This window comes from Canis lupus, chromosome 31 (genome assembly GCF_048164855.1).
Source record: "Canis lupus baileyi chromosome 31, mCanLup2.hap1, whole genome shotgun sequence".
In the NCBI taxonomy this organism is placed as follows: domain Eukaryota; kingdom Metazoa; phylum Chordata; class Mammalia; order Carnivora; family Canidae; genus Canis; species Canis lupus.
Genome location: NC_132868.1, coordinates 41,871,687 through 41,943,775, shown reverse-complemented (window position 1 = coordinate 41,943,775; position 72,089 = coordinate 41,871,687). Strand labels below are relative to the sequence as shown.

The window sequence follows — 72,089 nt, the reverse complement described above, 5'->3', positions numbered from 1 at the left end:
TCGCTAGACTTTAACTCCCAGGTCGTGACTCAGCTCTGACATCAGACATAATTTCAAATAAACTACTTTTTCTTGCATTGGTGTCTGAGTTTCGTGGAACTTTCCTCCTCCATCCATGCCGCGATCAAAAGCACAAACTATAAAGTCGCATGTCCAAGTTTCAAATTGCCGATTTCCATTACCGATGAGTGTTGAGAACCAGGTAAGTTACTTAAACCCTCTGTGCCTCAGTTTCCATTATATTGAAAGTGAGAGCAATACTATTACCATCCGAGGCCGTTACAGAAACAATATCACCATATACAGTTGTTATGAGAATAAATTGTCCGAATGTCTTAGAACAAACCCCGCACTAAGTCAACTGTATTTCTGCATATTTAAGGAAGCAAAAGCATTTCTCAAATTTTAAAGGTTGTGGACATCCTCACATTCACCAGTTAAAGGCTAGGATAAGTATTCCTTGTCCATGTAATATTTACATGAGTTTCAGAGTAGGTGGATTTTCAGAAGTTATCGACAAAGCTCGTAAGATTGAGTCTAAGCGTCTCAAAGTTAGGAGCGGCAGCCCTGGGGGTGGGGGTGAAGTAGGAGCCAAGTGAATAGTGACCCTTCTTGAAAAAGGCAAAAGAGGCTTGGAGAGTCTCGAGGTCTCATGTATGGATCGGTCAAAATCGCAGGACCCCGAGGTGTGCGCTGCCCTCATCCCACCACCACGCACAAGGACTGTGTACCAAGAGCGTGCCAACCGCTGGACACGCTGGATGGTGAAGCCTTGGTGCCCCCCAAGAGCGTGTCATTTGGGGGGCAGCCCCTTGGCATTTCTACAACACCGATTCTAAACTATATCCTTGGATTTTTGAGGGTGTGACCTCAGCCGCTTATGACCTTATCAGTCCCCAAGGCATGGGCCAAGCCACAGGGTGATGGGACAGGACAGTCGGCAGCATGGCAGGGCGACTCCAGCCGGGGGGACACACGGTGCGCACCCACCCACGTGTGTCCCGGAGCCCCGGGCTGCAGCCTCGTCGCCCCCTGGATTCACTCACTGTGCTGGGACTCCACGCTCATTCCTGCACCTGTTCTCCCGTGGCTCCCCTGGGTCTTCCTCTGTAACCAGCTCCAGTAAGTACCAAGCTGCTGCGCGTGGTCCGACAGTGACTTTCATTCCCTCACCACTCAGCTGCCTTAGGATTTGGGGGATGCAAGCTACAGCTGTGCCTCATCTGCACCCCCTCTGCTTTGAGGGCATGGGATTATCCAGTCGATTTGCAGGGGGGACTGCATAAAAAATGTCCTGTGGAAGTCGAATCTCTCAGTCCTGTGGACCTTGTCCCTACACCAGATGATTCTAGGGTTAGTAGAGCCATTTTGGGTGAGGGAGATGTTGAGATGAGGTGAATGGCCTGGCTTCCTTGGGAAAGTTTGGAGTGAATCTCTTACATACGCTCTGCCTAAAAGCCCCACCTGTTCGGTAGGTCCCAAACTAAGGGGTCATGGTAAAGAGGCTGCTTTACATGATGTTTTGGGTGAGTCTACGAAGCCAAGTTATTGTAAATGGCAGAGTAAGTAGTAGCCATAATCTGGGCAAAATGCTCCTGTGATGCCGTATGATTTACCCCTAGGGTCAGGCTATGGGTTTCAGGGCATGGTGCAGCTCTGCGGGTGCAGTCCTGGGAGGCGTTTTGTCCGGGTGCCCATTCTCGATTTGTTTGTCAAACCTCATCCTTATCATGAGACTTGGAGAAACCTCAAAAATATTCTCTCTTCCATTTGTCCCTCGATATTCCTCTTTTTGACCATATTTAAGAAACCACATTAAATAAATGGAATGCAATTCTCTTCTGCAACTCAACAGGAAAGGGACCACCTTGGTAACATACTCCAATATCTCCCCAGTCCATGAAATACATATGTTTGCTTAGATAGTTTGTGAAATCCCCACTTGAAGTCTACCCCACCCCCGCAATATCTTATTGAAATTGGCCAAAGTCAAATTCTTTTAATGTCCCTCTCAAGTCTTGTTTTTATTTCTTTGGATAGATTTTTAGAATTTAACATTTGCTAAATACTCATTATCTGCTTTGCAATATAGTAAATGATTTAATATGCATCATCTCTTCTCTCTCAATAGGGAGGTACTATTATTTTCACCATTTTCAATATGAAGACACTGAGGGCTTAAAAATGTTGAGTAACTTGCTCAGGGTTATACAGCCAGTGATTGGTGGGGCCTGGATTTAAATTTAAATCTGTGTCATTGCAGGTCCTGGACTGTCATCCTTATGCCATGTGACTATTCACCACATATCATCACATGTTCTTCTAACACTTTGCAGGTCTTTCCTTAGCCAGTTCTATTGAGAAAAAATTGACCTGTATCACTACGTACATCATAGCATCATAGCATGATGGTGGAATGATTACCCCTATAGGTTCAGCTAAGATCCATCTTCTCATACAGATACAGTAAAAAGAGAAAGAAGAAGAAAAGAAAAACCGAAGGAAAAAAATCTCCTTGTGATGAGAACTCCTAGGATCTACTCTCTCAACAACTCTCCTATATATCCCATAGCACTGTTAGCCACGGTCATCATGGTGGACCTAACGTCCCCAGTAACTGTTTATCTTATAACTGTAAGTTTGTACTTTTTGACCATCTTCTTCCAATTCCTCCTCCCCCTACCCTCTATGTTTGGTGACCACAAGTCTGATCTCTTTTTCTTTGAATTTGTCTGTTTTTAGATTTCACATCCAAGTGAAATCTTATGGTATTTGCCTTTCTCTTTTTTCACTGATAGGATTTTTTCCTGTTTTTATGACTGAGTCATATTCTGTTGCATATATATGCCACAACCTCTTAGTCCATTCATCCATTGATGGACGTTTAGGATGTCTTCACTTTGTTGATGGTTTCTGTTGCTGTGCAGAAACTTTTTTAGTGTGATATAGTCCTACTTGGTTTTTTCTTTTCTTTTGTTGCTTGTGTTCTAGATGTCATATTAAAAAAAGTCCTTACTGAGACCCATGTCAAGGAGTTTTATTTCTATGTTCTCTTTTAGGAGTTTAATGATTTCAGGTCTCATGTTTAAGCTTTTAATCAGTTTAAAGTTAATTTTTGTGAATGGTATAAGATATAGATCTAGTTTTATTCTCTAATAATTCACTCATTTACAGTCTTTTACTTGTTTCTTATCCTTATTATGTTCCTTTTCATGGTTACTACAATATTTTCCCTTGGGGTTACCATGAGGCTTACATGACATATTTTAAACTTATAACATCTTATTTTAAACTTATAACTACGTAGCTTCAATAAAATTCATAAACTTTACATTTTTATTTCTCCTCCACTATACATTTTAGGTTATTGTTATTACAATTTACATGTTTTCTATATTGTGTAACTGATAACAGATTTTTATAGTCATGGTTACTTTTTGCTGCACTCATTTTTTTTTTTTTTTTACCTTTTAAACTAGAGTTACAAGTAAACTATGCAATACTATTACCATATTGCAGAATCTGTGACTATATATTTACTATTCCAAGTGAGATTTATGCTACTTTATAACATTTACCATGCTAATTAGCATTTTTTTTACTTACACTTAAAGAACCACCTGTAGCATTTCTTGTAAGGCAAGTATGGTGTTAATGAACTGTCTTAGCCTTTGTTTAAGTATCACACATTTGTTTCTGAAGGACTGATTTGCTGGGTGTAGAAATCTTAGTTAACAGTTATTTTCTTTCAATATTTTAAGTATGTCATCTTATTTTCTCCTGGCCTGAAGTTTTTGTTGAGAAATCTACCAGAAGTATTATGGGTGTTACCTTGTCTGTAACTTCTTTCCTTTCTGTTGCTAGTCTTAAAAATTCTTTGTCTTAAATTTTTGACAATTTAATTATAATATCTCTCAGTGTAGCCCTATTTAGGTTCAACATCTTTGAGATCCTTTGGGATTCACAGATCTATATCCCCATTTTTTCCCCCCAGGTTTGAGAAGTTTTCAGCCATCATTACTTTAAATATATCTGTCCCCTTCTATTTCTTTTCTGGAATTCCCATGCAAATATCACTTCTTTTTCATTGTGACCTCTAATTCCCATAGGCTTTCTTTACTTGTTTTCCTCCTTTTTTTTCTTCCCTCCTCTGACTGAGTATTATCCTCTAGGTCAATGATTCTTTCTTCTGCATGGTTGTATCTCCTTTGAAACTGTCTATTAGGTGCTTCAGTTCGGTTGATTGTGTTTTTCAACTGTAGGTTTTCTGTTGTTTTTGATGTTTGCCATTTCTTTGTCTAACATCTCATTCTGTTAATGCATTGTTTTCATGATTCTGCTTAGTTGTCTATTTTTTTTTTTTTTTTAGTTGTCACTAAACTTTCTTAAGAGGATTCTTCTGAATTCTTTGTCTGACAGCTTATAGATCTCCATTTCTTTGGGTCAGATATTGGACTTGTATTAGTTTCCTTTGGCCGTGTCATATTTACCTGATTGTTTTTGTGATCTTTGATTCTTTATGTTGGTAACTGTGCATTTGAGTAATCAGGCTTCTTTTTCTAGACTTTACAGGTTTGCTTTTGCAGAGACCATTCTTCGTTAGCCAGCTCAGTTTGGGTTTCTGGTTGTGTCTGCTGGTAATGTCCTTGGGCAGGTGGGACCTGCTATTACAGTCTATTTTGGGGCAAGGAACTGTGTGAACTCTGACATTGGGAGGGAGAAGGTGTGTCACTGGCTGATAACAATTGGATAGGGGTGCTGGTTTGGCTTTCTATCCAAGTGGTACTGTAAGATGGGCTCACGGTTGCCTGGATTCTCTGATTGGACTTACTAGAGGTCATGAATGGACACTATATTCGGTAGGATATGGCGCTATGAATTAACTTGCCTGCCCTGGAAGGGCAGTGTGACAGGACCCAGGGTCTGTACAACTTATTTGAGAATTTATCAGGCCAGAGCATGCACTGAATTCTCTGGTCAGATGAAATCATTGGTTTTGCTCTGCAGATGGGAGAAGCCATTTGCTGTGCTATTTTTGTAAACAGGCTTGTCAGATGGGCTGTGGAGTGTCCTGTGTGCTCTGGTTAGGTTCCCTACTCAGACGGGTTGAGGGTTGTACTCAGCAATCAATGGGGATATAAGTTCCTCGCCTGGGCGCAGTGGGGGAAGCATCTCTAAAACTGGTAAAAATGTTTATTGTCTTAACTCAAGCTGCCCTGTACCTCCAAGTTCTCTGGCTCAACAGGGCCACCAGCTTTGCTTTACGAACTATTGACTTGGCCTGCCTTTCTCCAGAGTCAAGCGCTGCTGGGCTACACAGCTTCTAGTTGTTGCCAGGTCTCCTAGTCAGAGGGAGCTGGAAGGCATCTCCATGGTGGGTGGGGCTGTGACATTATTCCTTGCCTGGCAAACAGGGCTCTAAAGCAAGACTCCTTGTTTGGGGATCCAGATCAGGCACTTCTGCACCCCTGGGAGTTCCCAGGTTAGAATGTACCCCTGATCTGGTTCTGTCAGTGAGCAAAACTGCTGCTTGGGATTACTACCTGGGTACTGCAGGTATGAATTTGGTCTGCCAAGATCCAAATGCTGGTTGTTGCAAGCCCCTCCCCACTTTCCTGTCACAGTCCAATTCCTAGTAGTCAAGTCCTGAGGATTCCCCAGGGTGTGAGATAAGAGGTTCCCACAAAGCAACACACAATGCTGGGTGAGGCAGAGCTGCTTGTCCTCCCTGGGTTCTTTTTTTCTGATAGAGGAACGGGAGGTTCAAGAGAGTTGTCTCTGCATGGTGCTGTGCTGGACTGGGGAGGGGCAATGTGGCCAACAGGTAGCTGCTTCTGTTACCCTTCTAGTGCAGTCTGTCTTGGTCTCCATAGTGCGGGGTGCAGGCTGGGGATGGTGTTCTTCAGCTGTTTCCCATGTTCCAGGATTCTCTCCATGATGTCTTTTTCTTGACTATTGTTGTTCTTGTGAGGGGGAATGAAGTCAGGAATGACCTATTTTGCCATCTTGGTGATGTCTCACTCCCACAGGTTTGTTTGTTTGTTTGTTTTCCAAATCATGGTTATTGCTTATTAGTGAATTATGACTAGTATGTATTTTTGTTATTATTTATTTTTTTAAAGTTAGTATTTATTTATTTTAGAGAGAGAGAGAGAGAGAGAGAGAGAGAGCATGGGGTGGGGGGTCAGAGGGTGAGAGAGAGAGAATCCCAAGCAGAGTCTGCACTGAGCATGGAGCTGGATGTGAGGCTTGATCTCATGACTTGACCCAAAACCAAGACACTTCACTGACTGTGACACCCAGGTGCCCCAGTTTATTTTTAAATTCAAGGGACTATATACAATATTATAAGATATAAAACACCAAAATAAATTGATGTAGTAATGGTAGGTATATTTTTGTGAAACCTTGTTATAGGTATATATTTAGGTGTGTAGGTGTATATGTATCACTGAAACACGATACAAAATGTATTTATCACTCTAGGTCATAGAAAATTTAGAGAAACAATGCAACACGTGATAAAAAAGCAGTATAAGTTCTTTGCCAATAAGATATGTCGACCTTGGTACAAAGGGAAAGTATGTATATTAATGAATATCAGCAAAATACACATCAGTAGGTTAGTCAAAGCCAAAATATATGTATGTAGGTGATTTTAAAGTCATAATCCTCTTTCAGTACCTGCCGTCCTACTGTGATTATTATTTTTCAGAATAAATGTGACACTCTTTGAACGTTTTTAGGATAAGGACATGCCTTGTTATTTGGAGTCTTCAGTGCCCGGAGCACAGGAAGTGCTGCATCAGTGCCTACTGAATGGATGAAGGGAGGAATGAGGACCACGGCCTCCTATGTAAAGAGCAGTATTTTAGAGTAGCACATCTTGAATTTGGTGAAACTTATAACCAGCTCTTTTATTTTACGGCTGTTTATTCCTTTTAAAAAATGAATCACTTTCTGCTATATGTGAAAGAACTTGAATAAGCCACAGAAATTTTCTGAGGAAGCGTGTAAGATAAGAATTGTCATGGTGGCTCCTTGTCTGTCTTGCCTCAGTTGGAGTTCTCTTCTGTCAGCTTCTCCAAGGACGCGATAGAAAATGTACTTATAAATGAGTTGGGCCAAGTTTACCTCAGAGAAAATATGTCGAATACATGTTCTTTGGTATCTTAGTTATTTAACCTTAAAGCTTTGTGTCAAACACTGGTATTAAATGAAAAGCAGAACTAACACTTTGTGAGTCAAAAATAGATATATATTTTTTAAATTCCATTTCTTTCCTCTTTAACAGAGTTATATAAAGGTGTTTTGTAAAGTTTCCATGATCTTCCCAGAAAGTATCTTATGCAGTTATTGCCTTAATATTTGCTGTTTAAATTTGTGTCAAGTGATGGATTTAACCAAAGTTGCATATATACATAATTCAAATTTTTATTTTTTTAGGGGCCACAGCGTTGCCTTTTTAAAACTGGTGCAAAAATATGTGAGGTGGAGAAGTGAGGCAGGACTCAGAGGCCATGATATCTGGACATACTGAGAAATAGCACCCAGAAATTTCATTTGAGATTCTTTAGTTTATTCCTTGCTACCTAAAAATTGTCTTATTGACTTAATTTCTTTAATGAAACATATTCTCTGAACAATTTCTTTCTGATTGCCTAACATATACCAAACACCGAGCTCAATGTTGATGGGTCAGTGGTAAACAAGATGTAAAACCACCTCATGATAATGGAGAGGACACAGACAAGTAAGGCAGTAGGGCTGGAACGGACGTGCACACGTCAGGGCAGGAGCGACACAGAGCATCATGAGTGCTCATGGGGCATCGCCTCGGGTTGGCAGCACGGGAGGCTGCTTCTCAGAAAAAGTGGGAATTAGCTTGAGGACTGAAGAATGAGTAGGAAGCTCCTTGGGCAAGAAGAGGGCAACCCGAGGTCTGAAGATGAGAAGGGGGGCAGGGGGTGATTGTATTTGTGTTTTCTGAGAATTTCTCAGTAGTTCCACATGATCAGAGCTCAAGAATGCGAGGTGAGGATATGGAAAGACTGGGAGAGAAGGGTAGGGAAAAAGGATTTTCTAAACCATGTTCCAGAATTTTTCCTAAATCCTGAGGGGAACAGGGAAGCTTTGAAGGTTTTTCATTAGAGGAGTGAGATGACAGTTAACTTGTCACAACTAATGGTGCTTTGCAGCAGCACCAGGGCCCCCTTCCCCCTTTTACTCTGCAGGGGAGCACAGAGCAATAGGGTGCTTCCCTCCACCTCCTTTAGCTGCTGAAGGGGAGACTCAGACATCACGTCCGCTGGAGCTGCAGACTCCCTTGCTATCGGCAGAACAGCAATCACGACACTTGAAATTAGATCTCTTAGCATTTTATCTTTCTGACTACCTAGCGAAAACTGTTTTTCTTTTTCCTTCATTCTGATAGAAGATGAAAAATGGTAACTGAGCAAGAATATGTATAGTCCTGCATGACAGATGGGGAGCATTAAGCCCATTGACATTTACTTAAAAAATGGTACTGTGATTAACAAATATTTTCTCCACTTTCATCGAAGGTGGAATAAAAAGAAATTAGCTCCTATGGCAAGCGCTTTCTTTGTTACACATGCCTGCCTAGTGTTTCTACTTATTTCTGCCTGTGGGTTCTGTATTAGTCATCCTAGACTTATGCCCTAAAGAGAAACATATAAAATTAGGCTTATACCAACGTTTTCAGCTTCTGGCATCCCTGGTGGGGCCTCCTGTTTGCTTTATTCTGTTTTGTCTGCTCTTCTGGATCACTTGGTTTTTAATTATTCTCCTAGGTCTTTGCATTTTGTCCTTCATCCATCATTTTTTTAAGGGTCCCTGAACCTTTCAGAAAACGATTTTTACATGTATCTTATGGGTGCTTGAAAATCATTAGAAGCCAACATTCTCTTTTCATAGTAAAACGTTCTTTCCCTTCTCCTTTTTTCTGTACGTGGTTTTGTGAATCTGCTTGAAATCTCAGGCACATACAGACCACGATGTGTAGGTCAATAAGTTACTTGAACGACAAAACAGAGAAACAGTTCTTCACGCTTGTTAAGGCAAAAATACAGCGATATATTATCACCCTGGGGAACAAGAAAAGGTCTGGGTACATCATTCTGGCAGAAACCATCACATACGCACAGATATAGTATCTTAATTAAGAAAAAAACCCCTATGTTGAATGACTAAATAACTAAAATTGTCTGGTTTGTCTTGACACTCACTATCTGACCAGCTGCTTGCCGTGTCTCCTGCTACTTTTATTTTCCTACCATCAGCGGTCCACTTGCTTTTACCTTGACTAATGGAAGCTATATACTTGTCGTAGGGGAGCCTGAGATCATCCAATCTGGTTCTTGCCTCAGGCCTGGGCTGTGCTTTGGCTTATTTTATGTTCTTCACCCTCAGCCTTTCATACTCTTCATGATCTAGCTCCCAGCCCGCTGCCAAAGGTCTACCAGTATCTAGGGCTCTGGTGTTAAGGTAGTAGTAGAGTTTTACTAAGGTCCTAAATAAAAATTTTCCAGAAAGGGTGTGTGTTTCTGGCAGGCTATTAATGCTCTTTCTTCTTCAATCCCACGTATTACATGGCTAATTACTTCCCATCATTCAGGCCTTGTCTCTGAAATGCCATTTCCTGTGATCATCCTAGCTAATACTTGTGTCCCAAATCACTACTTTGAGGAAGCCTAGCTGCTACTTAAAAAAGGACCCATGATGCTGTTTATCTATATTTCTAATAATAGTATTAATGTGATTGGTCCAGATTATGAGAAAACTCTACTGCATGAGGTCATTTATGTATACACAGGATCCTTCCATCTTGTTCGGTCATGAGCCCAACATATTTCTACTATCTGAGTAACTAAAGCTGTGTTATTGCTGCATTCAGTTTTTAGCAAATGGGAAGAGAAAAGAGTGCACAGAGTAGGCATGCTCAGTATGCTAAGGCCCAGATCTAAAAGTGGTGCACATTATTTCCTTCCCTATTTCATTGGTGAGGACGTGACCACATGAGCACACTTGCTGCAAGGGAGTCTGGGAAATGTAGTTGGCTGGGTAGCCGTGTGCTCTATTCGACCCTACTTTATATGAGGATGGAGCTAACAGGCCTCACAACACTAAGTCACTCTGTTATTTCATGATCTTGTTTCATTTTTTTTCATAGTGGTACAATTATCAGGAATAATTTTTAATTAATGAGTTAATTCATTTTTCTCATTCACTAAATCTCTCAGGATCTCTCATTACCGAATGTATGATCTATAACCACAGAACCATGTTCCTTTTGCTTATTCTGCATCTTTAGAGCATAGACTAGTGCTTGGCATATAGAAGGTATTCATAAGGGTTTGAGACCCCTGAGACTGGGTAAACCATTTGCTCAAGCTGAAGGCTAGATTTTCATAAGTGGTGCCTCCTTTTTTTACATCTGCTGAAAGGCCCCCACATGAGGGCAGTCAGGGATCTAAATTTGAGATTCTATGCTGGAACTGCACTTACTGGAGTTCTCGCATTCTTAGAAATGACAGACTTCCATCTTGGACTGGGCATGTTTAACAGTTCACCGACTTTCATGAAAAACATCTACACTGTTGGACAAATTCCATTTGCCTGGTATACCTAAATTAGGGGGTAATTAGTGGCCCACTGTATTGCAGAATACTTTTATTGTGTCTTTGAAACATGAAGGCAAGCTTTGCGCAGTGGCAGCATCATAGCCAATGAGGTTTATCCGAGGCACGATTATTGCTAATTAAAAGATGGAGGCAACATCTCAAATTCCACCCTGGTTCGTTCAACTTTCTGGAGACATCTAGCTTTTTAGCAATCAGATCATGCTATTCTGGCTTGAGGTCTATTGTAGGGCTTGCCTCAAATGTATAGATCCCAAAGGAATGAAAACCTTTTCTAAAGGAAGCTGGAAAGTTCTTATTGGATACTCTCTATTAGAAGCTCCCTTGTGTTCCCTACTTTTGTCTCTTCAGATTTGCCATGACCCAGCCTAGGTCAGCAATTCTCATTCCTTGACTCATATTCATCTATATGCTTGTCTCCTGGTTTATTCCAATTTTATATGGTCTTAACTCTTCTTCTTGAATTTATTCTCCACTGGTGCCTATGATCCTGGTGTTGAAATTGCAAAAAGGCAATTCATCTAGACTCCAAACTTTATGTGAGTAGGGACAAGGTCTGTCTTATGAATTATTGTATATTCATTGCCTAGTAACACCTATCACATAGCAGATAAGCACGAAGGTAGACACATAACAGTGAAAAGATAGGCACTAAACTTTGGGAGAGGTGCAATGAAGGGAACACTAAAGTGTTATGATGAAGTAGAAAGGGACTCAGAGAAGACATTGCCTAAAGAATTAATGTTTAAGTAAAGATACCAAAGGCCCAAAGAAGAACAGAATCTATGGTGTTATAGAACAGTCGCTGAAAGTTCAGTTTGGGTTTATAACCTCGTTCTATCACTTATGATATGTATTAGTCTGCTCAGGCTGCTCTAAGAAAATACCGTAGACCGGGTGGCTGAACGACAGACATATGTATCATAGTTCTGGAGGCCGGAGAGTCCAAGAGCAAGGTGCCAGCTGATTCGGCTCCTGGAGAGGGCCCTTTTCCTGGCATGCAGATGGCCTCCTTCTGGCCGTATCCTCAAATGGCAAAAAGAGAATAATCACTCACTCTCTGTCTCTCTCCCATCCTCCCTCTTTTTATAAAGCCATTGGGACCATCATAAGGACCTCCCCTTATGACTACATTTTAACCTCTCAAGGGCCTGTTTCCAAATGCCATCACGTGGGGGGCTAGCATGATCTATATAAAATTGTTCAAATCATTCCACTTTCTTACACTTTTTCTTCATCTATTAAAGAAGAATCGTAACGGAACTTACTTCATGGGATTGACATATTAAATGAATCAATATTCTTAAAACTCTTTTAAAAAGAGCCCAGACACACTAAGTGCTATTTGAGAATTTATTAAATAAATAAAAATGAAGTGCATGACAAACAGATAAAAGAGGATGGACACAACTTTGTAGGAGAAAATGGCTTGGCAGTTTATGTGCACAGAAAGGAAGCTAGTATGAGGAGAACAGTGAATAAGGGTGGAGAGAAGCTTGAGATGAGGTGGAAGAGGTGACCAGGGGCTAGATATACTTGGACCTTGAGATCCTGGTTAAGGAACATGGGTTTTAGTCTAAATGCACTGAGAAGCCATCTTATTTTAATCAGAGGATTTAAAGATTAGATTTATATTTTAAAAAATTAGTTCAGGTTATCTATAGAGAATAGATTATAAAGGGTAAAGAAAGGAAGTACAGAAACTGATTAAAGGCTATTGTTTTAGCCCAGGCAAGGATAATTATGTAGGCTGGAACAGAGTGGTGGTGACAATCTGGGGGAAAATTCAATTCTGAGTTTTGGAGTTGAAATGGATAGAATTTATTAACTGATTGGGTGGAAGAAGAGGGAGATGTGAGAATCAAGGATAGTACCCAGGATTCTGATTTAGGGTCTTGGCTGTAAAAAGGTATTAAATGCTTAGTTGAAGAACACTGTAGATGAATCAATTTATTGAAGAGTGGGTATGGAGATGTCAGTTGTGGATCTGTCAACTTGAGAAGCATCTGTGATATCTAGGTGGGATATTTAATTAGCTTTATTATCTATATAGAAGTTTGAGGTGATATCTGAGTCAGAGATGACTTGGGGGAATGAACTATATTTGAATGATATTTAAGGTGAAAGAGTAAATGAGGTTACCTAGAAAGAGGATGAGAAAAAAAAGTATTGATATGGTTTAAAGGGCTTGGGTGGGGGGTGGGTGGGATATGCAGTAGGAGTTAGGACTGCAAAAGATAGGCGACCTAATGTTCTCTTTTTACTTTTTTCTATTTATTATTAAAAAATTCAAATATACAGAAGTTTGAGCAAGGCGAAATGGTACAATGAACAGCCATACACTAAGTAGTACAGGGGGGATTCAACAGTTGTTAACATTTTGCTTTATTTTGTTCATCTACCTATCTGTGTATCTACATCTATATCTGCATTTATTTCTATGTCTGTCTACACATCTCTCCAAACTATTTAATTAGCGATAATTGCGCCTCAGATAAACCTCATTGGCTATGATACTGCCACTGTGCAAAGCTTCTCCAAACTATTTCAAAACAGGCTGTAGGTATTATGACCCTTTACCCCTAAATATTTCAGCAACCATCTTCTAAAACTAAAGACACTATTCTGTATAACAACAATATCATGAACACATACAGTCATACCTTGGAGATACTGTTCATTTGGTTCCAGACCACCACAGTAAAGCAAATATTGCAAAAAAGCAAGTCAAATAATTTTTTTTATTTTCCACTGCAGATAAAAATGTGCCTATACTATACTGTAGTCTGCTAAGTGTTCAGTGGCTTTGTGTCAAAAAAAAATAACAATGCACATACCTTAATTTAAAAATACTTCGTTGCCAAAAATATTCTAACCATCATTTGAGCTTTTAGTGAGTTGCAATCACTGATTACAGATAACTGTAACAAATATAAAAATAATAATAAAGTTTGAAATATTATGAGAATTACCAAAGTGTGATACAGACACACGCTAAATCTGTAAATACTAATGGCCTTCTGCTGTTAGCACTTTGTCTCGGCAAAGTTGGGCCTAGGGCTATTTGTAGAGGTTGAACAGCATGACTTACTGATATCCCTTCAGATTAATGATTTATGATCAACTATTAGTAGTCATATCTCAATTGATTTGGTAAAGAGTTAAAGATGAAAGGAGATAAAATCCAACATCATTTAGTGAAGGACTGTAAGTTGACCGTGGACTATTGACTTGCACTTTATCATTCCATTTGGTAGTTTGATAATGCTTTCTCTACTGGCAACTGACCCAATTTCAGTGATTCCTCTCTTTAAAAATTTTCACTCCCTGCATGTACCATTAAATATGCCATTAATTTAATGTTATTTATAATCCCAGTTCTTCACTCCTCTCACCAATTAGAATGACCATATAATTTATCTCTCAAATTGGAACACTCTGTAAAATAAAAGGAGCATCATTAATAGTTACACAGAACTAGAGGTATAAAGTGGGCCATTCCAGGGAAGCTAGATATGGGTGGTCACCCCAGCTATGGGTAAATCCCCCTCTCCCTTTCGTTTTCCCTATTCTCTTACTCCTTCCTTTATAACTGAGGCCACATCACATACTGCGAGTAGAAGCCCCCAGGATATCTCTCCATATTTAAGAAGTCATAGAATAAAGTGCACATAACCACAGTTTTTCAAAATTTTAAGTATGGTTAAGTGATTTCTAGCCATACCTTGCTTTTTCTAATATTTTTAACTTCCAAGGTTTTTCTCCCTTATTAATTTCTATTTAGTATATCATTTATGGAATTTCTTAGAGTTACTTTACATTGACTAATCTGAAGGAGTCTCTACTAAAGCCCTTGGCTAAAAAAATATACAAATTAATATAGGTTTTAAATATGTTACCTTATTTCACATAAGTGATAGATTATATTCTTGTAGTAAAAAGAGATTATGTCCTTGTAGTAAAAAATGAAGTCAATTTAATGGAAACATAATTCTTGAATATATTTGAAAAGTATAAAAGTCTCCTACAAAATTATATTAAAGAGAAACCCTTGTACCAATAACTATTTGTTGAATGAATAAATAAATGAATGAGGCAAATTAGTGTTTTAACTTCTTTTTAAATTGATAGGATAGATTCAACCCTTGCTTTTCTTACAAGAAAAGGCAAAGATGAACACAAGGTAGACTTATTCCTTCCTTCATCTTTTCTGCCGTGATTGCTCCATTAATTTGAATAAAAATAAGTATATGGTAAGAACTTACTAAGACCGCCAGTGGACTTTTGGGTTTCCCCTAAAAGTAGGATACTGTTACATTCTGCTTTGAAATATGGTTTTGGTAGGTCAATATAACATGAGTTGTTTTTCTTTTTTAATTTTGTAAATTTTAGGATTTTTTTTCTTCTCTTTTTTAAAAGCCTTTTTTTTTTTTTTTTCAGATCAGTTTTCATTTACAGTAGAGTTGAGAAAGTACGGAGATTTTCCATACATCCTCTGCCCCTACATATGCGTAGCTTCCCGTGTTGTCCACATCACTCACCAGAGTGGTGGGATGAACCTACACTGACAGTTTGCCTTCGGGTCGTCCATTCTATGAGTTTGAACAGAAGTATGGTGACATATGTGATCATTACACCATCATAGAGTGTATTTTCACTGCCCTAAACATCCTCTGTGCATGGCCTGTTCATCTTCCCCACTGCCCCCACCATCGTTGCAACTACGATCTTTTATTATCTCCATAATTTTGCCTTCTGAGTTTTTTCTTTTTTTTTTTCTTGTCAGCGATGGGTATTCTACAAAATAATTTTGAAACACTTCAGCTTTGGAAGGGGCCTGTTGGTGCTCAGCACGCATTTCCACTGTCTTCCATGTTCCCTGAGTTGCAGGGACTTATAAGCTAAGTGCTGCATTTCTCAGGCTCCGTTCCTATGAAGGTTCTGGATAATTTAGATTCTATCAACAAAATGGGCCAATGATACATGAAATTTATGGGAGAAAAGGGAGGCAGAGACCATCTTCTTGCTGCCATGGCTACTGGTGTGCGAGTCAGGTAGATTTGTTTACTGTGGTCAAACTCCGTGTGCCCGTGGCTGGGTTACCATCTTCATGGATGTAGAGGCCGCCGCCGCAGCAGCAGCAGCACCAATGGTTTTCTTATTCCTGCTGTCCATCCAGGCTGATGCAGCCTCGGAGCTGGTGGTCCAGCTGTGGCTCCTTGACTTCGCTCTTTGCTGTAATTTGAGGGCACCCAGTGTCAGTATTATACTCCTCTGAGATACCCAGAAAGGTTTTGGTTTCCTAAACTGAATCTCAAATGATACTACTTTATAATGTTCAGTTTTTTATACAGCAAGATTTACTGAAGTAGTTCTCTATTGATTATAAGTTGGGTGCCTGGGTGGCTCAGTGGTTGAGCATCTGCCTTTGGCTCAGGGCCTGATTCTGGGGTCCTGGGATCGAGTCCTGCATCTGGCTCCCCGCAGGGAGCCTGCTTCTCCCTCTGCCTGTGTCTCTGCCACTCTCTATGCCTCTCATGAATAAATAAATAAAATCTTAAAAAAAGAGAGAAAAGAACATATAAGTTAACTATAAGGTTTACACATTTTTAGTTGATGCATTTATAAACTATGCTGTGAGAACCATTTCTTACTATTAACATTTGAGTTTATAATAAAAATTTTATATGTGGCCCTTAAGATACATTTCTGGTTAAAAGAATGTGTACAATTTAAGGCACACATAGACATGTATGCATGCATATATCCTATTTATATTCATAATATCCTAAACTAATCTCTAGGAGGGTTGTAGAAATGAATACTTGTAGCAACTTTATATGAGAATTGAGATGATTTTATTTCGATGGAGGAGAATAGTAAGGGAGGTAAATGGGTTGCTAAATAGGGTTCTGACTGGGGCCAGTTGAAACCTTTAACATCCTTAGGCTGGAACAACCTCAGGGTGGTATTTCCTCCCACCGTCTATCATCTATTTATTTTCTATCTATTGATCAATTGATGGATTGATCTATCTTATCCATCAATCATCTACCTACCTCTCTCCTGAATATACATATGTGTCTATTCATGCACCTATATGTATATAGGTCTAAATCGATAGATAGACACATAAGTAGCTATTTCTAATTTCTTTTTTGTTTTTGTTTTTTGCCTTTCTGCTTTCATGCTGACTACTCTGATGCCTCAAAAAATATATCCAAAATCAAATGCTTAACCTTTCTTTCGTTTGGACCCCTGCTTTGCTGATGCTCTGAGTAGGGGCCTCAGATTGGGAGCCCTCAAGCTCCTCAGTTAAGGGTCGGGAGCAACTTGTACAGCTGGTGTGAGGGAAGAATAATGAGGCATTAGGCGTTGAAGAGAAGCTCCTGCCAAATTCACATTTCTGCACGGGTCCAGCCTCGGCCAGCTAGGAGTGAGCACATACAGAAAGGAGAGCGGTAATCATTTCTGGGCGCCACACATCAGCTCTGTGAAAGCTCTGCTTGCGTCAGTTGCTTCTGGAGTAGTAGTCTGGTTGTCTCCCCTTGTTAGTTAATTGTACGCATCACTTGCTAACTTTTACTTTTGCGAGTTTTCTCTTTTCCTTGTCAGGCTCTGATAGGGTTCACCCCCAACAACCTAGCGATATGCTGGTATCTGTCTCTCAAAACAAATTTATTGAATAAAGGAACAAATAGGTAAATAAAGAAATGTCAATGACACATGCTACCCAGCCACCCTGAAATCACTCCTCCATCATCGTACATATGTGCCTAAGTATAGCTCAGTGTGTCCTGAACTAGGCTCATTGATGTGTGTGTTCTATTGTGAAAATTGCCTTTTTCTGAATTTCTGTTGCTTTCTTTTTTGTTTTATGTAGATACAGCTGGAGATAGACAGGAATGTGTTTAGAAGGCAGCAAATACCAAAATTATGTAGACATATCTATATTCTATATTCTCATTGTCTTAAAAATCAGAACTTGTCCTAGTTTCTTGGCATTCATGAACGCATTCCTTTGGGATAATTGGATGTGATCTTCCTAAAGCCTTTTCTTAGCCCTATGGAATGACCATTTATCTCCACAGTTTTCTACTGCATCATTTTTGAATTAAGCTCAGCACATTGTTTTCTTAACTGAAAGGTCAGACTTTCGATCTGATTATTTCACAAGAATTATCAGCCAATGACATCTCTATTTTTCTACAAATATTGATTTCTCTAATTTCTTTTTCTCTAAATATATCTCAGAGTAAATAACTTTTAAGGTAGTCTTTCTTTTAATGCCAGAATTGCATTTTGATGTTTTTGAGGTATCCAGGGAAGACTTTGCGGATTCTCTATTTGTCTACATATTCATTTCACAAATGGAATTCTTTGAATATTTTTACCATAAGAAACATTACAAAGTGTACTCCCCAAATATGTTGTAAGCAGGTATACATTTTTTAAAGATTTGTAGAAATGAAGGAGACTCAGAGGCTATTTCTGTACATTTTCAAATATGTGGATATGGAACAGAGATTTTGCTTGGTAGGTTTTAAAAAAATATTGGCCCATCTAATCAGGAGAGAATCTGAAAATCTCCACTGACGTACCATATAATTCCAAGAATAGCTAATTGGTGCTCTGCTGCTCAAGATTTCTCACAGTATGTTCCAAGGAACAGAAGTTTCATTTTATTTTATTTTTTTGTTTTTTGTTTTTTGTTTTTGTTTTTGGTTTTGGTTTTGGTTTTGGTTTTTTTTGGAACAGAAGTTTTAAAGAATGTTAGTAGTGCTACACAAGGACATGACTGTGGTCAAATAAACTTTAGGTTAAAAAAAAAAAAATGAAATGGGCTTCCGTACTTAAGGAAGTGGAAGAAACTGTCACCTGCTTCTGTGTTCAGTGTTTCTCTAAGAGAGGCATGAAGTTCACAGCTTTTCTCAGGTGTTTGACCTCGAAGAATCCCCTTTTTTCACAGAGCAATTTTGTGGACTTACGTTCTATAAGAATGTGCTTTAGAATTGGTGTAGGCCAAGACATCGAGATGGACAAAGTGACTTTTAACTCTTTTAAAGATCAGATGTGATCACTCATACATACTCCCCCACAAACAGCCCTGGACAGCTCACTTTCCTGAGCCTCATGGAGGTTCTAAATCAAATTCCCAGGGATTTGTGGCTGACTTCATTTCTTAGTCAACAACGGGGCAGAAATCAATCTCTCACAACATTGGACATAGTTAGCAATAGCAGAAGAGCCTTTCTTACTGGACTAGCACTCAGGAGGGTAGATTATAGAGTACAGGGATCTTTGTGGAATGACGTCTTCTCCAAATAAACTTTAAGCATCTGTCAAGTGTAAGCGCTATGTAGGTACCGTGAAGTGGGTCAAGGTGTGGATGGCAAGTGGTCTTTTGTTTCACCGCCTTCATACAAGCCCTACTGTGCTGTAAAGGAAATTCTGATTACATTTTCCATTACTGGGAAGATTTCCCTAACCACAGTCTCTTCTTTTCTTTCTTTCTTTCTTTTTTTAAAGATTTTATTTCTAGGACACCTGGGTGGCTCAGTGGTTGAGCATCTGCCATTGGCCCAGGGCATCATCCCGGAGTCCTGGTATCAAGTCTCACATCAGGCTCCCCTGCATGGAACCTGCTTCTCCCTCTGCCTGTGTCTTTGCCTCTCTCTCTCTCTGTGTCTCCAATGAATAAATAAAATCTCAAAAAAAAATTTTATTTCTTTATCAGAAAGAGAGAGCATGAGCAGGGGCACCTAACCACAGTCTCAATCCCTCACTAGTACTCTCTTATGTTGATTAATTATAACTTAATTCCGTGGGACCCAGGAAATCTTACAAAAATCCCCTGCCCCTGGACAAGCAGAGCAGGACTAACTCCATTTTGAGCTACACCCACAATCTCATGTAAACCCCCACACATGACCTGCCTATTGTTTAAGGCACTCCCTCACCCTAGTTTAGCTATTAAGCACACCCTTATCAGAAACCAGCACACATAGGAATGTGGGGCCTCTGACCTTTAACCACCAAGGAATGAAAACCCCTCTTTTGCCCGCCAAACCTGTGCACCAATTCTAACCAGAATAATAGGCTAGTTCAAATGGTCACTATATGGTGAATCGTAATTCAATTGGCCACCTGCGTGTGGACCGACATGACTGTGCAACTTTCTGCATATGTTACAATCTCATTGGCCACGGACCCCTATAACACTATAACACTACTATGCTTCTTAGTCTCGGGGTCCAAGTCCCTGCTCCGCTGCGTCGGGTATACTTGGACCCAAGCTCGAGCTTGTGATTAAACCCTCGTGTGATTACATTGGTGTCGGCTCCTTGGTGGTTTCTTGGATTCGCAATCTTGGGCACAACAAATTCAAGAAACATGTATGACGTGCCTAAGAAGTATTGTTTCCTGAGATAGGAAACTTTTAAAAAGAAGCAAGCACAGGTGTGTAGGAAGAGTTAAAAAAAAAAAAATTCTGTTCTAAACATATCAAGCATGAGATGCTCCCTTAGATACTAAAATAGAGCTGTTGAGTTAGTTGGACAGAGGAACCTATAGTGGAAGTAAAATTTGGGGCTGGTCATGTACATTTGGGGGCCATCAGGGTAAGGATGATGTACAAAGCATGGGACAGATGAAAGAATCTGGATATGTAGTATAACTAGGAAAGCCAACAGGTGTAAGGACTGATCTCCAGGAGCGTGCCAGAATTCAGAGCTCAGAAGGAGGAAGTGGATGTGGCAAAAGGGGCAGAGAGAGGTGGCCAATGTCTTGCAAGGAAGAGTTAGGAGTGTGCCTTGATCTGGAAGGCAAGTGAAGATAAGGTTTCAGGAAGGAGGGGAAAATCGTGTTGGGTGCTGTGGAGTCAAGTAGGGTAAGGTCTAAGTTCTTCCCACTGGATTTGCCAATGTTGGGGTCATTGAGGACCTTGAGAAAAGTTTCTATAAAAGAGGTGCCCTCTCTTTCTTGCTACCACTGGATGATACATAAATTGCTTTTCGAAGAGGAAAACCATACTGGCGTCAGCCGAAGACTGGACCCTTATTTCATATAATTGGTTTTGAATCAAAAGCTGCTTGTTTAGTCCATGTAAACATTTTGTCCCTTATTTGATAACCTGTATGTAGATGGACTAGAGAGAAAATGAATTTGTTTTTGTGGCTAAGATTTTTTTTTTTCCTTTAATCTTTCGCTCTAAATTTGGTTCTTACACCCGGAGGATATGCTGGATATGTGACGAAGAACTCCGAAGTAAACATTTGAAATGAAACCCCGATACTGAGTCTTTAAAAATTGTTTTCTCCTTTTAATGAGGCTTTTTCTTTGGCACCAACACACTACTGTTTCTTTCTAGGCTACTTTCTAGTTAGAATTGTGGTAACAAAGTCAGCTTAATTTTATGGACTATATGATTTTTTTATACTGAGGTAGATTCCCCATTCCTTATTCTGGGAGTTGATTTTAAAAATTGCAGGAAGGTAGGGTAACACGGATGCACATGGACTCTATCGTGTCCATCCCTTAGTCTCTAGACAAGCCACAATTAAGGAATTGGAGTGAGCTAATTATACATCCTAATATTCAATATCTCCAAGAAAGGAGATTAGGAATATACTAGGAAACTGTAATAGCTTTTCCTGAAACATTCAAGCTTTTTCTAATAAATATTGTAATTCCAATTTCAACGGAACTGAGGTCGCAATGAGCAGTCAAAAATAGCTTCTTAATACCATTTGTATATTCTATATTTTTTCCCAGCCCATATTTTAGTCTGTGTGTCAAAATGGAGAAAATGAGTTATGTTGTTTCTCCTTTTCACTCTCCCATTTTTTTCAAAAATAAGACAGTCTGACAGGGAACTAAGCTTTTCAAGGTCAGCACGTTATGTGCCTCTGTTTCTTCATTTGCAAAACAGGCAGAGAGCTTCGCCTTTGTCGTGTTGTCTGAATGGTATGAAGTCTGATTAGATTATTAGACTCATTAAGTAAACTCTGTGGCGTTTGCCTCCTTGTTGGAGGAGAAAGACGTTTTGCTCTTTTGGTATTTGAAATCTGTGAAAGAAAGGCAATTTGCTGTTATTTGTTATTCAAATATTTGTTATTTGAATTCTGTGAGGAAGTGTATGCAACACACATGCAGCCAACTGCAAGAGTATTTGTAGGAGGTGCAACGCCTGGCCCTTGATGCAACCTCGTGTGGATACCAGCTTTTCTCCAGCTCCTTAATGGGATCATGGTGCAGCCTTTGAGCAAACCCCTAACACAGTCTCCAAAGCCAAAGAAGCTGGGGCAAAGTCCATCTAATGCATTTCTTTTTTGGCGGGGAGAGGGTAGTGGGGGGTGAGCTGTGAGATTACTAGAACATTCGCCGAACAGTGGTGGCCAACAGGACAAACTGATTTTGGACACATGTGTTTTCAACCGAGTGGCTTCTAGTTGGGATTGTAAACGGGGCTCCGAAGGAAGGAGGGTAGCACCGTGGCATGGCACATCCTGTAGATGGCAATGTTGCACTTGCAAAATAAACAGACAACTGCATCCACAGAGTCTGTTTCCCAGATGCAGCCTTGCTCAATAACCAGTGAACAAGAGCTTTAATGCCAATTCAAGGTATACGGTTCGGAAAATATATTTCAGATGTGGAATCCATATGGAACAGATAAATATCGATAAGTGCCAGCATTTACATTTGAAATTGTGATGGTTTTAGGGAATGCTTTGTTTACCTGTGTACTTTCCTCTTAAGTGGTCTCCCTCTCTCTCTCTCTTTTTAAAATAATGCATTATGTCAGGTCTCAGATTTGTTTTCACGTTGGCTGAAAGATGAACATGGTCATTACGAAAACCTACAGATTTAAACAATTTACGCCAGTCAGTGAGCCACCCCAGAACAGGAAGACAAGGAGCACAGGCATAAACACACTTGGGCTTTCCCGTGGGCCTCCAAGGACAGTTCATTGCTTTCTGGGCCTCTGAGCCCTGAGGCTTCAGGGACTGAGGTGGGAGGGGAATGTTTCCTCAAACAACGCCCTTTGTTATTCTCATTCCATGGATTGGATTTCAAAAACAGGGGGCGAGCCATATGCAGAGAGTTTTATTTAAAATACAAAGCCTCGATAAGGCAGATAAGCTCACTCCCTTGCTTTTAGATCAAGATGAAAAATTCAAATGTACGTAAAGGGAGACTGCGAAGAAACAGCAGGAAAATGTAAATGGAAACTATCACCTTCAGCAAGCTAGCATCTTGACCTTTGGACCTAACGCTGCCCTTTCCTGAAGGCCCACGAAGAAACGGAATCATAGTTTTGTTCTGGCTCATTTTCATCCTTAACCGTGAAATATCTGTCACTATTACTATTGCTAAGAATAAAAATTTCTCTGTAAATTTTACCCAGACAAAGAGCCAATCATAGGCTCTTTGCTAAGAATGGGAGAACGACAAAAATGCACTGGGCTTGTAGAAAGAATTTGAAAGCATGATTTAAAACTTTTGGTACACTCTCGGACTGAATAAGAGTGATCTTTCTTAGGAATAGAATATAGGCTAGCCTTATTTTTTCCCCCTAAAACACGTCTTTGGTTACTGAATGATTTTAGGTATTAAGAGATTTTTGGTCATATTCCATGTCAGTATATATTTATGCTCTGGCTTCTCTTCTTTACAAATTATTTGACAGCAGGAGAGGAAGCTGTGCAGAGCACAGGTGTGCAGGTGGGACAGCCCTGAGGTGCCACCTGGCTGTGCCCTCCTTAGCCTGTGACTTGCTGAAAGTCACTTGATTGTAATAAACTTCGATTGTAATTGATGAAACAGTAAAAACATCTGTACGCATCTCTTAGGTATTTTGGCTCATAAGTACTCGATAAATGATGGCTTTTCCAGGTTTTTTTTTTTTCCCTCTAAGAAATGAGATTTTCTCTCATCATTTTTCTCCTTTTAGGAAAAGAAAAATTACACAGTAACTATTCAATAAATATTTGTTAGAATATGCAGCTGGAAGAGTGAATTAATTATTGAAGAAAGTTTGTTCAATGACATTCATATCAGAAAATTTTCTCCAACTTCTGTCTCTAGATTCAAGCAGAAGACAAAAGAGGAACCATGTTTCAAAGGGCTCTGATTAAATCGCACAGAAGATAAGAGGCAAAGCAAAAGAATGTCAATATATTTAAAAATTTATTATGACGCGTCAAGTATAATTATAGAATTCTTCCTACCGAGATGGATTTCTGATGAAGTTCATACTGGATTCTGAACTCTGCAGCCCATGAGCCGGAGTCCATTCTAACGTTTGCGCCATGACCAGGGAAATAAGCGCCATCTCCAGCTCATTATCAAAAGAAGGTTAATAATTTATTTGTTTGCTTGCTGATCGTATGTGTATGTATGTTTTCATTTTAAAGTAAAGAGGCTACAGGGTTCTGTTTTATATCCTAGGTTTAGAGAGCTTTATAGAACACCTAGGAACTCTGCTGAAGTATCCCAAAGCTAAACATTTGGGTCTAATAAGATTTCGGAGGATGCAAATCTTTGTAAATTAGTTTTCACTATGAAGTGAAGGCTTCAGCTACTGACCACAAATAAAATCTAATCCTATAAAACTCGTGGCCCAGCTGAGAAGTCTGCGATTAAAAATTGGATTCCAGATATAAAGTCCCGCTTCTTTTTCTGGGTCCCACGTATCCTGCGAAACGGCCTGGCGGTGAGGAGTAGTGCATTTGGATGACTTGCTTTTCAGGGAAAAACGAAGAACAGGACTTTCACCTCTGGAATAAGACACTGTCTCGTGTACGTGCCTAATAACTAGAATCTGTTAATTTCTACCAACAAAGGGCATCAAGTGTCTCCAGCATGGAGGGGATGCTGCCAGGCACCCGGGGTCATATTAAACAGCTTGCATGGTTGATCTTTCCGTACTTACCTCACCCTGCCGGGTGAATACTGTTAGCATCAACCTTATTTTTTTATTTTTTATTTCTTCATCAACCTTATTTTAAAGAGGAATAGGCTGCCGGCGAACTTGAATATCATGGTGGGGCCATGACCCAGGCAGTCTGACCACCGTCATAGTCCAGAGCCTGGACTTTTGAACCCTAGACTGTCCTGCCCTTCTAGCAAACACCTTTACGTGGAACCCTTGTCAAAGCTCTAGCTGAGCGAGACCTTGAACGGAAGCAGCGTAAGTCTGTGTTTCTTGGTCTGGGGTGTGTTTGTCTCTCAGGTTATATTTCTTAATCTCTTTGGTTGTGTGTCCCTCAGTCTGGGATGTTTATTATTATTATGTTTATTATTATTATTATGTTTCCTCAGAGGTTATGTGAATACGACATACCTCCCTCCGGAGTGAATCACGTTACTCCACTGTTGTGAACACAACATCTTTACTATTACTATAATATTACTAATATTGCAAAGGTTTGTGGCGTGAAATTATTTCCAGTAGAAATAATCGAAAAACACTTATAATTGAAAAGTTCCCATCTACTTCTCTAGCTTAATATAAACTTGAAGACTAAAAAAATAACATAGCTTGGCTCTATTCCTCTGGTTCTCTTGAACATTTCTTATTATTGAACTCTATTTAAATATTATATGCTGTTTTCGTAGTGGTCTATGATATAATAGGGAATTTTTTCGGTGGCATTAAAAACGACAACATCCGCTGTTGAGGTCTTCATTCAGTACCTTGTTCAGAGTCCCTTGTAAAAAATCCTTGTGACGAATTCCTCCAAGAGCTGGGAACTTTCCTAGCGAGTTCATTATCTACTAGATGATGAGAGCATGCAGTTCATTGTGTGGTCCTTTGACCTGGTTTGCCAGGAACTTAAAAGTAAGGTTTGGAATCATTTGTTTTATTTCTCCCCAGTTAAGACTTCATACAATTTTTCTCTTTATTTTTTTTCTTTTTTTTTTTTTTTTTTCATTTTCTCTTTAGTTCTACTATATATAGTTCTTTTAAAATCTTTTATCATGAGTTAATAGTCTTGGGTTTATTTATATGCTTTTTTCCAAATTGCCCCAAATCCTTTATGGAAATGAAAAGGGTACAAAAGGGGTGAGCAAGAAATATACATAGAAAGCAACATTGTGAGGTATACATTTGTTTTCCCAGTTCACGTAGGTAGAATTTTCATCAGTAAACCATATAATAAAGTAAAATTCCAGTGTATGACTGACTTCTTCTTTTTTGCCTTTTTTTTTTTTTTTTTTTGGTTTTGATGTATGGATATCATGGCTGTAAAATAACCTTCTGCAAGCCAGATTTTAAAACGAAACAAAACAAATACTTTTTAGGGTCTATTAAGATTTTGATTGATGTTTGTTTACAACCAGGTAGGTAAGACTGAATGTTTGGACAGAAAAAGCATTAACTAGATATACTAATCCTAAAAATATTCTAAAGTCATGATAAAAGGAAGAGAGATTGAATATTTTGTGTTCTTGAATGGTTGTGAAGACCGTGTCTCATTCTGCTAAATGTTCTCTCTCTTGAGAAGAAGGTATCCACAACCCAGGGAGGTAATCTAGCTTTCTACATGTCTTCCTTAATTAAAATTTGCATTTTCTGACTGAAACTGTGGAAAATATGACATTTTTACAGTAGTATGCAGATCTGTTTTTTCTACAGTTATGTGTAGCATAATTGATAAGGGGCAAAGATAAGGGGCAAATGTTTTTGCCTTTATTTATTTATTTTTTGTTTGTTTGTTTTTGCCTTTAAACCAACTTACATTCTGACCTCCTCATGACTCAGTTATTACTTTCCAGTTATTTATCTAAAGATAGTGATTTCCCACGTGCTGATCAAACTGAATACGTGTAGATTGTTTGCAAGGAAGTTACAAGTATGCAAAGCAAGTTAATTCCAAAAGGTGCAACAGAAACCAATTCTAAAAGTATTAGGACATTGGGAGATGTTTGAAATAAGTTGGTATTTATCTGTGTCATCAGGGCTTCATGAAACTGACTCATTTCATTAGTAGAAATATCTATCCAGAAAGTCAATAAAGAGTGCTGAGAGCATTTGTGAAATGCCATTGACTTTTACAATTGCAAGAAATCCATCTCCCTAAACATGAATTGTGCTATGTCTGTGTGTCTTCCAATAAACATCTCCCCATCAAATGATTTCAATGTCAGTAAATAGAATGGAACATGAAAATCCTTGTGTCTATTCTTCCTTTCAGAACAAAAACTCTGACCTTGCCACATTTACAGAAAGTTAATATACCTGAAAAAATTCAATACAGCTCTTTTGGCTAGAAGTGTAGCTTTAGTTTACATTTTGGAAACTACTGCAAAGGTAATTTGACATCTTTATTTTAAAAATTATATTAATAATTGCAGGAACACATGTGAATGAAGTAATCTTTTTCAATCAAATTCTTATGCTTTTATGGAATGCCTATTTTGTCTTTAATGACTTGGAACTATTTCCCTCTTCCTGAAGAGGACATTATGCTTTTGTTAGAGTGTGACACCCCTCCCCCACCAGTTATTTCTTCCTCTCTTAAGTGCCAGAAATGTCCTGAAAAGAGAAAACAAAGCAAAACGATGCCATTTTCTCTGAATATATTGTCTAGAACATTTTTGTCATATGGTTTTTGTTATTATCTTTACTTAGGGCAATATTCTTTTATCTTTATTATGTATTTATTTCTTTCAGTGCATTTGGAAAGTAGAGATATTTTATTCTTTATTGTATGGAGAGGAGCTCCATACAATACAAGTTATGGAACGAAGTACTTAGAATTGTCTCCTATTACCTCCAAGTATAGAAGCAGAATACATGGTGAGATCTTCAGGGGATCATTGGGTCTTTGTAAGAAAAGATTTTAGACTTGACTATCTTGGCTTTTTCAGCCCCTGGGAGAACACAGTAAAGGGAACTCAAATATCAGGCTGGGGTACTGAACACAGTACTCGTCTAGAAGACCTCTTCACAAATCCACGTTTCAGCTAATTCCTGTTTTCTTCACAGATCAGCTTGAAATTCATTTCCACTGGGAATTTTTCTTGGAACGGCTCATCTCTCACCCACAGTAGTATCTCTGTGCTTCAATATCGCATGTGCTTGTCTCTATGACAACACGTGTTAGTCTACATCGTTGTTAGTACCTGCTCGTACCTGTGGCTAGTCTCAAATGGCTTAAGAGTAGGTAGGGATCATCACTTGTTTTTGTATCTCTAGCACCTGGCAGTTCCTGGTAATAACAAAGCTGAATGAAGGAACAATTTTGGACTCTTTCAAGCACATAATTTGGAAAGACATTTGAAAGGAATCTATGTGTAGTGTTTTCGCCTTCTTGGTTTCATTGGTGGACCTTCTACAAACTCATACAAAATACGGCGTTACGTGCTATAACATACATGTGCAGTTGCTCTAAAAGACAATTTATTTGATAATCCCTTATTTTTTTAAAGCAAACTTATATATATTTTAGACAGATGGAGAGCTTGTGCGGTTGGGGGGGGCAGCAAAAGGGCAGGGAGAGGGAGAGAGAGAACCTCAGGCAGACTCCCTGCTGAGTGCAGAGCTGACATAGGGTGTGATGGGTGTTCCGGGGGTGGGGGTGGGGAGCAGTGGGGTGGGCATGGGGAGGCGCCCTATCTCAGGACCCTGAGATCACGACCTGAGCTGAAATCAAGAGTTGATGCTTAGGCAACGGAGCCACCCAGGTGCCCCTTGTTAATCCTTTATTGATTATGACTGTATCTCTTAGGATCACAGGAAATACTTTGCAAGTTTATTGCTATTGTTGAAAAGTTCCTGGATGCCAATTTCTACATGCATTTTATTTCTTATAGGGCCAAATATTTTAGTGATAGTAATACTTATTTTTTTTCATTTTTCTGTTTCCACGGAGGTTTTAAATGAGAGCAATACAATCGATTGAGCTGCAATACAAAAGATAGAAAATGCCAAGTGTTATTGAGGATGTGAAACAAGTGAAACACTCAGGCACTGTTGATAGAAGTGTAAATTGCTATAAAATATTTTGGAAGCCTATTTGCTAGTATCTCTAAAGCTGAGTACACACATGACCCATGATCTAGCAACACCACTGCTACATGTATGACACATTGAAAGGTATCCATATATTCATCAAAATATATACATGAGAGTGTTTATAGCAGCATTATTTGTAATAGCTTTAGATTGGAAATACTCCACCTGCCCTCGACAGTAGAGTGGATGATCGTTGTGTATAAAAACAGTGAAATGCCCACACAACAATTAAAATGGATGAAATGTGGCTACATGCAATGATACTGATGAATCTCACACACACAACAACGATAATGTTGAATGGAAATATTCAGAATCAAAATAATACATATTATAGGATTCCATTTATATAAGTTGCAAACACGGACAAGGCAAATCTATGATGGTAAAAGGCGGGAAAATTTAGGAATAAGGAGAAGATAGTGATATAAGGGGGACATAAGAGGAGCCTCGAGGGGGTTGCCATTGTTCTGCTTCATAATTTGGTCGCTACCCAGGTGTGTCCAGTTTGCGAACAGGTTCAGAGTGATGCAGCTATGAGCTGAGCACCTTTCTGTAGGTTTCTAACACCTCACTGAAAACTTAAAAATGAATCAAAATCATGAAATCGGTAGATATTCCAAATGGTTATTTTCTCTCTTAAATAAAAAAAAATTAATGGCCCAACATTATTTTATGAAACGTGTAAGATTTGGCTATGTTAATGTAGCCAAGCTTTCCTGAACTTTTAGGGTTTTGTTTTTGCCATTCTATTGACTAGCAAATAGGTACATACAAAACCTCTGGGACAGTAGAGTTAAAAACAGGACAACAAGTCCCAAATGGGTCACTTGTGCTAGTAAGCCCCTGTTAATTACAGTCTCAGCTCTCCCAGAAATGAATCTTAAACCAGTGAGTCAGGAATCACCGGGTCAGCACTAGTTAGTGATCTGCCCCATAGACCCCTGCTCCATAGTTCCCTAAAGGAAAGTACTTTTGCAATAACCTGTTTTTTTTTTTTTTTTTTTTTCCTAGAATGACTTTCTTGTTGCTGCTCCCCTCTGCCTATAAAAGTTCATTTTGTATAGTCCTTAGGGATCCTTTTTGTTTGCTAGATTGGATGCTTCCTGATTCAAGAATCATTAAATAAAACCAATTAGATCTTTAACATTTACTCAGCTGAATTTTTTAACAGTAGTGATAAAGTTCCCCTTTCCTGTCACACACACACAAAAGTCAAATAAAAAAAAAAGAGTAGACATGTATCTTATTGTATTATTAGATGATTTCTGGTCTTTTTGATCCATCATTTCTTCAGAAAGTCTTCAAGGCTGCTACACAAGCGGATCTACTGTTTGGGTGATGCTGATAAAATGGCTTAATTTGTGATGACACATGAAAAAAACGTTGAGCTTTGTGTACTTGTAAATTGATTTGTATTTTTTTTATAATGTGCATATTATTTATAGCATTTTTTTTAAGAAACAAGATATTATTCCTAGTTAAATAGAGCAGATACACGTCATTTTTCCTGAAAGTTAAATTTTCTGTGTTCATGTTTTATGGACAAGTAGCAGCTGAGAAAACAATTAAGGTTGTAGAAGACTGACCACCTGTAGAGAAATTTATAACATTTGTACTTATTAGCTACAAAAAGAGAAAAAGGTAATAAATCTGTTACCCGTTTGTTTGTCAGAGTCCAAGGAAAGAAGTGCCTTCATTAGCCTATTTGTCAGGCAGGCGTGAAATGAGGCAGAAAACACTAATATAGAACAATTAGGAGCAATCCAGAATATGAAGTTTTGACGGGGACTTAGGTGGCCTCTAACTATACGAAGGTTTGACAGCAACTTCTGACAAAATAAAAAAGGAAGGTAGGGGAAATTATGAAAGTGGTAATGTAAAAAATGACAATTATAATCTGCAGTTCAGCTTGGCCTTTGAGATGCTCCATTTTGCATGGTTTAAATTTAGAAAGTCATTCAAGCACGGTTAATTGCCTCTGTTACATTGGATAGCCAACAGGTTTGTTCAATGCTTGGTGCACTTTGGGCTTCAGAAGTGAAACAGCGAATTTAGATTTTAGAACTGGTCTGATAGGCAGGAGTCATAAATGCTTCCAAGTATTAAAACACCAGACAATAAAAATCTAACAACATGACCAGGTAAATATTATCAAGGGATGCGAGTTAGAAGTACTTAGCATTAGCAGTTTGTAAAGAGAGAGAGAAAAACAAAAATTATGGTTTTAGATTCAGACCTTTACACAAAGTATTATATTAAATATATATAGTACTAGTTTTTTTTTTTTTTAATATCCATTCAATTTAAGTCAAACTATTGGAATTATCATGTCGTTGGCTATTTTTTCCATTACTTGACCCTTGACCGGAAGTCACATGCTCAGTTGTGTTGGTTGGCAGATTTATATATTTGCCTGTGTCAAGGACGCCTTAATGAGGATGCCTAATGTACATTAAATACACTTAACGTACTCAGAAAAATCCCAAGTGGTGGCAATATGGGGATTTCCAAAATTAGTTTTAGGAACATGTGAGCTGAATAGAGACCACTTTCCATTACCTGTGTTAATGAGGATTTGGTATAATATAAAAATAAAATTCATGTTGTAGTCTACGATTTCAGCCTCTTTACTAAAACATTTTTACTACAGACACCAGCAAGTGACAGATGTGGTTGCCTTATCTTCTTCCTCTTTCGACTCTCTAATGAGCAATTAAATAGCCTGAAGCAGAACAATCAAAAGGTCTGGAAAATCCACACACCAGGTAATCAGTTTTTGAAAAATTGGGAGTTAATAGTACTTAGCTCTGTTGTTCGTCAAGAATTCCCCAAGCATCTTCCTCAGAATGACTCTGAAAAAAGGGGACACCTAATAATAGCGTAGTTTTCAGTATTGGTATCATCAGCCCGGCCTATAATTTGCCTGAAGCTTTTCAAATACTGTTCTAAATGAAGGTGTGAGGAAGGCACGCAGTTGTGTGCGGTGCTGTTTGAGAGGGAGGACCTGGTGAAGTTCCGATGTCCTAAGCCCACTTACCTGTGCAAGTGCTGCAGCTCTAGGTGCGTGGCTATTAACGGGTCTTTCTTCGGGTAGCAATCCTCTTTAGAGTTTCGTTCCTTCCTCTCACCCCTCCTTCTTTCTCTTCTTCCCTCCCTTCCACTTTTCCTTCACTCTCTCCTTTCCTCAACACACATTCACTGAGCGCTTGCTACGGATTATACACTGCTGCTTTGGGGCTTACGAGGTTGAGTGAAGACAAAAATTGTGGCCTAGTACTGAGTAAGTACCTTCTGGGATGGAAATAGAAGTGTGTGGTCGCAAAGTAGTAGGGCTAGTTCAGAGACAGATGTTTGGGATATTCGGAGGAGAATCTGGGAAATGCAAGTTGGGGGTGGGGCTGGAAGATCATTCCAGGCAAAGAAGAGCAAGAACAAGAGCAGAGTCTTGAGAAATTGCAGGGCCTCTGAGAGAGGCAACAGACTGATGTCTGGGGTGGAAAGTGCAAAATAAGAGTGTGGTAAAGAATGAGGTGGGATAATGAGGTGAGAGGCTCGTAATTCATGTTAATGAAATTCGGATTTTCTTATAGATTTCAGAGACTCCCTGAAGGTTTGTAAGCAGGCTAAGAATATGATTTAAGTGGGGTAAGAATCTTTGCATTTTAGAGTCGCACTCTGACAGCGTTGTGGAGACCATAGCCAAGACGAGAATGATGGCTGGAGTATTGTTCAGTTAACAAAGAAATATGTATCCAAGGAAAATCAGGACAAGTAAAAAAGAGGGAAAAATCTGGATTCTTCTCAAAGCGCAGGGCTTTCTAAGCCTTCCTCTAAGACTTCTAGTTGAAGACTTTGTAAGCTAGAAGCAGTTGTAGGTAATTTATTTTTATTTTATTTTTATTTTTTTTAGAGAGAGAGAGAAAGAGAATTCAAGCTAAACTTAATATCTGAGAAAAAGATAACAGAATCCACCATGGCTCATCATGATGTAGACTCTGTGGTCCAATGTTCTAGATCTAGATCCGCTGAGGCAGGAGTATCCCCTAAAGATTGGCACGTTCTTCACAAGAAAAAAAAAAAGCATGAAATCTATTTGTTGGAAATCTAATTATTCATAAATAAAATAATATTTTATTATTTTTAAAAAATTATTTTAGAGCAGTTTTAGAAATGCAAAACCACACGTGAGGATAGTATAGGAAGTTTATTAACAGAAGTCCGTACTTCATTCAGATTTCCTCAAATGTTCTTTTCCTGTCCCAAGATCCTCCCTACGGTACCCCACTGCATGTAGTTGTCAGGAATCTTTAGCCCACCCGGGCTATGATGGTTATTCAGAATTCCCTTCATTTTATTTTGATGACCTTGGAAGTTTGAGGGATAGTATTGGTAATGTCTTTTGTAGAATGCCCCACGGTTGGGATTTGTCTGCCATTTTTCTGATAAATATTGACATCGTTAGACTAAGGATATATGTTTTCCTGAGGAAACCACAGCTGTAAAGTGTCATTCCCATCATATTTCATCGATATGGCTAATCGTTGTTGATGTTAACCTCGGTCACCTGGCTTGCAGTACCGTCTTGTAGGGTTTTCTACGGTAAAGTAACTTACATACTCTACTGCATGGTATGCTGTGCCACTTTCTTTGGGAGAAAGCTACTATGTGCAACAGCCCACAGTTAAAGGGTAAGGAATTACGTTCCACCTCCTTGAGGATGGAGTATCTGTATATACAACACTTGGAATTCTTCTGCACAGGAGATTGTTTTATTGGTTTACATCAGTATGAACTCATGGATAGTATTTTATATTTGGGGTTATAATTTAATACTACTTTGTTATTATTTTTTTTTTGCTCAAGCTGTTCCACCTTTGGCTCTTGGGAACGCTTTCAGTTGGTTCCTATATCCCTTTGACATCACCCCCTCACCCCGTTGTTGTGCTTTTGTTTCTTTGCGCACTTTCTCACTTTCTGGCACTGCAAGCTGCTTTAGACTCATCTTGTGTAATTTTTGCCCTCATCCTAGAAACAGCCATTTCTCTAAGGAGCCTCGGTTTCTTTTCTTCGAGGATGAAATTAGAAACCAAGATTTGAGGGATAGGTCTGTTCTTTGCTGTTGGGATCTTCCTGCTCCTAGGCCCTTTCAGTTAGCAGAACAAGGAGATGGATGCATGTATACTAATATTAGCACCCATGTCTAGAAATATTTCTGTATGTAACCATCCTTATATTTAGCTAAACATTAGTTTATGCTGATGTCCCCGACTCTGATTCATTACCATATGGGTCATTCCAGCCTCTTCCCCTTGCTTATCTGTAAACTCCCACCTCATGATCCGCCAGGCTCTCACCATCCACCGTTTACATAAATGTACAAGCTCAGTATAATTGTCTAGTCATTTTGGAATTGTCAACCTGTATCACCGTAGGAAGTAACTTTACCAACTTGAGTAAAATGCTACCCACAATTCCCTTTGGCTTTATTCTTACTAATATTATATAGGTCAGTACTTTACTCCTCCACTTTCTTCAGTGAGGTTGGTTCCATCTTGTCCCTGTCTTCCTAAATGAATTTTTAAAAGCTTTGCTTACATTAAGGTTGACTCTTTGTGGTGTAAAGCTCTGTGGGTTTGGACAAATGCTTAATGTCTTATATTGAACATTATAGTATCATACACGTAATTATGCCACTCTAGGAAAAACCGTGTACTTCATCTATTCAAATCACCCTGCTGCCACCAAACACCTGGCAGAAATTGATGTGTTTACTGTCTCTAGAGTTTTGCTTTTTCCTGAATGTCCTAAAATTTAAACCATAAGGTATATGGGGTTTTTAATACCAACTTGTCTCACTTAGCAATATGAGCTGAAGATTTACCTATGTCTTTTTATGAATTGATAGCTTATTTCTTTTTATTGCTGAGTAATTTTAATTTTATGGATACACTACAGTTTTTCCATTCACCTATTAAAGGACATCTTGGTTGCTTTCAGTTTTTGGTGATTTTTAATAGATATGCTGTCATCTTTCACTTGTAGATTTTTGTGTGGACATAAGATTTCAAATCAGGTGGGTAAATTACTGAGCCATGTGGTTGCTAGCTCATATGGTAAGACTATATTGAGTTTTTTTTTTTTTTAAGATTTTATTTATTTATCCATGAGATTTCCAGAGAGAGAGGAAGAGACACAGGCAGAGGGAGAAGCAGGCTTCATGCAGGGAACCCGATGTGGGACTTGATCTCGGGACCCCGGGGTCATGCCCTGGGCTGAAGGCAGATGCTCAACCACTGAGCCACCCAGGCATCCCTATCTTGAGTTTTATAAGAAATTACCAAACCATTTTCCAAAGCAGCTACAACATTTTGCATTTCTACCAGCAATGAATTAGGGTTCCGATTACTCTTCATCCTTGCTAGAGCAATTGGGACTATCAATCATCAGATTTTAGTCACTCTAGTAGTTTTATAATAATATCTCATTTTATTTTAACTTACTGTGCTCAAGTGAAAAGTTAGGCTATGCTTATTTGCTATATGTGTATCTTCTTTGGTTGGGTCTTTATTCAGATCTTTTGCCTATTTTTAAAAATTGGGTTGTTTTCTTTTTTTCCTCCAACTTTTTATTTAAATTTCAATTAGTTAAACTGTAATATTAATTTCAGGTGTAGAATTTGTGATTTGTCACTTACATACAGCATGTGGTGCTCATCATAGATGGCCTCCTTACTACCCATCACCTGTTTAACTCATTACCCACCCCACCCCCCACCTCCCTTCTGGTAACCATCAGTTTGCTCTGTATAAGTAAGTCTGTTTCCTGATTTGCCCTTCTCTCTGTTTCTTTTGTTGTTTGTTTTTTTATTGTTAAGAATTCTTTGTAGATTTTAAATATAAGCCTTATATCATAGATAAGTTTTGGAAATAATTTCTCCAAGTCGTGGCTTCTTTCATTCTCTTGACCTTTCACAGAGATGTTTTTGATTTTAATAAACTCCAAATTACCAGTATTTCCTTCCATGGATCATGCTAATGGCGTTTTATTTAATATATCATTACCAAAGTCAAGGTAGGTCATATAGTTTTTTTTCTGTTATGTTTTATTCAATGAATTTTATAGCTTTGAATTTTACATTATGGTGTGTGATCCATTTTGGGTTAATTTTTGTGAAAAGTATAAGGTCTGTGTCTGGATTTATTTCTGTGCGTGAATATTCAGTTGTTCCACCACCATTTCTTTTTTTCTTTTCTTTTTTTTTTTTAAGATGATCCTTTCTCTGTTGAATTGTTTTACTCCTTTGTAAAACATCAGCTGACTATATTTGTGTGGGCCTATTTCTGGGCTTTCTATTCTGCTCCATTGAACTATGTGTCTGTTCTTTTGCTAATATCACACTGTCTTGATTACCTTAGCCTTTGTAAACCTTGGAATTTGATGTGTGAGTTGTCTGGGCTTGTTTTTCTTCATGATTGCATTGGCTATTCAAGGTATTTTGCTTTTCTAAATAAACTTTAGAATCACTTTGTTGGTTTCCACAAAATAGACTGCTGGGTTTTCTTTGGGAAGCGGGGGTTACCAATTATCTATTTTTTTTAAATTCCAGTATAACTAACATATAGTGTTATATTAGTTTCAGATGTACAGTAGTAATTCAACAGTTTTATATATTACTTGCTGGGTTTTTGATTGGGATTGCACTGAAATGTATAGATCAAGTTGGGATGGATTGACATCTTTATAATATTGGCTCTTCTAATCCATAAACATGGAATATCTTTCCGCTATTTATATCTTCTTGAATTGTTTTCAGTAGCATTTTGTAGTTTTGCACATATAGTTCTTATAATATTTTGTTAGATTTACGCCTAACTTTATCTTTTTTTGGTGTTATTGTAAATGATCATTTTTTTAAATTTCAAATTTCAAATTCTAAATATTCATTGCTGATTGTGGTTAGACAAAATAATGGCTCCCCAAAGATACCTGAAGATGCCCTAATCTTCAGATCTGTGAATATTTAACCTTGTACTACAAAATAGACTTTGAAGATGTGATTAAGAATCTTGAGATGGGGAGATTTTCCTAAATTATGTGGATGGGTCCAATGTAATCATTAAGATCCTTTGACTCATGCGTTATTTAGGAATATGTTGCTTAATTTCTGTGCATTTTGGGATTTTCTAGCTATTTATTTGTTGCTTCCAACTTAATTCCACTGTGGTTTGAGAAAAGACATTGTATGGTTTCTTTTCCTTTAAATTTGTTATGTTTTATGGCCCGGAATGTGGTTTATCTTGGTGAATGTTCCATTTGAGTTTGAGAGGAATGTGTATTCTGGTGTTGTTTGGTGAAATAGTCTATAGATGTTCATAATATACAGTTGATTGATGATGTTGTTGAATTCAGCTATGTCCTTACTGATTTTTCTGCCTGCTGGATCTATTTCTGATAGAGAGAGGAGTGTTGACGTCTCTAACTATGATAGTGGCTTTATCTATTTCTCCTTGAAGTTCTATCAGTTTTTGCCACATGTAGTTTGATGCTCTATTGTTAGGTGTAAACATGGTAAGGATTGTTACGTCTTCTTACAGAATTAACCCTTTTATCATTATATAATGCTCCTGTTATCCTTAATAAATTTCCTTGCTTGTTTGAAAAGAAGCAAAGAAGTTTGTTCTGTCTGAAACAAATATACCTACTCTTGTTTTCTTTTCATTGGTATTAGCATGGTTTATGTTTCTCCATCCATTTATTTTATTTTTATTTTTTTAAGATTTTATTTATTTATTTATTTGAGAGAGAGAGAGAGAGGCAGAGACACAGGCAGAGGGAGACACAGGCTCCATGCCAGGAGCCCGACGTGGGACTCGATCCCAGGACCCCAGGATCACACCCTGGGCCAAAGGCAGATGCTTAACCACTGAGCCACCCAGGCATCCCTACATCCATTTATTTTAATAATATATATGTGGTTTCATATTTAAAGTGAGTTTCTTGCAGATAATATATAGTTGAGTCTTGTTTTCTTGTTTTTTTTTTTTTTTGAATCTTGTTTTCTGATCTACTCTGATGATCTGTGTCTTTTAACTGCTCTAACTAGAAATCTCTGTCCAAGAAGTCCAAACTAAAGTGTGCTTTGGGTGAGGGTGAAGAGCATTTCAAACCAGAATTTCAGGATTTTTGTACCAAGAAATCAGGGGTTAAGATCCAGGGGTTCTGTGAATTTGGGGGGAAGGGTACACAAATATATATTTATTTTTACTAATTGCAAACTGAAATTTAGCAGTTTTTTTCAATTATAAACATAAGCAACAAACTACAACGAAACTGGCAGTCCCTGGGGCATTGGTAACAATGAACTCATACATTTGTTTCTAAGATCTTATTTATTTATTTATAAGAGATGGCGGGGGGGGGGGGGACGGGGAGAGGCAGAGACCCAGGCAGAGGGAGAAGCAGGCTCCTCAAGGGGAGCCTAAAGTAGGACTCAATCCTGGGACTCCAGGACCATGCCCTGAGCTGAAGGCAGATGCTCAACTGCTGAGCCACCCAGGTGTCCCGAACTCACATATATTTTTATATCACATTTGCAGTTTTTGCCATTAATCACAATATCATTTTTGTTCAACATTGAAAAGTTCACTAGTTGGTAGACTTACCACTTGGTCTTACTATTTATTGCACCAGTGAAGAAGCACATATGTAACTGTATCACAAATTGGTTTTGAAATGATTTTTTACTAACCATATTTAGATATAATTGGTTTCCTTTTTGATTTTATCTATTTTTATCTTATAAAATTATTCTGAGGAGGTATGGCAGGCAGAAAAATGACCTCAAAGATGTCCACATCCTAATACTTAATGAATTTGTTATATAACTTGACAAAAGGGACTTTGTAGATATGTTAAGGTTAAGGACATTTAAGTCAGGAGATTATTCCAGATTGTTCAAATAGGTTTCATTTAATAATTAAGTTCCTGAAAGTGGAAGAGAAAGGAAGAATATTGGCTCAGAGACATGAGACATGAGGACTGGAACTACAGTTACTGGCATTGAAAATGGAGGAAAGCAAACATAAGTCAAAGAATATAGTGGGAAAGACTCTTAGCTACAGACAACAGGAAAATGGGGATCTTTATCATCACACAACTGCAAAGAACTGAATATCGGCCTGTAATCTAAACAAGTAGGAAACAAATTATCTCCTAGAACCTTCAGAAATGGATGCAGCCTGCCCACATTTTGATTTTAGTCTGGTGAGACACATATTGGACTTGTGACCTACAGAATTGTAATAAAATACATATTGGTTCAAGCCATTAAATTATTTACAACAGCATTAGGAGACTAATACAGAAGGGATCCCCATGCTCCGTCAACATTTCAGTGGTGTTCCTTATACAAAAACAGGTTAAAAACTATTCTGGAGTTTAACTCAATACCACAGTCCTAAAATCTTTGAAAAGGTAAAAATTAGGCCATGAAATAACTGATGGGCATTAAGACCTCTCAGGTGTTGGTGCTGCAAGTGATTCCATCTACACTAAGAAAGGTAAAACGACTGTACTAACCTCCCTTCTCCTTTCCAGTTTGGTTCCTTTGTTTTCAAACTGCAGGTCCATGGCTGATTATGACAATTTAGCTTTTCTCTTAGATATTATGCTGTATATGTAAACTCAGGCATCTAATCTAAGAATAGCTTTTAAAGAATTGATTGCCCCAAGCAATCAAATTGAATATAAACTTATATCATTGAAGAATGCATACGAGTGGGAAGATTGTGCCAGCAAAATCTAATGAGGAAAATGATGTATTAGAAATACAGAAGAGTAATGGCTTGTTCTGAGTATGCTTCTCAGGTTGGAATAAATTACATTTTGTTATAATCTCAATATCCCTTGGAAAGAGTAACTATGAAAATGTATATTGATTCTAAAGCAGCATTACTGTGTATTCTTTATGAGAACGCATTTTTTAAAGCAATAATCAGAAGACCATGAAACTCTTTAAACACCCATTAGAATTAAGGAGGGGTAGAGATCTAAATTATAAGGCTGTTGGAATATTGCAGTATTCCTACCAGACAGTAGAAAGTCCGTAGGCAGTTATGTGAGGATACAATTCTAGAATTTTTCTTTAAATATACTTTTTAATTAGCCTGACTTTAGCACCTTTCTTATAGTTGGCCAAAATTTCCTATATCTTTTATTCATCGCTTTTTGTTCCCAAGATTGCTCAACTTAGCTCTTAAAAGAAAACAATATTTGGGGGTGACTGGGTGACGGGCACTGAGGGGGGCACTTGATGGGATGAGCACTGGGTGTTATTCTATAAGTTGGCAAATTGAACACCAATAAAAAATAAATTAAAAAAAAAAGAAAACAATATTGTCTTTCTACGAATTTTTCCTGAAATTGCCAAGTTTAGGTGAGCGAGGATGGCATTGCCGTTAAAAGTGACAGCTTGTTGTCTTTCAATCAGCTCTCCTCTCAAGGTAAAATTCCACTCATTCTACATAACCCGGGTAAAGACCTACTTCCTTGAGACATGGTACTGCGTCACCCCTCTGTAGTTTGCTTCTGTCCCTGAAAATCTCCCAAGAGTTTGGCATCTGTTGTTGTTGACTTGGGTCTCAAGCACTGATTCACTCAGCCATCATTCATTCAGCATGGTTTGAATATCTGCCATGTGCCAGTCCAGGTGCCAGGCTCTGCAGATACGATGGTGAATGGGACCCTGATTACAGCCTCAATGTAACAGGGAAACGTGTGTGAAAATAGATAATTACGGTACACTATGGGGGCATTGTTGTAGAGCTTGGAAGTTTCTATTACATATTGACAATGAGAGAATTACACTGTTGTGTTCTTTCTTTAGCTATTATTTAAGCCCCTATACGTGTTGTCTCTCCGTATTTATTGCACTGATGTACACATAATGCCTATTCTTAATTAAGTCTTCTTGATAAAAAAAAAAGTCTTCTTGATAAAACCTTGTTTCTCTTCCTTTATCTTCTCTTATTCTTGTAGCTCCTCACTGTGCACAGGGAGACGGCATTTCTTCTTGGTTAGTCCAGTACTATTATTCTGAGTCCGTAGAGGGTGGTGGTTAACAGTACAGATTCCGGAGTCACATTACCTGCATTGAATCTTGACCTGGTTCCTGGATAGCCTTTGAACACCAGGTGAAACATTCAGCCCCACATTTCCTCATCTACAAAATGGGGGTGCTAAGAGCCCTCACCCTCACGAGCTTACGAGACAGCGTGTGAAGTGGCTGGCACACAATCAGTACCACGTGGACCACGGCGTTATTGGTTGACCACGGGACAGAGGCAGGCCCTCCAGCTGATAATATAAGGACAAAGATAAAAGCTATGAATAATTGGTTGATTTTCATTTTTCATTGTCCACGCCTGTCGGGGCCCCTGCAGCATAGAGAGGGGTTCCTTAGTAAGGATCAAAGTGGAAGGTCGTGGAAGGATGAGCTTCAGACCTGTAATACATGGGAGCCTGGGGGCAGGGTCTGAGCTGCCAGGGAGTGTGCCTCTCGCTCATCCCAGAAGAATCCCTAGGCTTTGACTTTACAAGAGAACAGGTAACAGTTTCTACTATCTGGAAAGGTCAATCGATCTAAGCGGTAGAATTGAGATTTGGTTTATGGACTTGAAAGCCTGTTTTTTTGTTTTTCTTTTTTAACTTTATAACCAGAGAGTGTTCCCGATGGGACCAGGATCCAGTCAGCACACAGAATAGTGACGACACAGTAAATACATGGTCAACTGGTCTTAGCGAGAATTGGTAAGAGAGGACTTGTGAACATGGAGCGTGGGGTGTCCTGTGTTATCTAGGGCGGCGAGGGTGGGGGAACAAGGATTATATGTCTTCCCACATGCTTAGTCATACCACAAGCATTGTTAGTGTGAAATAGTTTGTAAGATGCTTGACAGTTGGTGAAACCCTGCTTAATATTCACATTTTATTTATTTATTTATTTATTTATTTATTTATTTATTTATTTTTCTTAAAGATGTTATTTATTTGTCCATGAGAGATACAGAGAGAGAGGCAGAGACACAGGCAGAGACAGAAGCAGGCTCCCTGCAGGGAGCCCGATGGGGGACTTGATCCCAGGACCCGGGATATAACCTGAGCTGAAGGCAGATGCCCAACTGCTGAGCCCCCCAGGTGCCCCTAATATTCACCTTTAAATCACACTATGCCGGTATCACACATTTACGCTGTGGGAGTATCATACGGGTTTGCTTTTTCCTCTTGGTGTTGTGGCATCATGTTGTCTTAAATTCAAGTGTGATATTAGGGTTTTAAAATAGCATACCATTTAGTTTGACACTTAGGAAACTCCATTGTTAGGGGTCACACACCGATGTCAAGATAAGGCATGATTTTGCACCATTCCCTTCCTACCCTGGTCTTGGCCCAAGGCCGTTCACTGGTGGCAGGGCCTTGTTCTTAATCTCACAGTCCTGTGTTCCCACGGCCTAGACTCTGAGGGCTGAGGGAGGAGTGGACTCCTGAGTATCCCCAATCTAGGGAAAATCAGGCAGCCAGGGTCTGAGTGTGATAAAAATTATGTAATAATTTGTAAAACTTAGAGATGGAATATATAGTTCTGCAATTAGAGATGTGATGGGGCTTTAGTTTACCTACATTAATCCCTTGGAGGGATTTAAACTGAATGCAGGTTTGTTATTTTTCCATATGGCTCTTTGTATGTCTTTTTAACAAGCGCAACGGCTTTAGAAATCCTTCTTCTAGCAATGTCTATTGTTTTCTATTTGGGAAACATTCTTAGTCTCAGAGTGGTGCTTGCAGCACCCCATCACATCTCCCCACCTTATACCCTGCCCTCCACTCTGACTTAAAAAGAAATAAAGAGAAAGCACACCTGTGTGCATCTGAAGCTTTGTCAAGACTCTTTGGTACAACTGAGCGTTTGTAAATGTTACGGGACGCTGTACACATAGACCAAAGGGGGCATTTATCAAATCGGAAGAGCACTATTCCACTGAGACTCCTGTTTCCAGCTCTCTGCTGTGAGTTGCCTTGAGAATAATTATGAGCAAGCGCTGCTTGGATGTGATGGTGGTCTGGCCAGGGGAAGAAGATTCTGGGCATAAATAGCAGCTAAACAGCATAAGAATCAGCTATCTGTTTAAATAATGCTCGTAAATGTCTATAGGCAGCCTGACTAAATTCTGGGATTTTATTTTATTCAGGCTGCTATTTCTTTGTACCACCAAACTTGTGGAAAAGCTTTTGGATTTTATTTAAAAACAAACAACGACAACAAAAATCCTGTTTCTCATCCCTCCCAACCAAAACCACTACTATCTATCTATCTATCTATCTATCTATCTATCTATCTATCTATCATCTATCATCTATCTATCTATAATTTATTTTTTGATTTTTGTTTAATTTTTATTGTGTCTGGCTCTTTTAACATTTGTTAAATGATTAGTTTTCTTTCATTATTTGTTAGCCATAAATGAATCTGGAGTCTTTTACATGTTTATACGTATTATGTAAGTGTAGATAACTACATTAGGTGTGTTTCAAAGACAAATCTCGTGTTTTTTAATCCAAATGACTCTTAGCCATATGGTTTTGGCAGCACTTTGAATTCTAATCTCAATTTCCCATTTGCTAGTTGAAACCTTCTGCAAGACAAATAAGCAAACAAGAAGAGAGATGGAAAACTTCTTTTTGTGTGGTCCCAGGTTGATATATGGTAGGAAAGGGCAAGTGTTCACACGTATTTGCCCAAATTAGAAAGAAACTGTTGCATACTCTTGTTTTTGAATGAAAATACAGAATTACTGTCTTTCCCTTTAGGAGGAGAGGACTGGAGTGATACATTTTATTTGCAAATGGGAGCTCGCCATGATCACGTGCTTTGTGGACCGAGTTTGCCAGATTTCAGGGGCACTTGGCTGCAGTTGTGCCTTCGCTGTCCATGGTCCTTGAGTCTCCGCCCTCTTCCTTGACTGTGGAGAATTGTGGAGCAGTTTTCCTCCTACTTCTTAGGCCTTTTCTGTCTTCTTGGATGGCTTGTCCACTTCTGTTCACGTTCTTATTTTATGGTTTTCTTCAGGGTTCACTCTCAGGAGCTTCCCTTTCCAATATGCCATCAATTTTGAATGTACCCTGTTTTTATGGCTTCAGAGCTCAACTTTATGTCTCCTGCCCTGACATCTCTCTTGAGCTCCAGGTCTATATTTTCACATACCTGGTGGAATTTCTACCTCAGACCCAACCTGTCTAACACTGAGCTTATGGCTTTTCCTGTTCCATCCTTTGATGTTTTTGTACCAAGTCGTTATCACATGTACTCAGGCTCTAGAGAGCTTTGTTAAGTTTTCTATGATTTCTTGACTTGTGCTAGATTTTTAGAAAATGATTGAAATGAGAAGAAAATCTTATTAAATTTTTTTTTTCTGGCTAAATTTGAGTTCAAGGATTTCTTTTGTTTTTCAAAATTCACTGTTTAAATTTTAATTACTTTTATGAAGAACTGCCAATTACTTCAAAATACACACTTTTAAAATGCCCAAAAGTATCCTGAAGGTCATTTAGTGTAATTATTCACTACATAGATTTAGAATTAGAATCAGATGGGAGTGAATTGGGTTTCCAAGCCTTTATGCTTCTACTAAATATAATGAAAAAAGGATGGTTGTTAGCTACAAAGTCTTCATTTCTCTAGGTATGTTCATCTCCATTTCTTTATTCATAACATTTCAAATCTTTAGACCGACAACAGTAACATCTGGAAATTATATGCTTTATATTTAAAAGTCCATGTTTAAAAGTCTGATCTTAGTTTTATCTGACACAAGGGTTTATGTCATCCAGGAACCTGGTTCATGTGTCTTTGGGCCTCTTCATACTTTGTTTCCTGCGGGTAGAGTCACTATCTCAGACCTGTCATGTGGCCAGTCTCAAATAATTAGCCAGGTTCAATTTTTATAATAATCAAGCCAAGAATAATGACATGATAATGGGAATTTAGCAGCAACATAAATTATATCTTAGATTTCACAAATCACGTTAGGAACACATTAAAGAAAGAAATGCTATTCCACTTTTGGAATGGCTTTATTATGTGACAAAAAAAGAATGGGAAGGAATGTGGGCTCTGTAACTTCTACAAGTAAGGGAAATGCACTTGGATATGGGTATAACTTTGGTGAGGCAAAATCTGTTAGTAAACTAATAAAATTTGATTCATTTCTCGAGACAAACATCTCTAAATAGAGCTATACGATAATAAGTACCTACTCGCTTTATGCCTATAGTTCCTCATAGTCCTCTGAAACCAGCCTGGGGTCATGGTTTGCAGCTAATATAATTATTATTTTTCCACCGCAGGCAAGGTATAGTTCCTTCAGGACTTTTGAAATGCCCTTTCTGACTCCTTTCAGGGAGGTAAGGTGATTATCAAATTCATGTCCATCGGAACTGTCTTCTTTTATTAGATCAAATAACACTTTCTCTGGCTCAACTTGTCTTAACCTTCACTTATCTTAAGGGAAAGGAGTTATAAAGACCACAGTGGAGATTTTTCACTTGGTTTGAGGATTTGGTTTATTGGTAAAGGATGAATGTTGAAAGAGAATATAATCATGACTCACACAGATATAGAATGAATACATGTCAAACATTTTATCTCACTCATTAATTAATGAAGGAACCAAAAAAGATATTAAAACTAATGGGTATGAAGGAGTCTAAAGGGCCACCTAATATATAAGCTCATCAGAAAGGCAGGTTTGAATTCACTTAATAGAAGCAAAGCTGACGTCAACAGTGGAGAGGGAATTCCACTGAACCTCCACTGGACAGAATTTATCTGTGTACCTAACACCAATAATTTTTTGGATTACTGTGTTTTCTGCCAGTTATTGTATATCTCTCAGAATTATAAAATATCTAAAGACAATGGGAGGTGCAAACTCCATAAAATTTATCCCTGAGTGTGTTCTAAACAATGCAGTTTCCATTGAAGACACCCTTTAACCTCTTGGTCCACTTCCTTAGCTTTCACCGTTTTTCCTTATGGAGTGCTTGCTTCTTTTGACATTAAACCTTTTAATGGTTTTTGAGGAGGTAATCTTCCAATTTCTGTTGCCAGATGGTTTTCATGATCTCTGCTTCATCCCACCCTTCCTTTTCCCCAACTTCAGCTTAGGCAACTCAGTCATAAACATGCACTGGAGAAGATCGTATCTTAAAATTGGAAAATGATCCTGAAGAGCTTCTGAAACTGATCACATTTGGCTCATTCGGTGAAGCTGTCGTGTGAAAGGAATAAGAATGGAAGGGGAGGAGGGAAGTTTTAGATATTTTAGAATGCATTTTAAGGAAAATGAATCTGAGGGTTTTTTTCTTAATGTGTTTGTTATTTTTTTATAGTAGTTACTACAATTATCCTAAATTACAGCAGGAGATTTATCAATTACATATTGTGAAACATTAACATGATTTGAAGGCTGCGTGATCCAAACTTCTAAACAGTTTTTTTTTTAAGAGAGAGGGAGAGAGAGAGAGAGAGAGAGAGAGAGCAAGCAGGAGTGAGGGAGGGGGGCAGAGGGGGAGAGAGAGAGTCCTAAGCAGGCTCCATACCCAGTGTGGAGCCCGATGCAGAGCTCAATCTCAAGACACTGAGATCATGACCTGAGTGGAAATCAGGAGTCAGATGCTTAACCAACTAAATCACCTAGGCGCCCCTAAACTCATGACTTCACTAATGAGTTAATTCTTTTATCCACTAGATCATAAATTTTGTAAGGGTAGCAACTCTTTGTAAGGTAGCTTTGTTCACTGTTGTCTCCCCAAAGCCTTGCACGGTGTCTGAGGCATAGTATATACGTAACATATATTTATCCAATGAAATTTTAAGAATAATTTTTTGTGCTAGGTGCTGGGGATTAAAAATAAGTTACAGTGTAATTCTTATTTTCATGCTCTTTTCCCCAAAGGAATTGTCTTCAGTGAGGAAATTTCAGGCAATACAGCAGAGTGACGGGAGAATAGTTTGAGTTGGTCCCCAAATCACACCATAGGCACAAATCTCTACCACTTTGGACACAGTTAATATTTTTATGAGAGCTGCTCATGCAACATGCTTGATGTCACCAAGAGGTGGCTGAGGTACATACCACTCCTTGGCTTTTGTAGCTTTTGTTTCTCGGGATTTCCCAGCAACACTTTACCACATTTCTGAGTCTATTCAGTAGCTCTTTCTTTCTAATAGCAGCCTGAGAAAACCACCACACCAGAAATTATTATGTGCTGCAATCCAGGCTAAGTGCTGTGTAATTGTTATAACATTCAATTCTTACAATCCTACGGAGTAGGTGATAGGTTAAGGATCGTGACTGCAGTAATACAGCCAGTGGATGGCGGAGTTAGGACAGGACTTGAGATCAACCTGAATTCAAAAGCTGTAACCTTTGCCACTGATTTGTGTAGGCGCCTTATCAAGAACTGATGTAATGAGAATAGGGCGGAGTTGGTGTTGAGTGTGTGTGTGTGGGTGTATGTGTGTGTGCACACAGCAGGGTAAGATTTCCCCATATAATTGCAAAATCAAGAAAAATGTGCATTATTCATTTGTGCCCAGCTTTAGACTTCTCACCATCCAGGATTCTGTTCAATGAAGAATTGTATAGTGACTCTGACAATTGAATCAATACTTCTATTAACTGTAACATGCAATTTGAAGGTTCAGGAGGTGATTGGATTATGTTTTGTAGAATTTTTATCCTCTGTCGGTGGAGTCTATGCTGCCGTGGAGGTTCCAAGGAGTTTTTGAAACGTGTCTTTACCGCAGAGAGGTCATTTAGTCTTTCATATGATGGCCCTTTGGCCCTTTCACCCACCACTGGCCCGCAGAGTTCAGAAATAGGTGCCATGTGCCCATGATCAATCCTTCAAACATTTGTATTTGCAGGACAGCTTGGCATTTTTCTTGTCCTCACCTTTCAAAATTTCCAATACCCTTAACATTTGATTTTTTTTTTTCTCAGAATGTTCTCCTAAAATGTCTACATTTCTACTTTCTTTAGTTTTGCTTCCAATTTTGAACTCAGTGTGGTTTTCTGAAGTCATTTCCCTCCTTCTAATTAACCTGATTCTATTACACACACATTCCCTATTCTTAGCTTCATTGTATCATCTACATAAATTAGTAAAGTTATTTCAGCTTTATCTCAGACCTCCTTTAACACCTACTCTTCAGAGTTCTTGGTTTCTTGCCATTATCCCTGATTAGTCTCACATCTCTTTTCTCTAGTAATGACCTGGCACGAAAATAATTTTTTTTAATGTTACTTTCACTTAATTTAATTCTTTTCATCAAGGGGCCAATTTGCTCAGATCACAATGCCACTCTGAATTCTTTTGATTGTCTCTTTCTAATATCCCACTAATATGAACCAAAAGTAAAAGAAAAAAATCGAGTGTGTCAGAAATGAGAATAAATACTATAAAGATTTATATATTTATTTAATTTAAAAATATACTTCATCCAGTTTTATTGGTCTAAGTTCCAAAAGATAAATTTTGGGTAAAACAATAATTGCACAGATAGCATATTACAGCAAAATAGATATTTTCAAGAATTTAATTTTCAATTTTTATTTGATCTTTGATTAATAAAGTATTTTATGTATTTTTTTTATTGTAACTTTTCATTGAAATATTTGTAAGAGTAGTGTAGTATCATTAACTCTCATGTAGCCATCACTCAGTTTCAATCATTTTGAACTCATGACCAATCAGTCTTGTTCTATCTACACTCCCAACCACTTCCTTCTTCCCTCTGGAGTGTTTTGAAACAAATTCCAGACATCATATCATTTTATATGAATATTTAAATATGTATTCCTAAAGCTCTCCTCTGGAAAATAAAAAGCAGTGTAATACCATAACCAGTTTTGAACTCTAAAGGACAGATAGTACACTCAACTGTAACCAGCTATGTTCTCATTTCTACTCTCTCATCCCAATTCAAAGCAACACTTCTAATTTTTCTATTGCAAATCCAAGGCCAATGCTACTAAAGGCAAGAAGAAACAACATAATTTATCATTAGCTGTGTCCTAAATAAATAAATACATATACATATGCAATATATATATATATGATTATATATGTAATATACATAACCCATACATAACCTATGTGTTATCATTAAGATATGTGCTATTATTTACATTTTTTTATAAATAAGGAAATGAAATTCATGATGATAAGAAAGACTCTATGTCAGTCATTTAGTAAGTGACAGAGTGGAGAAACAAACTCAAATTCAGCCTTTTTGCTAGTTTTTGCTAGGCTATGATACTTCACAAGCTTAGAAATTGGTTTCAATGCAAACTTTGTAAGTTAATTGTGGCTATGATCATACAATAACTGCTTGATAACTGCTTCCTGGATAGATCTTCCTAGTTCTGGCTCTCCTGTCACCCAATGCACTGCCTGGGTTCCTCTTCCCTCTGCCACTCAATCTCTATTCTAACCTGACCCACTGGAACCTCTGCCATCTTCATGACCTCTACATCTGGCAGGGGCTGAGCTGTGGCTTACTCAACAGAATCCTACCCTTAAATTTCATTTTGTTGACTCTTTCACCTTGACTGACTTGGCCAAAAGTTTCACATTGGCTTTATTAAGAGCTGTGTGGAAATTTTACTTATAAACGTAGAATGGACATACTCTGGGGAGGGATATTTACATGAGGGAAAATTGTATCTTCTTAGCTTGGGGATTTTTAGTTGGTTTCCATTTCAGTGAGAATGTAGGGAATTGGCAGATGGAAGGGAGAAAATAGAAAACTCAGATTTCACTGGGCGAAAGTAATGGTTTTATCATTCATTTATCTACATCTCTTTATAAGATTTTATAGCTTTATTTTTTGTTTATATATTTTATGGAGGAATTGAAGATGTTTGCAATAAGAATATAAATAAAATAAATGTTAGTGCAGAAATAAAAAAGACAAGTCCAGAGAAAACATAAAAGTAGAAAGTCAAGAGAAAAAGAACACACATATGCAACTAATAAGGATTTATCAGGTTATTGTAAATTATGTTTAACTCTCAGTTTCCTTGAAATTGGAAAGATATAGTCAGTGACACAGTTTTTGTTATCAGAGAAGAAGATGCTTGTCATTTGCTTAGGGGAAGTCATGCTTCTCCCAGCAATAAATTAAAAAGATATGTTTTTCACTTAGTTTTTTATGTAGGGAGAGCTGAGTGATTTGGTGGATAGTGTCCAAAACAATATTTTAATAAAAATAAGGAGGACAAAATAAAATAGCTATTTCCTTTATCTCTAAGATGAATGTTGGCCTCATGAGATTACAAAGGAACCAAACGAAGATCATTTAGTGGACAGTTAAGGCAATAGTTGAAATTTGTGTTGCTTGATGTAAGTAAGCATAGAAATTAAAATTATGCAAAGATAATAAAACATTTTATCTCCTTCAAAGAAATATCACTTCATTTAACCAAACTTTCAAGGACATGGAAAATCACTCTGTTTAACCAAACTTTCCAGGTCATAGATAGTTTGGGATTGCTGTATTGTCTAATGAGGACTTGGAATGCTTGTATTTGGTGTCATTGGTTGAGGGTGCATGTACTTACTTGAACAAGCTGATCAGCACTCGGTATGGGGATTACTTAGTGCTGGGCCTTGCAGATTTGCTATGTCCTCCTGGACTGGAGGCCTCTGCTGCAAACCTGTTACACCAGATCCTCAGGCCAAGAAGCATGTGAGTTTGATCCCCCTCTTCTTATTTATTGGGGCGGACTTAGTAGAGCAGAGCTGTATGTCTTGCACCTGGCATTGTTCAATCCAGATGTCAATGCAGATAGGAAGAATAACCCAGAGCCTGGAACAAACTGGGTCCCAATGACCAGTACAAGTTCTACTCAATGAGTGTAGATTACAGCAAACTGAAGAAAGAAGGTCCAGACTTCTAAATGAAAAGTCTCACTGTAAAGCTGCTTAGCATGAAGGTCTTCCAGAAGCCACCCACACAATTTTCACCTATCCAGGAAATATTTCCCCTCTAAATGCATGGAATCATGTGTATGTTGGGGTTTACACTGATTAATAACTATCTGAACTTGAGGGGAGAAAAAAGAACGATGATAAGCAAGATGGTATTCTTTAGATAAAACTACAGAATCTAGCTAGATGTCCAAAAAGTTGGGTTTTTTGTTTGTTTGTTTGTTTTTTGTTTTTGGGAGGAGGGTGAGGACAATCTGGACACAGACACAGTAAGGTGCTAACAATGGTTACTGTTAGTAAGAGGGAGTTGGAGGCTGTTGTCTACTGTTTGAATTTTCTCCATTGCTATACAGATAGGTGGTGGAATTGTGTTCCCTTCTACTTTTTTGTTTTTACATAGTTAAAAACTGAGTAAATGCTAAAATGAATGAATCAAGAAATTAAACTAGATTAGATTAAACAATGAAGATATTCAAGACACTTACTTGGATGGAGAAACTTCTGATTGTCGATAGCACGTGTGCTGCATAGTCACCTACCTAGGGGAGAAAAATCAAAACTAGAACAGAGCACGTCTAAAGCCATTTTATCCTGGAAAGGGTGGCCTAAATGTGAACTATAAACACATTTTAAAGACATCGTCTCAAAAAAGTTCATTTTAGTTTACCACACTGATTACATGTTTACTAGGCACTGGGACACAAGAGAAAATATTATATTCCATTTTAAGATGTCCTGCAGGGCTTTTATCAATCTTTCAGAGTGTGAGAATGGCCTCCATTCATGCCCTAGAGCATATCACCTACAGGCTGTCAAGCCCTGAGACCTCAAACAGCTCCCTGCAAGCCTCGGACTCAGCGGCCACATGCCCTAATCCGAGCTGAAGGCGGTCTTGTTCCATAATGCTGTCTCTTATTACAGTTTTCTCCTGCACTGCTCCCTTTGCTCTGTACTTTCCACAGAGTCTGGAAACTCTGAACATTGCTTTTTACCTCTTGCCTTAAGTGAGTTAATTCCTCCAATATTAGGGCTCTCCCTTCTGTCCTGTCCATGGAGAGACCAATCTTACTTTTTGATCAGCTTCCCCCTCAGAGGTCTCAGGCTCCCTCTTCCTTTGAACTTATAGGCAATGATTTTTTTTTCTTTCTTGGAAAAAATATACATTTATAATGGTTCTGTTAATTATTGTTTTTAATAAGCTATGAAAATATTTGTGTGTACTATTCCCTGAATGATAGATTCTACATTCTGGCAAAGAATGAAATAGATGTTTTCAAAGTTCCTGCAAGAATTTTCTATCCCTAAATTGGTCTAGTTGGCTGTTTGATGTGGGACCTGACCAATGAACCCATGCAAATGAAGTAGGGAGTTGGGACTTTCCTCACTGTACTCGGTAACTTATGCCCCTGGGAAAGGAAAGGGCTAGAACAGTTCTGAAAGCTGAGGGAACTCATCCTCAGTGTCACACTCCATAGGGGGTGTTGAGTGAGAGAAAGATTTGGATCTGCTCAGACAGTTGGAAAGAAAAAAAAAAAGGAAAAAAAAATTAACAAGCAAAGTGCTAAAATCAAGGCGACTAATGTGAGAAAGTAACAAAAGGATGCATCACTTGTAAATACATTTAGCTTCAAATAATAGAAAATCTGCCTAAAAGGCCTACATCAGTGGGTATTTATTCTTCCTATAAAACCAAACATCCAAAGGTGGATTGTTTTGGTGTGAGTTCAGCTGTTCAAGTTATTATCAGAGACCAGGATGCTTTCTCCTCTTCTCTGCCATCTGATTCTACTGATCCCTCTTCGTGCTCTTGCTAGCCTCTTGACCACAGGATGGCTGCTCGTGTGCCAGGTATTATGTCCAGCTTGACAAGAGAAGAAGAGCAGCCAATGACATCTAGCCCCTCTCACTAGGAAAGCAAACATTTATCAAGTTTCTCAAGGAAACTTCTCTTTATGCCTCATATGTTCCAGCTGCACCGTGTGGGCACCTTTACATGTAATAGAAGCTGGAGCTCAGGGAGCGCTCATTGTCCCCCCTGGGTCTGGACACATAACCACGTTAAAGAGAGATCGAGTATCAAGTGCCAACCAAGGGATGGGGGTAGGGGGTGAAATTAGGGGCAGGTAACCATGAAGGTTGGCACAATAACCGACTGGTCTCTAGGCCTCTTGGAGTCCTATAATGTCTACCTACACTGCTTATTTTAAAAGATTCTAAACTAAGTTCAGACTAGAGCATGGAGTCACCATTGGTTTTTTGTTTTGTTTTGTTTTATATGTGCCTAAGATTATTTGACAATGACAGTTTTAGAAATGTGTAGAAAACAAATTCTTTATTCAGATAAACTCTCTTGTTGAACTGTGGGGTTCCTTGTCCAGGGAACTGTGGAGGAAGTTGATGTGAGGCACGAGATAGCATATTTTTTCCTGTTTTTGGCACTACCCAATCCCAATGCTTATCTCCTCTTGTTGTGGGAGTGTGGTGGGAAAAGTAACTGACTCATATGTTGTCCATTGTAACTATAATTTTTGTTTTAATGTATGTGAGTTAATTTTTCTGTTTTTTTCTCCTATTCTAGAGGAAAATCTGCAACCTTGGATTCTTTACCTTATGCAAACATAAAAGAAGCTAATTTAGTTAAAAGTTGTGTTTATGGAGATCAAGGATAAAAAGGGTTGTGTAGAAAGGCAAATCCTACACAGATAATTTAAAACTCTTAATAACATGGAACATCTAAGGTTAAAACATAAAATTCCCTTTTAAAGTTTTTGATTGAAAGATGAATGGGTACTAGTCCCAGAATAAAAGAATAAATCTGTGTGAAAGTTTAAAAAGTTTAAATCCTTACCATTTCCAAGATGAATTCTCTCTAATGGATGAAAATGCTGTTATGAATCTTATTCTTAGTATATTTTTTAAGGAAACCTGCCAACACCAGAGGAAATGCCCTTTTATTTGCTGGGATTTAATGAATGAATTGAGAGTTTTTGAAGGCAGTGAGGTATACATTTAGAACTCTAAGAGGTTAAATTCAGTGAAGAGAGAATTGTGTTTACTATCTAGGTTTTTCAAAATTACTTCCATAAGTTGGAGCTTATGTGGCATTCTCTCAAAATCTAGAAGATAATCTAGAAGATCATCATACCTGTCCTTATTTGAAGCATTGAGATGTGTGGGAATTTCCATGAAATATCTTAAGCAGTAGGCACATATATATTTTCCTGACTTAAAAAAGATATAGAAAATTTTCAGAACATTACATAGGTTTTGAAGTTGAATAAATTATGTCTTATGATAAAAGGACCTTGTGTAGTTTCCATGTGTCAGAAACACTTTTTCAAGGCCAACTGAGTGTTTCTAAGTTGGGAAGTGGATTTGCTAATGTTTACTGTGCTTTGCTGTGCACACCATTTCTCCTCTACCCAAGTGAAAAACTCCTGCCCTGTGACGCTCGTGCCTCTGGTTGTGCTCTATCATCTCCACATCATCGTCATCCATGAACACCCAGTTGCTGTTTGTTAAAGTCTTAAGCACTAGCCTCCCAGTTATCGTTGCCATTCCATGTCCTGTTGCCATTCTGGCTCCACCTAACTGGTCATTCAGTCCTGGAATATCAATAATTTTTTAAAAAAGATTTATTTATTTATTTGAGAGAGAGAGAGAGAGAAGCGGGGAAGGGACAGAGGAAGAGGGAGAGAATCTCAAGCAGACTCCCCGCTGAGTGTGGAGCCCAACACAGGGCTCAATCCCACAACTCTCAGATCATGACCTGAGCCAAAATCAAGAGTCAACTGCTCAACTGACTGAGCCAGCCAGGTGCCTCATGGTAGGTACATCAATAACTTTTATTGCTGCTTTCTTTCTGTCAGTGTTGGGGCTATTTTCAATCCACATGTACTTTATAACTCATTTGGGCTTGTGGGGCTCCTCTAATTCTGGAGTCTTCACTCCTTGGCATCTGTGGCACTTCCTACTTTTCTTCCTGTCCTCTAAATGGTCCTTATTAGTCTCTTTTTAAAGCTCCCGTTCTCAATACTTCCCTTGACTTTTGTTCCTTAGGACATCTCATTCTACGTGTCTTCCTAGCACCTCCCCATGTCTGACATGGCAACATCTAGATACTCATGAAGACAAAATCTACAGCTCCAGTTCAGAACTCATTCTTGACACCGAGGCCTGTATAAAACTTTGTACTGGATCTGTCAGTTTGGAGGTCTGAGAGAGGTCTCAAACTCAATATGTTCCACACGTGCTTCCAGTTGTCTTCCATAGCACATTGACCCATTGGCCATTCCACTGCCCTGGGGAGTTTAATTTTCTATTTTTTTTCTATCTCAGTATTGACATCTGATTGCTCAAGTTATAAACCCAGAAGTTTAGTTTGCTTTTTCCTTTCCTCCTCATTTATTCTATACAAAATCAATTAATTCCTGTTGATTCTCCCTTCTAAATATCTCCACAATCTTTCTCAGATGTGCTTATTTCCTCCCCATACTTCTTGCTATTACCTATTAATAGAGGACTATTTCTTTTTCTTTTTCTTTTTTTTAAAGATTATTTATTTGAAAAAAAAAGATTATTTATTTGAGAGAGAGTGGGAACATAAGTGGGAAGGGCAGAGAGAGAGAGGATGGGAGAATCCCAAGCAGATTCCTTAGCTGACTGCAGAGCCTGATGCAGGGCTCTATCCCACAACACTGAGATCAGGACCTGAGCTGAAATCAAGAATTGGATGCTCAACCAACACACCACCCAGGTGCCCCTATAGTGGACTATTTCTTAATAAGGCCACCGCAGTAGGTCTTGCTGCCTCCAGCCCCCATCTCATCTCAGCATCTCTACCCCCAAAAGGCGATATAATAATATTATGTTACTCTCTTTCAATTGTGTCCCATTTTTCTTAGCCTAAATTCTTAATTGCTTAATTCATTCACATATACCTTCATGACCTGGCCTCTGCCTACTGGCCTTTTTTCTCTTTTTTGCTTTCTATGGAAGTTTGAAGATACCACCCATGTTATTCTCTATAAAATTTTATAAAAGTTTGAAGATCCACCCATGTTATTCTTTATAAAATTATATATATATATATATATATATATATAATCAGATCTAACAAGCGTGGAGAGGGAATTCCAACAGATATTTACTTGACTCCAGACTTGAGCTGTTGGATTCCCAGCAGTGCTGCCTATTAATTTATTCATTGTGTTCATTCTTCCTGAGTGCCCACCGTATTCTAAGCACTTTTCTGAGTGATGAGAAAGCAATGGTGAACAAGATGGAAAAGGACCTTGGACAACACAGTATAAAGAATGTAAGAGACAAATGAGTAAGCTGTTACTGAGACAAGTGCTATCTATACAAGTGCTGTAACCCGGGGAGTACAGGAGGACAGGTGACCAATTATGGGGACAGAGAGTGGTTGGAGATCATATCTATATCTATTTATTTATCTACCTAATAACATTTTAGTAAAGTGTTGTAAGGGAAATGGGATGGAGTGTAACTATATGGGGCAAAAGTGTTCAGGGAAGGCCTTTGTGAGGAGCCAACATTTAAGCTGAGATTGAACAGAGGAGAGGAACACATAGCAAATGAGAATTCTTCGGAACCCTGTGCTTTCCTTTCCCTCACACGTGAATTTAGACAGTAATAGTAACTGTCACATAGGAGGACTTTAGGACTTGAATCAGATCAGCCATATAAAGTATATCTCCCACCATCTGGTTGATAGTAAGCACTAAACAAATATTTGTTGTTGATATTATTAAGAATAAAAGTAGAACAAGCTGTTCTTTTTGGAAAGGAGACTAGTTACACCTATTTTACTCTACGTACTGACACAAATTTACTTATACGTTGTCAAATCAATTCAAACAAATTATTATGGGGCACCTACTATGTGTAAGGCAGTGGGCTGGATGGTGTGGAAGGCTAAAGAAATATTTAGAAACTAAGAACTCTTTCGGGTCTACATTTTACTTCTGTTACTTAATACTGCATTGTCTCACTATCTATTTTAGAAGCTACCCCCCCAAGTGTCGGCCTGAACCCCACCTCCCCCACAGTTCACACACTCTCACACACATCCCTCTCTTTATATTTTCCCTCAGTTTGGCTACTTGGAGATTCAGTGTATGTGACTTTTCTTGGGTGATGACCTTATAAATCATTTGAATCACAGTTGGTATTTCTGAACATTTGAAATGCTCTCGGCAAGAAAGCCTTCACATTTCTGAAAGAAAGGCTGTCACAAATACTGAACTTTATTGGAAAAAGAGCCAGATGCTAATGGAAAATATAAATGTTATCCAAGAAAAGTTTTGTATTTGTATATTAAGAATAGTTTTTGTACCTAATAGCTACATGTGGCTACATTTCTTTTCTTGGCGTAGGTGTCCACTTCCAAGGAAATGATGACTGAAATGTTAGAAATGCAAAATTAATTAACACCTTGTATAGTTCATTTGGCTCCTGTGGATTCAGTAATGGCTTTATTTGTATATAACTATGTCTGTTGCTTATTTTTGACAAGTTGGGACAAAATATCTGCTCTACACAATTTCTGGGTTTCTGATGCTGCTGAGAATAACTGTAAGGATAAGAGGTAGTGAAAGGAGAATGAGAGACTATAAAATGTTATTGTGAGGGATTATGCTTTTATTTGCACTGATTATGTGTCAATCCTGGATTTTTATTAAAAGTGATATTTTAAGGCTAATGGCTTCTTTTGTAAAACAAAGTTAAAGAACATGACTTATTTTAATTAGTTTTTCAAACCATAAAGATTTGCACCTTGAAAGATGTTTTTATGATCTGATTGCTAAAGACAGTGTCCTTCAATAATGTAAGAGTGATCTAAATATGACAGCAGAAAAAAGGGCCATGAAAGCTTACCTTCACTGTGTTATCTATTATTCAGTTGTTCTTTTGTGCTCATTTCACTTGCCACTTTCTCTGGAGACAAAACAGTGCCTAAACTATCCCAAACAGGAGGAACTATTCTTTAAACCTAAGTTTTGCCTGATAAAACACTGTTTATTATGTATACATAAGAAAATAAAAAAAAATTTTAGTATGTAGTTGTAGGGCAGATTGCAAAATGAATTTCATCAAGTTTATAGCTTGGTGATTCTACATTAAAACTTATTTCTCCAATATGACAATGACCTCTTCCAATATGGGTGCATGCATATAAATGTATGTATGTGTGCAAATATATATGTTAATGTAGTATATTTATATATATTTAAGTCTTGTAAAGCTTTATTGATTATTTGTAGGATTTCTAAATTGCTTTTTTAAGTGGCATCAATATTAGATTTCCCACTATGAGTTGGAAATATTTGAGAAACTGATCGGTCCATGAAGTATCAGAATTTAATATTGTGAAATTTGAGGTGAATTATTGTGGGTAATTGACCTTGGAAATGCAATGTATTAAACTTGGTGATAGATCATTTAATAATGAGAACATTATTAAGACACAGGAGAACAACTAGTGTTTATTTATTAATTCAACATTTATGTAGCACCTATCAAGTACCAAATACTGGGCAAGGTTCTGGAGTAGCAAACTGCAGTTGCCCTGGTTTTCAGCTGTCTTTCATGTAGCCGTATCCCCTCTTTCCCTTGATGTCAGTATCCTCCCTCTCTGCATCAGCTCCCCCTTCACCTTTTGGTCCCAGGGGAATGGTCATGAAGGCAATGTTCTCTGAGCCCACAGTGATAGGCATTTGACTTAGGTTAAGGCAATCATTGTATTCGGCATAGTGACAAATTCATAGATGAGGCTGTGACTCAGGGGGATTAATCTGTGGATGTTTGGGAAAGAAGGTTTGCTTTCCTTCAGAGTTGCTAACGTGAGATCACAGAGTGTATCAGTTTCTCACTAGTTTCCTGTTAGGGTTGGATTTCTATCTCTTATAGTCAAAAGTCCAGATTAATAAAATTGTGGATGTAGCCATAGATAAAATATGCAGCCATAATAAAAATTAGCCCTTAAGTAATTCCACCTGATTTGACAGATTTATAAAGCCATGTTTCCAGTGCAATACGAAAAGCACTGTTTGTGGTATGTACACAGTGTAGTGGAACCAGACAAGAGAAAGAAACGTGTCTTAAGGGAGTGTGTGAAGGCTTCAGAGAATGGTATTTGAGCTAGGTGTTGAATTTTGTGTGGACAGTCAGGAAGGCAAAAGAGAGGAGAGGGCTTATGAAAATCAAAGAGATAGCATGTAAGAGCATAGAAATCAGAAAATACAAGGTGTGTTCAGAGATTGTAAGAAGTTCATAAACCGGATCCCTGGGTGGCGCAGCAGTTTGGCGCCTGCCTTTGGCCCAGGGCGCGATCCTGGAGACCCGGGATTGAATCCCACATCGGGCTCCCGGTGCATGGAGCCTGCTTCTCCCTCTGCCTTTGTTTCTGGCTCTCTCTGTCTCTCAGTCTTTCATGAATGAATAAATAAATAAAATCTAAAAAAAAAAAAAAAAAAAAAAAAAGAAGTTCATAAACCATGAAGAGAAGTAGATGGAAGATGAGGTTGAGTTCTGGAGGTAGGGCAGGTGGGTTTCGGTAGAATTTGAAAAGTTTATACCCGTGGAAAAAAGATATGTCACCTGTCCAACTCACAGGCTCAGCCCTAATATTGACAATTTTTAAAAAATCCCGAAAAAAAGGAAAACTTTAAAAGTAGTTAACATTGGAGTGTTAAAAACCTCTCAGCATTTCCTGCCTTCTGTTTTATGTGTCCGCCAGGCTCAGACCTTTCATATGTCCACCAGAGTAATGAGTGCAGGGAAACTGGAAAGGGCAAAAAGGACGAATTATAAATGATAGATAATTGGGGGAGGCTTAGTTCCAGCTGCTATAACAAAAATACCATAGGTTGGCGGGTGGCTTACAAACAATAGAAATTTGCTTTCTCAGAGTTCTGGAGGCTGGGAAGTCAGAGATTAAATCACCAACAGACTCAGCTCTAGTGAGAGACTGCTTCTTGTTTCATACACAGCTGTCTTTGGTCTGGGTTCTCATGTGGTGGAAAATGAGAACTCCGATCTCTTCAGCTCCTTTCAAGAGCATTAATCCCATTCATGACCCTCATAACCCCATCACCTCCTAAAGTCCATACTTCCTAATACCATGGCATTGGAAGCGAGGGTTTCAACATATGAATTTTGGGGGGGGTGTCGCATGTAGTCCATTACAGACTATCTTTGGAAAAGTGAAAGAATGGAAATAAAAAGAGGAAAAAAGCACAGTAAAAGCTGAATTTGAGTTTTTGAAGACTTTAAACACATGAGCCTAGAAGCTAGAGACCAGAGGCTATTGGTAGCTATATTATGTTAGATAATGAAAAAATATTGGGAAACTATATTTAATGCCATTGCTGTGTGTTTTGAATGGAAGTTTCCCTCTGCTGCCTCTTCTAGAGACATTAATAAATATTTTTCAATGATTTTCTTTCATTGTTATTGTCTATATATTTCTTTTGAATGGGACACCTGATAAGGCTTTCCAATTTTTATCAGCTTATGTAAAAATAAGAGACTTCTCTACATATCTTCAGTTGAGAAAAGGTTAAGTACACATTTTAAATCTTTAGCTTGGCGGGGCTAATTATATAGAAGTATGTGATGCTTAATTTTATGTGCCAGCCTGGGTAGGCCAAGGCACCTAGATATACCACAAAGGTATTTTTAGATGAGATTAACATTTAAATCAGTAGACTTTGAATAAAGCAGATTACCATAATGTGTTGGGCCTCATGTAATAAATTAAAAGCTTTAAGAGGAAAAAAATGACTGATGTTCCCAGAGGACTTGTGTATTTTTTCCAATGCCTATAGTCTACGCTCAGTTGTCTTGATTTTAGAACAAGAAGTGAGATGATGAGAACAAGCAAGATGAAAATTCCAAGGAAAATCTCTTTAAAGTAACATGGGACTATTTCTTTCCTAGTTTCTGGTCTAAGCACCTTCTGAAGACTGAGCCTCTTCTGAGCAGAGTAGAGCCAGATCCACCTAAATGAATTGGAGAAGATAGAATCAAAATAAGGCGAGTCCCAAAATGAGGATGAATACCAGGGGAATGAGCTACCTGCATTAAATGATTTAAATGTCTTCTCTCCAAAAAAGAAAAGTATAAACTCTTGATGGACATCAACACATTATTCCAAAAATGCTATTATTTTAATCTTGATCACCATTAATGTTTTTCTACGGTTCAGGGTTTATTGGTGGGTTCAGGAGGGTGGGAGAAGGATGGTGTGCATTCCTTACAGAATCCAAGGTAAATTTTACAAGCTGGAAAACCAAATATGTATCATCTGCTTTCCTAAAAATTCCATGATTCTGTGAAAGTCTTAATGTTTCTTTCTATCCACAACACATTTTTTTCTGCATTGCCTTTCCTACAATGCTCTTTAACAACTTTGGCCATGTAGAATGGTCAGAAAGAACGTAAGTAATTTAGGCACAGGGATAAATATTGAGTGTACTTCCTGAATTCACACAAGAGCTTAAACATTTTTTTAGACAGTGTTTCTAGCCTTCTAAGAAACTCAGATCAATAAGCGAACGTCACCAAGTGCCTTTGAGGTAGTTGCCCACGCATCTCCAAGGCTATTTAATAGATATGTTTAAACTACAAATATAAAACAATATGTAAATTCTGTGGAAGGTGTGGTAATCAAGCTGGATCCAGTATTAACCAAAGAGTAGAAACAGACAGGAAAAGAGAGCTAGCCTTCCAGAAGTTTACATCATCCATCCTTGTAGCTAGTATGCACCTAATACAACCTGAGACTCCAATTAGCACTCAGATATTTTGGAAATGAAATTTTAAAACAAAACAAAACAAAATAAATTAAAAAAAAATAAATTTTAAAACAACAACAACAACAAAAAAAAACAGTTCATCATTTCAAGACGATTCTGGTGGTTTTTATACTGATATGGAGAATTATTTTCTGAATAGCACTGTGTACGCACTCAGAATTTTATAGCATACTTTTAAATAAAAAAAACATTTTCTGTACTCCTTAATGATACCAGCAACTGATGCCCATTTGCTGTGTCTTCATGTAAGCACTTCTGTGGCATCTACTCTATGGCCAGCTGGGAATGAGAGTGGCTTTATTTAGGGAAGTTCCTGAAGCACTGCTGAACCTTTATGACCTCTTTGAGAGAAAGGAAGAGCAAATCTCCCTGGCATTATTATTAAGGAAGAATACTGGTGAAACAATTCAACAGCCTTTCTTTTCGAAGAAAAAAAAGACTTATAATTGGAAAAATGTTTGGGGTGTTGCTGACACTACAAAAGATGAAAACTAAACCCCAAAGTAAAAGTGACCTTAATCAGACAGTACTTTAAAACACTTTGTTCTTCCAATTTGCAATCAATTTTCTCAGAGATGTGCCACAAATATTACAATATGATTATGTGATGTACGACAATAATTTAAATATACAGTATATCAAGGTAGAGATGATCATTGCTGTCAATTTTTTAGTACAAACCTGTGCAGAGAAAGGTATTAGGCCTGTTACATGTGTCATTTTATTTATTGTCCTGAACAGTTTTATAAAGGAAATTTTATTATCCACAGTTAAAGGATAAGGAAACTGCCATAGTGAAGTTAAGTAATTTAACAAGAGCAAATAACTAACTTATGGGGCTAGAAATTTGACCTAGATCTGTGATTCCAAAGGCTGTGCTTTTTAGTTGGTAGCTATCACATCATCTTCGATGACTTGCAACGTGAATAAATAAGCAAAAATAAACAAAGCAAAACATGAAACCGATATGCAATATGATGAAAACATTTTTGTTTATCAAGAAAAAAAATAAGAGAATAAATTTTTCTGAAGGTAAAAGTTTACTGAATGTGCCAGTCTATGAAAACCCCCAAAAGCAAGTTCCGTAAACCTAGTTTTCGACTTACATGCCTTACTCATGACTTTTCTTTTATTAGCACCAAAACTTACTTTTAGAAATCTGAAAATAATGGATACTAGTACTAGGATTATAGTATTTGATAACTATTTTCTATTTTTTGTTTGATTCTTTTATCATCTGAAAGGAGAAAAAAAGAGTATTTTTCCAGAAATATAAGAGTCTACCTTTATTAATCCATGCTCATCTTCTAAGCGGGATCAGGTATTATGTTGCTACTGGATTTGAAATTCATGCTGAAATTCACTTCAGTTGGAGTTTTGTGCCGTTGGCAAGCTGTGAACAATGCCGTAGAGGGGTATTGCGGATAGATGTCCCCGTCGGAGCATGGTTTAAATTCTACAGCAAATAAAAACCATGCCATGGCAGGAAGGTTACTGATGAGTAAATACTTCAAGCTTGCAGAGATTACAAATCATTCATTCATTCATTCACTCACTCAATCACCCATTCTCATGCATTCATTTATTTAATAAGTATTTTTTCAGCCTCTGCTTGGTACTAGGCACAGTCCTGGGTGCTTAGGAAACAGTCATGAGCAGAATAAGCTGAAGTCTCTACCTTGTGAAGTACACCTTCTGCTAATAAGATACATACATCTTTTTTCTTTTTTTTAAGATACGTACATCTTAAACATGCTAAACTCCTGTTTAACATACACCGAGACCATCGGCCAAGGGTCAGCAAACCTTTTCTATATAGAACCAACGATTAGTATTTTAGGCTTTTCCAGCCCTGCTATTTCTGTTGCAACCAGTCAGCTGTCATTGTAATGTGAAAGCGGCTGTAGACGATGTGTAAACAAGTGTGGCTAAGTCCCAATAAAGCTTTATTTATAAAACAGGCAGTGGACATAGACTACTATACATAGGATCCCATCTACGCCTCTGACTCTCATGACTTGAAGAAAAGGGGCAAACACAAAATGACACAACATGAGAAATTACTTTAAGAGTTAACCCAGTAAACTCCTTCATTTTTTTAAGGTGAATTAACTGAGGTCCTGAGAGGCTGGGTGATTTGCTTAAGGTAACATTAAACTAGTGGCAATACTAAGACTTGACCTATAGCTCGTAGCTCCTGCTATACTCTCTGCTTCACTATATGGCCTCTATTTTGCTGGGAGTAATAGGACGTGTTATAGTATTGTTGTAACATAGATAAAAGAACATTTTTCTTTGGTTTCCTGAGGTCCGGATACTACTAGTATTAAAAGCTCACCAATCTAATAGACATGTATAATCACCAACTCTAGCACCCCATCACACCACCACCATCACTGTCACTATCACACCTCCGTCTCCACCATGACTACCATCACCATCATCCCTCCATCCCCACCACCACCACTGCCATCACCACCCCACCATCACCAGCACTATCAGCCCACCATGACCATCATCATCATCCCATGACCATCATCACCCCACTACCTCATTATCACACCTCTACTACCACCGTTACCATTGCACCTCCATCTCTACCACCACCACCACTGTCACTGTTCCCCCTACCACCATCGTATCACCACCATCACCGGCATCATCATCACCACCACCTCTACCAGCATCACTTTCATCACCTTCATTGCTACCATCATTACAACACCCGAAACAATGAAAGCCCACCAGGAACACACCCAGTCACAAAGCCTGGTTAATTTAACTGGGTGCTACAGAGTCTGAGAATGCCTACAAGTGTAGACATGAAAGCACCTTGGGAAGGGAGGGTTGAGAAGCACTTCTTATAGGATGTGGGTGTGTGCTGATGATTCTAGGGCTGGATTACAGAGCAGAAACTCAATCTGGATTGGTTGCTATCAAGAAACAGGGGCAGCTGGATGACTGGATTTCTCAGTACGTTTTATGTGATGGGTGAAAAGATTAAAGTAAGGCTGCAGGTTGCACTGGTAAAGAAGCAGCAATCACTCAGGTTAGTCAGAAGGGACACTTGTTATTTTGATAGTTGTGAGTGGCCTTGCCACAATTTCATTCCAAGCATCTGTTTTTCACATTCTTACTTGCATTTTCCTTTGCTAATAGCAATATGGGTCTACCACTGGAAAATTATAAGAATCAGATAAGGACAAAAACCAAGAAAATTAGATCCACCATCCAGAGATAACCATAAAGAACAACTTAATGTGTGTATCCCTTTTCTGTATATAAATGCACATGTGTATATTGGTACAGAAATTGAGATTACACTCTACACTCTGCAAATTAACAAGTTTCCCTAAAACATAGCATCATTTTTAATGGTCTGAAAGATATTTCAGTGTGTGATTTTGTCAAATTTATTTAACCACTTATTTTTTATTGTATATTTAGGAGATGATTTCCAGCTTTTTGCTTATATTAAAAACATATGCAAATATTTGTATATTAAATCCTAGAAATAGAATATTAGGGCAGCGCGTATGCACATTTTTAACGTTTTTTAAAAAAAATCTTATTAAATTTTAAAAAATCTTGTTAAATAAAAAAGATCTTGTTAAATTGCCATCAGGAAATTTGTATAAGTTTTTATTCACACATGCAGTGTAGGAGAATATTCCCAATACCTCCAACCCAATCCCATTTTATTGAAAACTGACTTCCACATGATATCCTAAGAGCATAATTTTGCTTAGGTCTTACAATGTAGAATTCACTTATATTTCCAGAAAATTCCATAAACTTTTATTCCAGTGTGCTGTGTGGGCCGGTCACTGTGCTGTGTGCTGAGTACACAAAGATGAAGAATCTGTGATTTTCGATAAAGTCAACATTTTGTCACTGTCTGGATACATGGTCAACTACTTTTAGAGACAAAGACAGAAGATAAGTAAATCTGGTTAGAGGAGCTTTTATTGGAGGAAAGTTGTACTAGTTTTGTGGCACCTACTACAATCAATCTATTGAGAATAATTTATCATCATCTTGGGTGTGTGACAGAAGGTTTAACATTTTCTCCAAATATTTAAGCTTATATTTGAGATAAATTAAAATAACTTTTGTGTGATCCATTCTTACCATTCTTATCGCAAATATATATTGAGCTTCTAGGAAAGTAGTAGTTGTAATCACCCTAAAATGCATTACTGGTTCAGGGGCAAACATTGCACTAATTATTCTGGACAAAAAATGTGTTGGATTTAAGTCCCGTATCTTTGTGCCTGCACTGTTTAAGTAGGCCCCACATCAAGTGGCTACCAAAACGTTTGCAATTTAAGTATTAATATGTGAGATTGCATTGATTATCTTGAAAATAGTGTTTCATGTTGCAAAGTAGGAGTAAACTTGGAGTAGATAATTGCAAAGTGATATAATTAAAAAAAAGCATTTTCTACTCCGCTTTCAAGGCTGAGGATAGCTGCATTATTAATCTGATTCTTGCTTCCTACTAAACAAGCATAAGTTTAGGGAATACACAAGTGTCTTAAAGTTGAATAAAATGTACCTACCTTTCATTTCACTAGAATACCTTATTTTTGCAATTCAGTGCATGTCAATGAGTACTATCAGACTTTTTTTTTGTACTAAACAGCTGTGACTATTTTTTTAATTGGAATAATCTCATAAAAGTTTATACTTTAAAAAGATAATTTCATTTAATATTTATCTATATTCAGAAGTGAAACATGTCCACTAATACCACACTTAGATAGTTTTCTCAATACTTTCTTTTGCTTTTTGAATTGTACTTGATTCCTTCTTATGAAACTTATTTAGTTGTAATGGCCTGTTTTTAAAACAAATCATGATAATGACTGTAATTTGTATTCTTTACAGGTGGTTTATTTTTTTTAAAGTATTGTTGAATCATTCTAAAAACATTTGGATTTAAAAATAAAATATAAAATTCACTCAGCCTATTAAATATCATTCGATATACTTTCATTGTGCCCACATTGTTCTTCTAATGTAATGTTCTATATTATATATTCATCAATTATAATAAAGATGAATTTTAATATGTCTGGAAAATCATAATTATACATACTACATATAAGTCTTATCCTTTCTTTTCACTGTTACACTTTTCAAATTGCTACTTTGTAACTTTAAGTGACAATAAAAATGACCAGTGGCCATTCTGAATTTTAAATATGCTAATAAATTAATTGAATCGATTTTGTTGCTTTTATGTAACTCTCCAAGATTGGTGTGTAGAGAATGGTAAAAGTTCAAATATCTTGATCTGAATCATTCCTGAGACAATTAGGAATGGCACTAATTGTTTAATTTTGGTATTTATATTTTGGAAATGAAGTTAGTTTGAGGTAACTTGCATCCTCTGCTCTTTTAACAAATACTTATTGATTTAACAAATGCTTATTGAAGGGCTGCTGTGCACAAGACACACCACGTGGGAGAGGCCCACGCTTTCCAACTTTCATGTGAAATCTGTCTTTCAGCATAGTCTTTCTCTTTTTCTCTTTACACACACATACACAGTTTTTTTAAAAAAATTCTTTTTAAGAAATTTATCTGATTTACAGCAGTCAAATGTGTGTGTGTGTGCGTGTGTGTGTGTGTGTGTGTGTGTGTGTGTAGGGCTCTGAGTTTTGCAAATACATAGGATCTGGTGTCTACCACCATAATCAAGAGACACAGGGTTTCATCATAAAAGAAAAAGCTATCCTTGTGCTGCCTCCTGGTAGTCAACCCGTCTAATCCCTGGCAAGTACTGATCTGTACTCTGGCTGAGGGTCATTGTCTTTTCCAGAATGTCACATAAATGAGTCCATCCAGGACTTGGGTCCTTGGGTCGGGCCTCTTTCCTTTAGTGTCATGCATTTGCAATTCATTCGTGTTGAAAATATCAATAGTTTGATATTTCATTGCTGAGTAGTATGGCATTGAATGTATGTACAACAGTTTTTACCAGGAGGAACATTTTGCTGGTTTCCAGGTTTTTTTTATTTTTTATTTTTTATTTTTGTTAGCTATTATGAATAAAATGCTTTAGAGAGCCGCTGTTTTTGTGAATTTAAGTTTTCATTTCTTTTGTATAAATATTGATGAGTAGGATTGCTGGGTCAGGTGGCACATGTATGTTTAGCTATACAAGAAACAAACTGTCTTCCAATGTGGCTCTACCGTTGTGCATCCCGGCCAGCAGGGTGTGAGCACCCAGTTGCTCCATCCTCGCCAGACTTGAGGTTGTCAGTCCTTTTGCTTTTTGTTGTTCAAATAGATGTGTGATGGTATCTCATCGGGACTTACAGTTTTGCTTTCCTGATGGCCAGCGATGTTGAGCGTATTTTCCGTTTATAGATCTTTGCGGAAGTGTCTATGGAAATCTTTTGCCCATTTAAAAAGATTTCTTTTTAATTTTTTTTTTTTTAAATTTATTTATGATAGTCACAGAGAGAGAGAGGGAGAGGCAGAGACACAGGAGGAGGGAGAAGCAGGCTCCATGCCGGGAGCCTGACGTGGGACTCGATCCTGGGACTCCAGGATCGCGCCCTGGGCCAAAGGCAGGCGCCAAACCGCTGCACCACCCAGGGATCCCCGATTTCTTTTTAATTAATGGGAGTGCTTTACACATCCTCGACACAAGCTCTTGGCCAGATCTGTGATTGTGAATAAACTCTAATATGGCTTGTTTTTCATACTATGGACAGTGTCTTTCATGGATTAAAAGTTTTTTTTTAATAAAGCCCAATTTAACTATTGTTATTTTATGGTTTATGCCTTTGGTGTTAAGAACTCCGCCTAAACCAAGGTCTCAAAAATGTCCCCCTCCTCTATTCTTGTAAGCGTGCCTTACTTAGGGTGACTTAATGTTCAAATCAGCCTCGCTGGTCTGCTGGGTCCTTGAAAGTCTAGGTTTCTATCTTGACCCTAAGACCGTGCCTTCAAGTGAAAAGTACACGCCAGGTTCTGGAGTGCTCTAGGTTCCTTGGCTGTGTCATCTTCAACAGGTCAGTTAGCCGTCCGGGCTCCAGTTTCCTCATGTTTAAAGCTGTGAAAATGCTACGCAAATGCAAACATCTTATAACCACAGCCTTGTTCTGTGTTTGCTGAGTTCCCTGTGCCTCTGTTCTTCTAGCGTGGAAGCATAAATTAATTACAGGGTTTGAGAGTTTTGGAGCCCAGTACCTTTGACTTTGGAAAAATCTGCCTGTGACACTTGCCAGCTAAGAGAATTTGGGAAGACTGAGTAATTAAGTTTCCTCATCTGTCAGTTGAGGCTAGTGCTTCATGAATGACACGATTGATTTAATCATGGGCAGAGGACTGGCCCTCTGTGCTCCTTGGGTGAACCTCTGTTGGTGGTGGTGGTTGGTAATGGTCACAGGGTTTTGTTTGTTGGTTTCTGTTTTGGAACTATCACTTGCTCCTTCCACTTTCCTTCAGTCACCAGAATCTCACTGCTACACAACAGGAGCTAAGGTTCTCCCGTGACTGCCAGACTTGACTGTGGTTGGTCACCGTCCCAGATACCCGTCACAGCCTACCCTTACTTGCGGGGACTTCACCTTATCGATTATGTCTCTGATGACAATCATCACCAGTCCTGCCGCCAAACGCCACATGCTCTGGCACTAACATCCACCTGCTCCATCTGCCACTCCCCATCACCCACTTTGCCCTGGTGTTCCCTCCAAGTTAGTGCTGACACCTACTACCCAAGTCAGAGCTCCTCCCGGGGTTGCCTGACCTCCACTCTCCAGTTCTGACACTGTTTCCATTACAGCTGCTTTGCCTCTTTCTTTTTTGCTGGTAAGCTTTTATTTAAGTTGACAGTTCTTCTTAAGATCTTATTAAGTTCAGTCACCTAAGCTTCTGACTCTTGGTTTTGGCTTGGGTCATGATCTCAGGGTAGTGAAATTGAGCCCCATGTGCTCTGGCTCCATGTTGGATGTGGAGCCTGCGTGGGATTCTCTCTCTCTCTCTCTCTCTCTCTCCCTCTCCCTCTGCACCTGTTCCCCTGTAAAAAAAATTAAAAAAAATAAAAATTTGTTAATTAAAAAACAAATAAAACATATCATGAATTTATCATTGACTTCTACTTGCCCAGAATAGAACATTTCTCATGTAAGTCTAGGAAGTTCTTAAAAGACCATGTATATATAACATTCAGCCCCTCTTGTTTTAAATGGCTGCTATGAAGGAAAGTCAGGTTGCTTAACATAGGGTACCTTTACCTTCTATTTTCAGGTGAATGGGATCAAGAAAATTATAGGGTAGCAATAATTTGAACACAATAGGTATTGAAAAGTTCCAAGTACCAGATTTGTGGATGTGTGAAGACAAAGCTTGACTGTTTAAGCTATAAAACCAACTGCTGAACTGTATAGGGGTTTATTGTCTCAGGTCACATAAGATTTCTTTTGTGAAAGGTCTTTTATTTGTTTGGGAGTTAGAAGGATTGCTTACATTGCTCTGTAGTGTTTTGAATGCCACCATTTTCTTCCTTTGTAAAGACAGGAGTTTTCTGCGTGTTTTGAAGCCCGTTTTCATCTTCTTTTATCTCTTCTCACTCTCATAACTGAACCAAGGATGTGAAAGATGTACCATTTCCCTTTGCCTCCCCACCTGAGAGCTGTGATTTTTCTGAGGAAGAGATAGAAGTGCCCTTTGATTACTATGAAGGGGCAATTGTGACATCTTCCCAGAAAGTTAAGCACAGGGAGAGATCAAATGCTCTGGTTTGAAGCCCATTGTGTGTGTTCACAGCACATGTGAGGAAAATGTAAAACCAAAGAAGAACGACCTGTGTAGAAGTAAACTAAAATCTGAAAGATAATGGAACGGGAAGTAAAATCTATAGAAACCTGAGGAAGAAATTATTTCCCCTAAATTCCCAGAAGACGGATACTAATAATTTATCTTCAAGTTATTGATATGTGAAGAAGCCCCAGCTAGAATTAACTTGTTAGGCTCTTGAACTACCAAGTGGGGTCCTGCCTGCGGTCTCCCAGAAATTCTCTCTTGGAACCCATCTGCTGCCTTGTAGGTAAAGGCAAAGTCAAACTGGACACCAGTCACCTTATTGAGTCAGCGCTGATGGAGTGGTAAGAAGTCCTATCATGAGTCAAAGTGCTTGCTAGTTTCATTCATTCAATGTCCTACCCTGGGAAAAGTTAAAAAGAGATTTAAAAAAAAAAAATAAAACAAAATCATGCCCAGCCCATTCAAGTCTTTGGATAGCTTGGAGTGACCTGTGTTGTCCTTCCATTTGTTCTTCTGGGCTCTTCTCACTCTCTAACACCTTCTTTTCTCTTTCACTTTGGGCTGCTTTTGTGATTATGATACCATTTGAGCTGTGATTTTTATGATTAATATCACTTTGTGCTGTTTATCAAAGCTGCATGTGAGGGAGGGGATATCTATCTGATGGGCAGAGCACCTAGTTCTCTGTAAAGGATCTTCTCACTGCTCATGGCTCAGGATTCTGTGATACAAGATGCCAAGAGCTCTCCAGGGGGTGAGATACAGGGTAAGACTCACCACACTATTGGATAAATGTCTTAAATTGAGGTAAAGGTCACAGTTGCTGGTTCTTGTCTCTTGTGATGATGCCTCCGCTCTTTAGAATGAGCTGTCAGTTGTGAAGGATGTGGGAAATGTTTAAAAGTATGGATGGTGTGCTTTAGAGTTTATCTTTTAATTTCTCCTGCATACTATGCCAAGTACCATCTAAGTGTTTTACATACATGAACTCATCTAATTTTCTTAAGAATTCCATAAGATTAATACCAGTCCCATTTTGCAGATAAATGATTTGAGATAGTGTTATTTAGCTCAAAAGGAAAAGCAAAGGTTTTATATCCAAAGTTGTACAAGTCACACTGGCTCTATTCTCTCTACTTTCACCTTAGCAGTCCAGAGAGATCATGTTTAACAAGATGGGTTTCAGTATTGACATCCTATCCTCGATTGTCCCTTCCCTGAATCCATTAAGTGGCAGAGCTCTCAGTTCTGCTGCTTAATAAACATGTGCGCATAGGACAGAACGAGGTAGATGGTGTCAAAGAGAGTAACTATCAAGGAAACCTTGGTATAGCCCCGGAGCAAGAATGACTCATTTGTTCTATCATAACCAGCAAAGGGACCATGCGTAGCACTGCAGTAGAACCACCTGGCCGTTGTCCTCTGTCTCCTACCCCCACACTCCATTCTTGACTACCATGTTTTGTTTCACTGTCTCACTCTTAACTTCTCTATGGCTGTACTCTAGCCTCTCATCTAGGAGTGATTACTGACTCCTCTGGCCCTCAACCTGGCTTTGACAATTGACTTCGGATTTCTGCCTCAACTAAGCGGCTTTACCCCCTTGTAATATGATCGCTCTTAGCTAATCCTGCTGCCCTTGCAGGTGGCTGCCCCTGGAATTCAAGTCAAGCTTGGCATCCAGTCCTGTACTTCTAACACTAGTCTGGAATGAGTGGTTAT

General features: G+C 38.3%; 1 long non-coding RNA gene and 1 other non-coding gene across 2 annotated transcripts; both read left to right on the top strand.

Annotated features, from left to right (window-relative positions):
- The first annotated feature begins 10,719 nt into the window (after window positions 1-10,719).
- Window positions 10,720-10,862, top strand: LOC140622484 (U4 spliceosomal RNA). Its single transcript, XR_012022245.1, has one exon. It is a non-coding gene; the product is annotated as a U4 spliceosomal RNA (small nuclear RNA).
- A 13,040-nt stretch (window positions 10,863-23,902) lies between these two features.
- On the top strand, window positions 23,903-60,887 carry LOC140622138 (uncharacterized). Its single transcript, XR_012021833.1, has 3 exons — window positions 23,903-24,020; window positions 31,340-31,454; window positions 60,706-60,887. It is a non-coding gene; the product is annotated as an uncharacterized lncRNA (long non-coding RNA).
- The last annotated feature ends 11,202 nt before the right edge of the window (window positions 60,888-72,089 follow it).